The sequence below is a fragment of the Hemiscyllium ocellatum genome, chromosome 22 (assembly GCF_020745735.1).
Source record: "Hemiscyllium ocellatum isolate sHemOce1 chromosome 22, sHemOce1.pat.X.cur, whole genome shotgun sequence".
NCBI lineage: Eukaryota > Metazoa > Chordata > Chondrichthyes > Orectolobiformes > Hemiscylliidae > Hemiscyllium > Hemiscyllium ocellatum.
Genome location: NC_083422.1, coordinates 16,103,376 through 16,175,464, shown reverse-complemented (window position 1 = coordinate 16,175,464; position 72,089 = coordinate 16,103,376). Strand labels below are relative to the sequence as shown.

The 72,089-nt window shown below is 43.8% G+C and overlaps 4 protein-coding genes across 4 annotated transcripts in view; 1 reads left to right on the top strand and 3 right to left on the bottom strand.

Moving 5' to 3' along the window:
* The window catches only part of LOC132826218 (interferon-induced protein with tetratricopeptide repeats 5-like), a 9,008-nt gene extending 2,572 nt beyond the window's left edge, over positions 1-6,436 (bottom strand). The window contains exons 1-2 of the mRNA XM_060841891.1: positions 6,116-6,436; positions 1-3,697 (exon numbers count right to left, since the gene is read on the bottom strand). The exon at positions 1-3,697 is cut by the window's left edge and continues 2,572 nt beyond it. Of these exons, the coding sequence (XP_060697874.1) occupies positions 2,245-3,697; positions 6,116-6,123 (1,461 nt within the window). The 5' untranslated portion in view covers positions 6,124-6,436 and the 3' untranslated portion in view covers positions 1-2,244. The remainder of the gene's footprint in view (positions 3,698-6,115) is intronic.
* Positions 6,437-17,471: 11,035 nt separating this feature from the next.
* LOC132826127 (interferon-induced protein with tetratricopeptide repeats 5-like) lies at positions 17,472-18,842 on the bottom strand. Its single transcript, XM_060841776.1, has one exon. The coding sequence runs from the start codon at positions 18,840-18,842 to the stop codon at positions 17,472-17,474; it is 1,371 nt and encodes a 456-aa protein (XP_060697759.1).
* Positions 18,843-27,322: 8,480 nt separating this feature from the next.
* Positions 27,323-36,334, bottom strand: LOC132826126 (interferon-induced protein with tetratricopeptide repeats 5-like). The gene is made up of 2 exons (XM_060841775.1): positions 36,324-36,334; positions 27,323-28,846 (listed from the first exon to the last, which is right to left on the bottom strand). Exons 1-2 carry the CDS (start codon positions 36,332-36,334, stop codon positions 27,394-27,396), a joined length of 1,464 nt encoding a protein of 487 aa, XP_060697758.1. The 3' UTR covers positions 27,323-27,393.
* A 27,305-nt stretch (positions 36,335-63,639) lies between these two features.
* LOC132826125 (interferon-induced protein with tetratricopeptide repeats 1-like) lies at positions 63,640-67,132 on the top strand. Its single transcript, XM_060841774.1, has 2 exons — positions 63,640-63,698; positions 65,719-67,132. Exons 1-2 carry the CDS (start codon positions 63,694-63,696, stop codon positions 67,130-67,132), a joined length of 1,419 nt encoding a protein of 472 aa, XP_060697757.1. The 5' UTR covers positions 63,640-63,693.
* The last annotated feature ends 4,957 nt before the right edge of the window (positions 67,133-72,089 follow it).

The window sequence follows — 72,089 nt, the reverse complement described above, 5'->3', positions numbered from 1 at the left end:
CTGAACCTCTGTTCTCCTATTTCTTTACAATTTTTAAAATTTCACCTTAATTGAATCTTCCCCACAGCCAGTTAGAGCTTTATCTACAGTGTTCCTAAGATAATCTTTTTAGTTTATGATTAAAATACCATGTAGACCAAGATAAAAATGCACAAAATATTGATCATTAACTCATAACAAGTAAAGATAAAATGTTGCAGAATGTCAGAAATGATATTATAATTTTACATGTACCATATTGCACACTGTGCAAACTGTCCTCATTCAGAAAGATAATTTTAGCCACAATTTCATTTTATTGATTAACATTTAATTTCTGGTTATACAATCGGTATTAAAACCTGAGATTAGTTTCTACATCAGTAGTATTATATTCTTTTAAACCCATTTTTCTATCTTCTAGCCTTCCCCATCCCCGTTCCTGCTTTTTCCTTCTCCCAGACTGTGACAGTCTGCAGTAAATGGCCTTTCCTCGGGGAATGTCCCAGCTGCTCTGTGTTGGCCAATCAGGGCCTCAGATGGTTTGCTGAAGGCTTGGTGAAGCTGACAATGTCCAGGACAGGGAGACTCCGAGTGAAAGGGGCTCAGATCTGAGTGAATGCTCTGGAGGGGATGTCCCATCACCTCTCAGCAAATCCTCAGGGACACAGAATTAAGCTGTTGGTTCATTTGAAGGGTCTGCAGTGATTATTGGCCCTCTCCCAACTGTCACATTTGGGAACCCTTTCACCCAATGGGATCCCTTCCGTGAAAAGGCAGCAAGTGAAGAGGGGTTTTATTCCAGTCTCTAGAGGCTGGATTGGATATTGTGAACACACCATCATCACCATCGAAAGAGGAGCAGTGACATGCTCAAACTATCACTGAGACCAATGGTGCTTTCACCTAAAGTGTACTGTTCCTATAATAGTGTTCAGCAACATGATAAAGCACATATTTTCATTTGTATTTGGATAGCAGTTTAATTTGCTGTGATCCAGATGACACTAGAGCTCAATGAGGGGAAAATTAGACCGAGCCACTTGGTGTAAATGGGGTGAAGCTGTGTGGGATCCTCAATAACAACCAGGGCCTGGGGTTCGGTGATATTCACGAGCCCTGATTGTGATGGTAACTCAGTCTGGAGCAGGGGGCAATGCTGCATCTTTTGGCCCTGACTGAAACAGGTCAGAAAAGAAACAAAGGGGAAGGTTTATGTTTTTTGGGGCATGAATCCCCGACCAGGGCCTAAAATGATAACTTGGAGCTTCCCTACAATGTCCTTTTCCACCACATTCTTTTTTTCATCCCAATGCGTTGCTCCCAGAATCTCTTTCGAAACACTCACCTGAACACTGACAGCCAGCACATGAATGCAGTTGGGAATGTAAAATACGCAGAGACAGATATTAGCACAGAGGCAAAAACAGAACTTGCTGGAAAAGCTCAGCATGTCTGAGGAAGGGTCACTTGACCTGAAACTTTGACTCTGATTTCTCACCACAGATGCTGCCAGACCTGCTAACTTGTGTTTCCAAAGTATTACCTCAGTGACATCTAACAACTCTTAGATGCCTTCATTGAAATTCAAACATGGAACAAATATAACCAGGAATTTCCCAATTTGTGGGAAAAAGGCTCCTGTCTGAGGTCTTTCCATCTCAATGTATTGAGTAGCTGTTGATTTATAGAAGCCAGGTAGCCCAAGCTCAGTAGGTCTGAGGAATGATCTCTCGACCCGAAACGTTAACTCTGATTTCTCTACACGGATGCTGCCAGACCTACTGAGCTTTTCCAGCAATTTCTGTTTTTGTTTCTGATTGACAGCATCTGCAATTCTTCTGATTTCTAATTAGCAGCAAAGGGTCAGTTTTGAAACTCCTTCACCACACACCAAAACCAAACTGGAGATAAAATCAGTCACACGTACTGTTTATAATTGGATTTAAAAGAGTTTGAATCAGTTAATATGAATCCCAAAAAACTCAAATGATTTTGTTTCTTTCCACACAGAGCAATAACTCTTAGCTGACAGAAAATAATAGTTAGTTCACCAGTGAGGACAAAATTCCTGAATAAAGCAGATGTTTAGAATAACTAAAATACAATTAGCCATCTGAAAATTATACGCATGAATAATATGCTCAATTGAACAATATCTAAGCAAAATGTATGTGAAGTGGATACTAGGTAAAAGCTGATTATAGATTAGAGAGTATTAATTCATCTTCCAGCTGAACTTTAGCTGGCAAGTTCATTACTGAGCTAGATAGAAAGACGTAATTCACAAAGGGCACTGAGATATTCTTCATTGCCTTGATCAAATTGCAGGGCCTTTTCAAAGTATTCCACAGCTTTGCGCTTCTTCCCATCCAGTTGATGCAGGAAGCCAAGAGCACCAAGGGCCTCGCTATCTCGTGGATTCCTGCGAAGACGTCGTGTTGTGGTCTTCTCCAAATTTTCACGGCATTTGATTCTTTCTATGGAATTGTAATTGACTTTCATTCCTTCCAGAAAAAGGGTGATGGCTTTTGATTCTGCTCTTTTCTGGAATAGTTGAAATAATCCAGCTTGTAAACATATTGCTTGCCTATTCTCTGGACGGATATCTTTCAGTTTCAGGAGATTGGTGTAGATCTTCTCTGCTTCAGGAAACTCTTCATTTAGTGAACATATTCCTGCAAAATCCAGTTGTGCCCTAATAAAGGTTAGTGGCCGAGGCTTGAAAGCATTTTTAAAATGAGACTTGCAAAGTTTGATCAGTTCAACTTTCTGTTGAAAAGCAGGATTGCTAGGGTTCTTGCTGAGTGGATTTTTGAGCAATGACATTAGTTTCTTTCTGTAACACAGACCGATTTGATGGTGTAAGAAAGTAGAGCTGGGGGTAATTTCCATTGCTGTCTTCAACACTTTCAAAGCTCTTTCAACATCTCCTTTGATTCTGTAAAACTTTGCTGCATATCGAAGCACATGTGGGAGATCAGGAGACTTCTGCAACGCTCGTTCAACTAATGTGGATGCTTCCCCCTCTTGACTTAACTCTTGTAGTTTTAAAGCTAACAGCACCATGGCTTCAGCATGATCAGGATCCAGCTCTAGCACATGTCTAAACTGTTTCATTGATTCAGTGGGTTCATGACTCTCAGGGGTTCCAGAAAACGCTTCCAGACGATACAGAACAGTGGCATAGCCAACATTCCACTCAATGTTCTCAGGATCCTTCTCTAAAGCCTTTTTAAAACATTCCTTTGCCTCTTCATAATATTGGCCAGCAGATTTCAGCAGTGACAAACCCTTCTCCCCGTAAACCTCAGGTATCATTGCTGCAAACCGAGAGGCTTCAGGAAATAGTTTACAGACTGTCTCCAGCTTGTTGAGGTAGGACTGAGCCTCCTCCAGTCGGTCCATGTGATAATAAACCCAGGCATAGTTTCCATAGGTGACCAAGATTCTCTTATCAAAATCATCACCATGACTCTCCTTCAGAATCCTTTCAGCTTCCTTTAAATTCTGAATTGCCTCTTCATAGTTTCCTTGTAGACAGTTTATAAAAGCGAGGTGGTTGTAGCACCTGGCTTGATATTTCACATTTGTCTGTATTGTATCTTCTAATCTTTGTTTCATATCATCCAGGTCAATGTTTTCTTTCTGCGGAGTCCACGTAAAGTGACATTGAAGCTGATTGAGACTCACTTTCAACGCATCCTTCTGTGTGGCGCTGCAAGACAGTAAAATTCATCTGATATTAACTTACATTTTCCCTGCCGTCCAACCAGTTTCTTTATCTAAACATTGCTCCTGTTTTTTGGATGCAGTGACTATGAAACTTCTGGTCATCTAAGACCAAAGATCATCTAAGCAACTCTCTGAGCAAAATGAAAGAATTTAATTTATAACCTTATCAGTTCTTACACTTGTCCCCTTTCTGCTGACTGACCTGCTATCTGCTGACTTCTTAATCTTCACCAAATGCATATCTGAACCATCTCCAACTCCAAACATCTGAAGAGGAGCACTGGTTCAAGTATCCAGTAGGCCTGTTGGATTTATTCAATGCATCTCCTTCTTTTCCCTCATTCCGCTCAGCACTGTCCTCATGACCTGTCTCACTTGTCAATCTTCCTTCCCACCTATCCGCTCCACCCTCCTCTCTGACCTGTCACCTTCACCCCCCACCTCCATCTACCTATTGCACTCTTAGCTACCTTCTTCCCAGCCCCACTCTCCTCCCTTTTATTTCTCCATCCCCCAGAGGCTCTCAGCCTCATTCTTGATGAAGGGCTTTTGCCTGAAATGTCGATCTTCCTGCTTCTCGGATGCTGGCTGACCTGCTGTGCTTTTCCAGCACCACACTAATCTTGACTCAGTTCTAAAGGGGAGTCCCTTCACTCTGAGGCCATGTCCTCAGATCCCAGTCTCTGCTTCTTGTGGAAACATCTTCTCCACGTCCACTCTATCCAGGTCTCTCAGTATCCTGTTGTGTTTTAAAGAGATAACAGATGTAAACACATATTAAATGACACCAAAATTGGAGCTGCAGTGGACAGCAAAGATTACAATGAGATCTTGATCTGATGGGCCAATGGACTGAGGAGTGGCAAATGGAGTTTAATTTAGATAAATGGGAGGTGCTGCATTTTGGAAAAGCAAATCAGTGCAGGACTTATACACTTAATGATAAGGTCCTAGGAAGTGTTGCTGAACAAAGAAACCTTGGAGTGCGGGTTCACAATTCCTTGAAAGTGGAGTTGCAGGAAGATTGGATAGTGAAGAAGGCATTTGGTATGCTTTTCTTTAATAATCAGAACATGGGATGGCACAGTGGTTAGCCCTGGTGCCTCACAGCACAAGGGACTTGGGTTTGATTCCAGCCTCGGGCTACTGACTGTGTGGAGTTTGCACATTCTCTCTGTGCCTGCTTGCGTCCTCTGGTTTCCTCCCACAGTCCCATAGATGTGCAGTTTAGACAAATTGGCTATGTTAAATTGACCATAGCATTCAGGGATGTGGAGGTTAGGTGCATTAGTCAGGGGTAAATGTAGAGAATAGGGTAGGGAAATAGGACTGGGTGAGTTTCTCTTCAGAGGGTCGGTTTGGAGTTGTTGGGCCAAATGGCCTGTTTACACACTGTAGTTCTGTGATTGAGTATAGGAGTTGGGGCGTCATGTTGCGGCGATACAGGACATTAATTTGGCCACTTTTGGAATTCTGCATGCAATTCTGGTCTCTTTCCTATCGGAAGGATATTGTGAAACCTGAGAGGATTCAGAAAAAATTCACAAGCATGTTGCCAGGGTTGTAGGATTTGAGCTCCTGGGAGAGGCCAAAAAGGATGGGGCTCTTTTCCTGGAGTGTTGGAGGTTGAGAGGTGATCTTCTTGAGGTTTATAAAATTATGAGGGGCATGGATAGGATAAATAGACAAGGTATTTTCCCAGAGGTGGGGGAGACCAGAACTAGAGGGCATAGGTTTAGGGTGAGAGAGGAAAGATATAAAAGGGACCGAAGGGGCAACCTTTTCACTCAGATGAGGTGCATGTATGAAATGAGTTGTCAGAGGAAGTGGTGGAGGCTGGTACAATTACAACATTTAAAAGGCATCTGGATGGGTATATGAATAGGAAGGGTTTGGAGGGATATGGGCAAATGGGACTAGATTAGGCTAGGATAGCTGGTCGGTATAGATGAGTTAGACCGAAGGGTTTGTTTCCGTACTATAGATCTCTATGACTCTATGAGATTCACAATCTCACCCTTTCCTGTCTCTGTGATGTCCTTCAGTACCAGATTTTTCTGAGAGTTCTCCATTCACCAAACTCTAGCTTTATGCCTGGCCTCCATTTTACTCCAGCACTGGCTTCAGCACCGACAGCCCCATAATTCCCTCATTAAAAACGGTCTGTCCTTAAAAACCTCTTGTTTACTTAGCTTTCTTGTCACTTTCCAAGTATTTTCTTTTGTGTCAATTTTTGTTGATTAATTCCCTATGAAATTAAATTACATTTCAGGTCCTATATAAACACAAGTCAATATAAAACTTTAAGTCTGAACATTTTATTTATGAAGAAACAAGTTTCTTGCCCCATAGTCTACACATAAATTCCGATACTAAAGAATTTCAAGTGAACATTACTGACCTCATCATGTAAAATATGTTGAACTTCTTTCTTTGCTGTATTCAGCTCCAGTGAGTTGATTGAGAAATGTGTTTTATGCTGAGATGTGTGGCACAAGAAAAGCACAGCAGCTCAGGATATATCCAAGGAGCAGGAGAATCAATGTTTCCGTCATAAACCCTTCGTCAGGAATGTGTGAGTCGAAAGGGGCTGAGAGATATATAGGAGGATGGGGCTGGGGCTGAGGTAAAGGCAGCTGGGAAAGTATTCAGTCGATGCAGGGGGAGGCGGGGGGGAGGCTTGTTGGTAATAGATAGAAGGGGAGGATGGAGTGGAAGGTGAGTTTCATGTGTTGTTTTTCAACAAAATGTATTTTTTCGTTTCATGACTCACTTGAAGTCACTGACTGAATGTGAAATGAAACTGAAACTGGAAAGTGAAACTCAGAACTAAAGCTTCTGTCTGTCGGTCTTTCTGGCACAGAATGCACTCACAGGGTGACTCCAGGAATTGAAGGTAAATCTCTAGGATGCTGTTGGGTGCAATCCTGGAGAGAAATCACTAGCATATTTGGGGAAAAAAAGGTTTTACTTTGTTATTTCCTTGAAACTGGATACAAAAGATTCTGAAAAATCAATAAAAAGATTGCTTGGCTGACAGTCATGAGTCATCCAGTTGGCAGAAAGCATTCATTGTGAGAATGATTCACTCAGGGAGCAGGGGCTGGGTAAAGTCACATGATGAACCCTGCAGGAATACATTTAATTGCTTTTGGCAACGCTAGCTGCTAATACATTAACATTGGCTAGATCTTCAGGGCTCTGATTTGTCAAATAAACTTACCTCGATAATAAACATTCAGTCTGTTGGAAAGGCCTGATATACTGACTAGTGGGTATTGCCTGGAAAGCTAAAACTTCAGATAGATAATTACCCATCATCTGGAACCCTCTGACAAAGTCCCTTACTCTGAATTACAATTAATGATCTGGACACTTGCAACCTAACCTGTTCTAATTCCTGGAGAATCACACAACTGAACCACAAAATATTTTCCAGAGCTCCAAATGTCCTCTGCCTAAGACCTTCCGACATCCCCCAAACGGATCTCACTGTCGTAACCATCTGCTATTTTAGTTATACTGTCAATCTACTCAGCTTGCACACCTCCCCAGCCGTCAGTGACCTTGCTGCCTTACCACCCTGTCACCTGACCTTGCTCTATACTGATGCCACCCTTTTAACCTTGCCTAGCTGCCACTTTCCTAGTCTGATATTTACCCAATTGGCATCCTCCCCTCCCCTAAACCATTTAGCACACTCGCCTGACCCACTTACAAACTTAAACATTATATAAGCACATTAGCCAGCCTCCAGTCTTTCAGCACATCACCTGTGACTATTGATGATACAAAAATTTCAACAAGAGGCCCAACTATCACTTCCCTAGCTTCCTAGAGAGTTCTAGGGTGCACTTGACAAAGTCCTGGGGATTTATCCATCTTTTGCACTTTAAGACATCCAACACCACCTCTTCTGTAACATGACTCTGCAATATAGACATTTTTCAAGATGTCAGCATATGTTTTGCCACATTCTATATCTTCCATGTCCTTTTCTGCAGTGAACACTGATGCAAAATACTTGTTTAGTATCTCCCCCATCTCCTGTGGCTCCACACAAAGGCCGCTTTGCTGATCTTTGACGCACCCTATTCTCTCCCTAGTTACCCTTTTGTCTTTAATGTATTTGTAGAATGTATTGGATTCCCCTTAATCCTATTTGCCAAAGCTATCTCATTATGCCTTTTTGCCCTCCTGATTTCCCTCTTAAGTATACTCCTACTGCCTTTATACTCTAAGGATTCACTTGATCTCTGCTGTATGTACCTGACATATGTTTCCTCCTATTTCTTAACCCAAGCCTCAATTTTTCTCGTCATCCCATATTCCCTACACCTACCAGTCTTGCCTTTCACTCTAGAGAGAATATACTGTCTCTGGACTCTCATTATCTTATTTTTGAAGACTTCCCATTTTCCTGCCATCCCTTTACCTGCGAACATCTGCCCCGAATCAACTTTTGAAAGTTCTTGCTTAATACTGTCAAAATTGGCCTTCCTCCAATTTAGAACTTCAATTTTTAGATACATCACTATCTTAAAACTCATAGAATTATGGCTGCCGGTCCCATCAGAAAATTGGCAAGAACATTTGTGGGCATGTGAGTAGGCATGTTTTTGTTAGTTTAATATTGGCCAGAGAACGTGGGCCTGAATTTTCCTGTTTAGTCGCAGAAAAAAAATCACTTGGCCAAAAAGACGTGGCCATTTTGCATTGACCTTGATCATAACTCCTCCATCAGTCTCATGACATTGTCTTTGAACATATTTACATCATTTGGATTGCTCCGTTCTGTGAAAAATGGTATTCTTGTGAGTATTGTAACACTTAAACAGAATTTGCAAGCTCTGTATGATAGCATATGACAGAAGGCTGTCTCTCTCTTCTCTCCTTTGAACAAATAAACTACAGCCCAGACATAAAATATAACTTGACATGATTGTATCTTGTTTTCGAAACAAGGGCATAGTAACGGCTAAAAGATGGCCCCCAGTGTTAGGTAAACTAAAGGATGAACTAAGGTAAGGGGTTGGTGAACTCTCACCTCTAGTCAACATCTTGATGATCTGTCACATTGTTGTTAGCCAGAGCTAGTCCTACAAATGACTGACGTAGGGTGAACAAACAGCCCTGAGATTTTGTTTTTAAATTCTCTCACAGGACGTGGGTGTCACTGTCGAGGTCAGCATGTCTTGTCCATCCGTAATTACCTGGAGGGCAGTTAAGATCAACCCCAATGCTGTGGATCTGAAGTCACATGTAGGCCAGACTAGGTAAGGATGACCAATTAAAGGACATTAGTGAACCAGATGAGTTTTTCTGACAGTTGACAACGGTTTCATGGTCATGAGCCTCTTAATTCCAGATTTTTAGTTGATTTCAAATTCCACCATCTGCTGAGGTGGGGCTGCAACCCAGAACATTAGCTGGGTTTCTAGATTAACCGTCCCACAACAATACCACTAAACCATTGCCTCCCCAAAAATAAAGTATGTTAGTGGGCACGGTGAGGGGGGGGGGGGGGTGTTGGTGGGCAGAGGCTAGCCCTTGACAGGCTTCAGTTAGAAGGACACCACTGAAAATGGAAAGACTGGGGGCAGAGTTTCTGAATACTTTACCTACTGAGCAGAATGCTGCTACCAAGCAAGAGGTCAGCACACTCCGCACCATACATCCACTCCTTGTCTGGGATCAGTAAACCACACTCACCTGACATTCATGTTCCCTCACTGTTTAATTAATACATCACATCCAGACTGTCTCTCCTCAGAAAAGGCTACCAGCTTCTTCCACACAAAACAGCACCGCACGAAACACACCTGCCTCAGGCTGCTGAAGTTGCTGCCAATGAGTCCACACTTGATAAGCACAAAGTTGGAGGTTTTCAACCAGGCAGTGATGACACTCCAAGCGGCAGGAAGCCAGAGAGGATTCAGAGGAGGCTTTCTCAAAAACATTGGGCTGAGTGCTTCGGGCGGTGGGGGTGCGTGGGAGGAGGTGGTTCAAGGACGTTGAGTGCTCTGTTGCTAGGCATCTAATGCAGACCAAAGAAGCCATTTTGTAGCCAGAACATGCTGTGGCCAAGCTAAACAGACAGCCTGGGGCTTCAGCCCCTCGGCAGGAAGAGGTCCTATCCTCTCAATGGCTGCTGGCGAGTCCCATTGACAGGCAGCTCTGGCAGCGCCAGCAGGGCCCGAGGTCAGCACTGGGCACGACAGGAATGCTGCAGGCAAGCCTCAGGCAGAAGAGAACATGAGCACCAGAACCAGAGAAATCCTGGGCACTGATGGTGATGAGGGATTGGATAGCCCGCTGAGGTGGAAAAAGTGACACACTTTTGAGAGCAAGCAGTTGGAACGAAGAGGGTGGTGACATCTTCGAGGATGCACACAGAGCACCACCCTGAATGGTGTGACTCCTTTCCCTCCCTGCTGCTTAAACAGTCTGTGATAAGTAACAGACTGCCTGCCTTCTCATGCCAACCATTATTGTGGTGTGGGCAGTGCCTTATTGGAGGCAGTAAGCTTGGTGATAAGGTGGACTAACCCTTGCTTATTTACTTACAAATAGCAGGCATTCTGCCCAATTTGCTGCCCAGCCACTTATAGTGTCATGGGGTACTATTTGGGGTCTGCAAGAAGGTGGTGGTGTTGCCCCCCCTTCCTACTTTACATGCTTACCACCCTGCCCCCAACAAAAATCGCCCACAGTGAAAGAACATGAACTTCAGCCCATTAGTCAAACTTCAAGAGAGCCAACTTTCCATTGCAAAGTCAACATGAAAGCCACTGTTAATTCAAACATGCTGCTTAAATGACCCACCACCTCAATAAAATAGTTAGAGATGCATTTAAAAGGTTTCAGAATCCCTACAGTACAGAAAAAAAGCCATTTGGCCTCTCATGGCCATAACAACCCTTCGACCCAGAACCAACACATTGTGGGCGGCACGGTGGCACAGTGGTTAGCACTGCTGCCTCACAGCGCCAGAGACCCGGGTTCAATTCCCGACTCAGGCAACTGACTGTGTGGAGTTTGCACATTCTCCCCATGTCTGCGTGGGTTTCCTCCGGGTGCTCCGGTTTCCTCCCACAGTCCAAAGATGTGCAGGTCAGGTGAATTGGCTATGCTAAATTACCCATAGTGTGAGGTAAAGGGGCAAATATATGGGTGGGTTGTGGTTCGGCGGGTCGGTGTAGACTTGTTGGGCCGGAGGGCCTGTTTCCACACTGTAAGTTATCTAAACCCCATCCTATCCCCAGAGCTCTGGATTTCCCATGGCTTCTACAGTCTAGATTAGAGTGGTGCCGGAAAAGCACAGCAGTTCAGGCAGCATCCGAGGAGCAGTAAAATTGATGTTTCGGGCAAAAGCCCTTTATCAGGAATACAGGTGACTACACTCAGCTTAGACATCTCTGCTCGTTGGATGCTGCCTGAACTGCTGTGCTCTTCCATTGTTTTTACCTTAGACATCTCTAGACACTACAGCCAAATTTAGTATGACCAATCCACCTAACCTGCACATCGTTGGACTTTGGGAGGAAATTGGAGCACCTGGAGGAAACCACACAGATGCGGGGGGTGGGGTGAATGTGCAAACTTCACACAGACAGTCTGTCCAAGGCTGGAATCGAACCTGGGTCTCTGGCGCTGTGAGGCGGCAGTGCTAACGACTGAGCCATTGTGCTGCAGAAGGCAATTCACTGAGCGAACGTAACAGGACACCAGGCTTTAAAGCAGGCAAACAATTATGAGTCAGGAGCAGAGCGACGACACAATCCACCCTAAATTATTGTGACAAGCAGTGGAACATGCAAACGCTTCAAAAGGAACACAGAGAAAATGGCAAGCTTAATACGTGAATAACGCAATGTAGTCTGTGCCATCTGCTGTCAACAGGAAACACTTTAGTGACTCGATAGAAGAGCAGGAAACCAGGACAAAGCAATCAAAGGACAGCCTGCACATTAAGCTGAAAATGAATCTGAACTGGGCACCAGCACAAAGGAAAGGAAGAGGGGATGGAGAATTGGAAAATTAACAATAGAGTTGCCAACAAATTGAAATCAAGAATAAGACTGGACAGTTTTTTTTCAGGCAAACTAAAATTGAGAATACCCTTGAAAATGCCAGCCTGACAGGATTCTTAATCCCAAAGGGGAACTATGCCAACCACCTGGACAATAGCACAGAACCCAGAACAGCCAATTTACCTTATTCATCCCACCTGAAACATAAATCCTAAATCTGAACTCTACCACAAAATGTGTACTGATTTACACAGGTTTTCATTGTCTGACAGCAGAACTCATATGCCAAAAACCAGACGCTACCTCAACGCACACTCCATCCTAAATACCCTTTCTGAAGCCCCAAACCTTCATAAATCCTCTTCCTCAATACCTCCACCTTTAATGCAAATCTGTCTAAAGATCCTGAGCAACTTCGGGTGGCACTGTGGTAAGCATTGCTGCCTCACAGCGCCAGAGACCAGGGTTCAATTCCCATCTCAGGTGACTCTCTGTGTGGAGTTTGCACATTCTCCCCGTATCTCTCCGGGTGCTCCAGTTTCCTCCCACAATCCAAAAAAAAATGTGCAGGTTAGGTGATTGGCCATGCTAAATTGCTCGTAGTGTTAGGTGAATGGGTAAATATAGGGGAATGCATCTGGGTGTGTTGTGCGTCGGTGTGGACTTGTTGGGCTGAAGGGCCTGTTTCCACACTGTAGTAATCTAGAATCTAAAAAACTCCTAAGGCCCACATAATTGTTTCAACTGCCACAACCCTAACTGGAAACACCCCTCACTCTAACACTCTTCCCAAACTGAAATTTAACTTAATCCAATTTAAAGGCTGTCTGCTATTGCTAACACTCCCCACCACAAACATAAATGTAATGCGGCCCCTAAACCCTGTCCCAAATTTTAATTCCATCTCAAAACCTTGCCGTCCCCAAACTCCCCGAAGCACTCCAAAGTTTTCCCTCACCCAAATGTCCCATTCCAAATGTACACCCCGTGTAGACACTCTGAAACTTAAAGCAGGGCTCCAGCCTAAAACACACCCCAATTTAATGACCCTGCCCCCAATGTTCCCTAAAATCCTTCCTAACCTCCATCTTAAATTAGACTTCCCTTCTAAATGGGTGCTAGACGTGACTGACCTTGTGACTAAAATGAGGAAATCCCACAATTGTTGATTGTCTACGTTTGGAATGGATACTGGTAATAAAATCCTCAGCAGCACCAGTGAAGAGCTTGAAACGTTTCCAAAAAAGGTGTCTGATAGAAGTGTAACAAAACTCAATGGAGTGTGTGTGTAAACACTAACTGTCCCTCTGCTGCCCAGGCAGCTTTCTCTCACTGAATTGTGACATGCTTCTAATGGCAGTTATCCAAATAGTGTCAGACCGGGCAACATAGCAGGGAATGCAGCCCAGTTGTGAACCCTGGTGAGAATTAATAATTATTTTATGAAACTAATTGACTAAGGATTTCAACAGATTTGGTGAAGACAGCTAAAGTGATTTTGTTGTATTTCCACAAACAAGGCAGGTAGTACCTTCATTATTGTGTTCACATAGAGAAAACACAGAAATATTCTTCAGACAGATCACTTCCAAATCTCAAGAGAACACTGACTCTATATAATGTGAAAATAAATAAGGGCCTGGCACTTCATGACCTAAAAATGGTAAATATTATATAAGTATGTAAAGTCATGATAGTCCTCTAAGACCAGTGGGCTGTTTTCCAACAAGTACCCAAGACATTGCTTGGCTGTTGATGAGAAGGGAGATTCTTCTTTTCCCCCCAGACTCTCTGTACCACTGCACGCTGCCCTTTCTCCTGCTGGAATGTGCCTTTGCAAAGGACATCTGCAGAGAGATGCAATGGTTCTTATCGATGTTTGTTCTGAGCAGCTCCATGACATGGGACTCTGTGCTGCATGGTCTGTTCTCTGGGACATACACCAAGACAAACATCAATGTTGCTCAGAGCACCGTCAACTCAGTGAACTGCGCCATTTGATCTGCCTGGAATTTGCTGGTCTTCCAGAACAAGGAGTTGACCCTGACTGAGTGTTGCAGTCTGGCACCTTCCAAAGTCCAGGACTACATGCGGAGGGATGACTGAAGCTTGGGATAGCTGCTGCCAAGGTGCAGTGGAGAAAAGACCACCATCAGAGGTCTTTCTGCCAAAGTTAAATGGGGGTCTTTTTAGTTATCGGATCCTTTCAGTGCCTCAAATGTACATAACTATAACGTTGTACAAGTAAGAAATGCCTTGGGTTTGCTTGATGGATGAAGTTAAACTCTAATGTTTGCTTCTTCACATGCTAGTAAAAAATGAGGTCTGCAGATGCTGGAGATCACAGCTGCAAATGTGTTGCTGGTCAAAGCACAGCAGGCCAGGCAGCATCTCAGGAATAGAGAATTCGACGTTTCGAGCATAAGCCCTTCATCAGGAATAAGAGAGAGAGAGCCAAGCCAGCTGAGATAAAAGGTAGGGAGGAGGGACTAGGGGGAGGGGCGATGGAGGTGGGATAGGTGGAAGGAGGTCAAGGTGAGGGTGATAGGCCGGAGTGGGGTGGGGGCGGAGAGGTCAGGAAGAGGATTGCAGGTTAGGAGGGCGGTGCTGAGTTGAGGGAACCGACTGAGACAAGGTGGGGGGAGGGGAAATGAGGAAGCTGGAGAAATCTGAATTCATACCTTGTGGTTGGAGGGTTCCCAGGCGGAAGATGAGGCGCTCCTCCTCCAGCCGTCGTGTAGTTGTGTTCTGCCGGTGGAGGAGTCCAAGGACCTGCATGTCCTCGGTGGAGTGGGAGGGGGAGTTAAAGTGTTGAGCCACGGGGTGATTGGGTTGGTTGGTTCGGGCGGCCCAGAGGTGTTCTCTGAAGCGTTCCGCATACTGAACTGAACTGCTTCAGCGACTATGTAAATAAAGTCATTTTTTTATGAATAAAGTAAACTTTTGGAATAAAGAAAGCTCTCTGATTAGGGAGAAACAACTGGTTTCACCTGAGTGTCACTATGACTCAGGAGAGGGGTGAGATTGAGAAGGCAGGATCTCCACAGTAACTGTAAGCTTTACAAAACTGCTAGATAGTGGAAAACTTTGGCACTGAATGCTTTGAACAAGATGCGGACTTATTTACAAAGCGGTCACTGCTGGCACATGAACAGCACATCCAGCTGTCAGCATGAGATAAGGATTTTTCTTGGCTGGCAACAGGCTTCTTTCACCTTTTGGAGATCAGAGTTTAGATTAGAGTGGTGCTGGAAAAGCACAACAGGTCAGGCAGCATCCGAGGAGCAGGAAAATCGACGTTTTGGGCAAAAGCCCTTCATCAGGAATAGAGACAGGAAGGCTCTGGGGTGGAGAGATAACTGGGACGGGGGTGAGGCTGGGGAGAAGGTAGCTGAGAGTACAATAGGTGGATAGGGGTGGGGATGAAGGTGATAGGTCAGAGAGGAGGTTGGAGCGGATAGGTGTGATGGAAGATTGCCAGGCAGGACAGGCCATGAGGATGGTGCTGAGCCAGCAGGTTGGAACTGGGGTAAGGTGGGGGAGGGGAAATGAGGAAACTGGTGAAGTTCACATTGATGCCCTGGAAATGAAGTGTTCCGATATGGAACAGCTCATCTTCCGCCTCATCTTTCAACAGTTTCCTCATTTCCCCTCCCCCACCTTACCCCAGTTCCAACCTGCTGACTCAGCACCATCCTCATGGCCTGTCCTACCTGCCAATTTCCATCTCACCTATCCGCTCCACCCTCCTCTCCAACCTATCACCTTCATCCCCACCCCCATCCACCTATGGTACTCTTGGCCACCTTCTCCCCAGCCCCACCCTCCTCCCATTTATCTCTCCACCCTGGAGGCTCCCTGCCACTATTCCTGATGAAGGGCTTTTGCCCAAAACGTGATTTTCCTTCTTTCACCTACTGGCCTGACAACAAGTAAAATGTGTGAGATGCAAAGCATGAATGCATGTCAGGATTGTACTCAGCCCAAACTTGTTGACTTAATGAAGCACAACAAGATCAAATGTGGAACAACTGTGTTTTGGCACAGCAGGTTAAAGATTGGTGAGAGGAGTTTGGCATCATCAGGAGCACTCAAGCTCTGGCCGGTGCCACCCTACTCAGACTGCTCCTGATAACCAAGAGAAATGAGATTGCCTGAACCCTTCTTCCTTGAAAATACTCGACACTTTATTAGCCATGGCATCCTTCTGCGAGACGTCAGTAAGGTAGTCACTTGCATCAACCCCAAAATGTGCCCTCAAAGGTGGCACTAAGAAAGAGGCTAGGGCAGAGTTAGATGGAGAACCACCAGCACAGGAGCAAAAACTAACCCTGGAAGTAACCAGCTGTTGAGTGGTTTATTACATTTCACTGGGTATTCCTGCTGTTTCAGGAGTCATCACAAAAGTTAAAGATTTTTAAAACTTACTTCTAATTCAGCAATGTATTTCAGACTGAGATTGACAGAAAGCATGGATCAGGTTTCTGTACATAGCTAGCTGCTTATTACATATCAATAGATTCTAACTACTGAGAAACAATTATAAACTATTAACACATAACCTTACTGGTTAAAACTCTAAGCCCCTTGTAAATGTTCTTTCACGCTCATACAGTCAGGAGGAAAAAGTCTGGGTATTATGGGTGGAGGGAAAAACTGGGAAGGCAGTTCCTATCCACAGGGTTCACAGAGATGATCCTTTCGACCTGACAGGACTTGCTGCTCATAGAAACAGGAGGAGGAGTAGTGAAAAGACAGTTGCCATCATGCCATGTTGCTGGAGTTGTAGAATAGTAAGGAATCTTCCTGGGTATCTAGGCTTCTGGAGGAATTCCAAAAATGCTTCATGGTTGTTAGTGTCAAAGGTCTTTAAAAGTTCAATGAAAGCCCGGCAGGTCTCTTTGCTTTGTTCCATAGGCTTTCCCTGGATTTGTTGAGTGATATATTTATGGTTCCCTTGGATAATGGGAAACCTCACTGGACATCTGGGAAGATGCTGTCCCTGATGGGGAATCTATTCTGGAGAATTTTTTATGGCAATCTTCACAAAATGCACAGAAGTGATATGTCTCTGTCGTAATCCATTAATATTAAAATCAGATGCTTAAGTGCATAACTACACTTTATGTAGAAAAAGTGATGCTTTCATTCCACAGGAGATCCATAGGATTATTATAATATGGAAGGGGTTCTCAGAACCAGAACAGTTGAGAACGACTGATTCAGGTAAAGCAGAATTTCATTTCATGGTATTTTACTGAAACAACAGAACCTTCACAGCTTCTCATTTTACACTCATTTAAGAAATAATTGAATTCTAAATTTTTAATGATGTAAACAACGTAACCTGAGCTACACTAAAGGAAAAAAGGTGCTTATTGGTTTGCCAGTCAGATTAGCTGAGGTATTGCTATGGAACAAACAAAGGGAAACTGTACGCTCGCTGAGCTCCCAGGAATTTATACAAGGCTCAGGGTTTGAACATACCCCTTAGCTGTGACAAATTATTGTGGTCTTTAAAATGCACTTTACTTGCATTTGTACAAGCGAGTGCAAGACAAAAGCTGTGGCAACATGTCTCTCTTCTTGTCAATATTCAAGCTTTGAAGTATTCAGCCCATCTTTGTAATGAATAATGAATTATTTTAATTCACAAAGAGCACTTTGATATTCTTCATTGTCAGAATCAACCTCCAAGGCTTTCTCAAAGTATTCAATAGCCTTTCATCTCTTCTCATTCAACTGAAAAAGCAACTCCTGCAGACCAAGGGCTTCGCTGTCTCTTGGATTCCTGAGAAGTTGTCTTTCTACTATCTTCTCCAGCTGGCTCCGACATCTTTCCTGTTCCTTTGAGTTATATTTGATTTTGAGTCCTTCCAGAAAATGGATGATGGCATTTGATTCTGATCTTTTGGAACGCAGTTCAAATAACCCAGCCTGAAGACATATTGCCTGTTTATTTCCTGGATGAATATTTTCTAATTTCAGTAGATTGCTGAAGGTCACCTCAGCTTCATGATACTCATTATTTAGTGAACAAATCACAGCGAAATCTAGCCGTGCATTAATAAATGTTAGTGGGCGGTGCTCAAAAGCCTTTTCAAAATAGTACTTGCATTTTGTGATTAATTCAGCTTTCTGTTGTCTGTGAGGGTCTCCGCGGCCTGGATATTTGTTCAGTTGATGCAGTTTGGTTTTGTAACACAAACCTATTTGATGGCACAGGAAGGCAGAGTTCGGGGTAATTTCAAGCCCTCTGTTCAACAGCTCCAACGATTTTTTCACATCTCCTTCTCTTCTCAAAAACTTTGCTGCATATCGAAGCACATATGGGAGATCAGGAGACTTCTGCAACGCTCGCTCAACTAATATGGATGCTTCCTCCTTTTGATTGAACTCTTGCAGTTTTAAAGCTAACTGCACCATGGCTTCAGCATGATCAGGATCTAGCTCCAGCACACGCCTAAACTGTTTCATTGATTCAGTAGATTTGTTACTCAGTTGGGTACCCGAAAATCCTTCCAGACGGGACAGTACAGTGGCATAGCCAACATTCCACTCAATGTTGTCAGGATCTTCCTCCAGGGCCTTTGTAAAACATTCCTTTGCCTCTTCATAATATTGAGCGGCTGTACTCAATAGTGACCAGCCCTTCTCCCCGTAAACCTCAGGTATCATTGCTGTAAACCGAGAGGCTTCAGGAAATAGTTTACAGACGGTCTCCAGCTTGTTGAGGTAGGACTGAGCCTCCTCCAGTCGGTCCATGTGATAATAAACCCAGGCATAGTTTCCATAGGTGACCAAGATTCTCTTCTCAAATTCATCTTCATGTCCCTTCCTCAGAATCCTTTCAGCTTCCTTTAAATTCTGAATTGCCTCTTCACAGTTTCCTTGCAGACAGTTTATAAAGGCGAGATGGTTGTAAGACCTGGCTTGATATTTCACACCAGCCTCTATTGAATCTTCTAATCTTTGTTTCATATCATCCAGGTCAATGGTTTCTTTCTGTGGAGTCCACGTGAAGTGACATTGAAGCTGATTGAGACTCACTTTCAACAAATCCTTCTCTGTGTCACTGCAAGAGAATAAAAGCATTCCTAAAAGTGAGTCTGTGATTCATTTCTTTTACAATTTTACATATTTTATCCTTGGAATTTGTTCTAACACTTATCTTTGATAAACATTTGATACAGCTAAGATACTTACCAATGTCCCACCATTAATTCCAACATAAACATTTTTGGATTATCTCCTGAACAATGTGTTTCACTGAACTTTCTTGGTCTTATCGTCGAATCTCAGCAGGCCCTATCGAAAAATTGCTTCAAGTGGATTAGCAAGTTTCTCATGGTGACTTCAGGTAAGGGGTCTCCAAAGGTAGTGTTTTAACCTGACCCACCTTGGGATAGATCAGTGCATGCAGGAGAAAATCAATATGCCAGCAGGTTGAGAAGTTACCAGAGACCTGTTCTTCTGGAAAGGTGTGAGATAACCCATTGAGACAGGCTGGAGAACAATTAAACTATGCTAAAGATCAGCTGTCTGCAGAGTTAATCCTGCATTGTGACTATAAGTGCCTGTGCCTGGTTCCTGGGGTCAATAAAGCAGGAACACAGTGAAGCTGAACAGGGTGGTGAACCTGATGCTTTATAAAAACCTCAAATACTGATTCAAGACAATTGCCTCTTTGCCTAGGATGTATACTTATGTGTATAAAACATTGCCTAGGATGTTTACTTGTGTGCACAATACCTTATGTACACCAGGATTTGTGCTGGGAGTTCACCTTCACTAATTATTAGGTGACATCCACCACTTTGCCAACATTTCGGCTCCTTTGGGGCATTTCTCTCTTTGATCTGCACTGTCGTGCTGTCTCCCTTCACTGAAGAAGACCAACAATTTAAGCAGCTGTACCCTGGTCCTCTGATGAATAACAAGAGGGGCAGTAACAACAGTGTCAGGGACAACAGGAGCAGGAGCTGCCTGCTTCTCAGCTACATGTCACTAAACGGGACGGAGGAGTTAAAGACAGCATTCTAGCTGGCTTGAAGCAGTATCCTCTAGATGGGTTTCTGTCCATGGCACTAAGCCTCCTGAGGAGGCTGGGAAAAGTTCTGTTAGTCATTGCTGACCCCTGCAGCCTTTACCTGGTGGCACACGATGCCAGAGGTTGTCAAAGTCACCATCTGGATATCTTTACTTCCTGCTTCCTCCAGAAATCTGCTGGTGCGATCTGCAAACTTTCACAGCTTGTGAGCCAGCACAGTGGCTTGGTGGTTAGCCCTGTTGCTCACAGCTCCAGGGACCCAGGTTTGATTGCACCCTCGGGTGACTGCCTTTGTGGAATTTGTGCATTTTCCCAGTGTCTGCATGGATTTCCTCCAGATGCCCCTGGTTTCCTTCCACAAACCAAAGTTGTGCAGGTAGGTGGATTGGCCATGCTAAATTCATATACTGTTCAGGGATGTGTAGGTTAGGTGTATTAGTCATGATAAATGTGGGGGTTAAGGGGATAGGATATTGGGTGTGGGTTTGGGTGAGATGTTCTTCAGAGGGTCGGTGTGGACTTGATGGGCTGAATGGCCTGCTTCCACATTCTGGGCTTTCTCTGATTCTGTTAAACACAACTGACAGCTGTCATGTTTGCCTCCCTCCTGGTGAGGGTAGTCAGATTGAGAATGCTAGTGAAATAGCAATGACTGGATTCTCCCAGCTTCTTATAGGCTTCAATAGTAATGACTGAACAATAGAAAGTTGAAATGAACTTCTTGGTGCTTCATATGAAAAATAAATTGGTAATTTGAGTTAGATATTTATTTTGTCACAGAGGGGACATGAACTGAATAAAATAGCATTGAATGAATGTACAGCAGAAATTTGCCAAAAGGAAACCAACTCTAGCTGTGGCAGCTGAGTGAGACACTTTATCATGGAGGCAAAAATGAAACACTCAATGAGGTATGCATGTCTATCAAGTTATTGCTGGGGTAAAAGAGATGAATCTTTCTTTCTGATTTTTGTAATGAAATCATTCCAATGATTTTTATATAGTTCAATATACGTTGTGGTTTTTTTTTTACCTTTTGTGCAGTAAACGTTATTTGCTTTTGTTAAAAGTACACTGACCATCTCTTGACAATATTTTGGGCAGCATGGTGGCTCAGTTGCCTCATAGTGCCAGGGACCCAGGTTCAATTCCCACCTTGGGTGACTGTGTGGAGTTTGCGCATTCTCCCCATGTCTGTCTGGGTTTTCTCCGGGTGGTCTGGTTTCCTCCCCAATCCAAAGATGTGCAGGCCAGGTGAATTGCTCATCGTGTCAGGGGTAAATGTGGGGTCAGGGAATGGGTCTGGGTGGGTTGCGCTTCGGAGGGTCAGTGTGGACTTGTTGGGCTGAAGGGCCTGTTCCCATACTGTAGGGAATCTAATCTAAAATTTTCAGTATCTGACCTCCATAGGAAAGGGGAGAAGAATACAGGTTGTGGTCTATCAAGCTGGGTTTCACACTGGCTTTTGATTTGTAACACTGTCAGCTTGGAATCAGAATAAGCTGAAATAGAAACTTCCTACTTTGGTTCCTGTCTCCAACACAAGTTCGTTGGGATGTGTGCCCCAAGCATTCTACTCATGAAACATGAAGATTCAATAATGCTAGTGCATTAAAATCATGGCAAGACCCAGGAAAGATAAATTGGTTTGAGAGGGGTTACAGCCCAAACAGATGAGAAGCATACTAACCCTTAAAAGGTTAAATTAACTGCTTAGGTTGCATTAACTTGGTTTGAATTCATTCACCTTTGAAACAGTGATTTAATCGAGGCCTTTCAAATGATACAGATATACAAGATGTTCAGAAACAATTCATCAATTCCAGATTTCCTGTCTTTTTCCTGCTCAAAATATAATCACCTGACCCCCATTCCACAAGGGTCCTTTCGTCCTCAAGCTGCTCCTACAATGTCCTTCCTATACCTTCCTCCCTGAGCTGCCTTAGTCCTCCATCTTGTTATGTCGAACCCTTCCATCAGTACTCACTTTCAATGTTCCCCTTAGCTAGTTCCAATGTCCTGAAGCATAATATCTTACTAAACCACACATCTTTCTGCCCTCCTCAAACTCCCAATTTTTCGAGAGAGGCGGGCAGGGTGAGGAGAGGGCTAAAGATTCCTGGAGAATCTGTGCTGGGATCTTGTAGCTTTGTGGAAATTAATAGCAGGTACATCATATTATTTCATTGTGGCGTTCTCCATCTTGGAGCTGATCAAATTAGCAAACTGGTCAACAGCCAGGAATCAAAAGAATGAGGAGGTTCCAACGAGACACATTTGGGGTAAAATTGAAATAATGAAGAACAGGGATTTGGGATTGGGATTGACCGATCATATCTGCTTGACAACATGTGTAGAATATTTTACTCAACATTTTGACAGAATGGAGTTGAAGCTTCGCTTTGTATTTTCTGCAACATCTGAGTGAAAATTAAGGTCGATCGCTACTTAAAAGATTATGTGATGGAATACTATAAATAGATCGGCCTTTTGCCTTGCAGTTCCTCCCGTGCAGCAGTAAACACTTACTGTACGCTTAACTGTGACAAATGACACTGCTTTAAGGGTTTCAACTCCTTTGTAATTTATACCAAAGTATTTGTAAAAGCAAACTCCTTGTTCAATAGTCTATGTGTCTAACTGTCTAAAGCAGATAGAATTTCAATGATTTTTACCTCATTATGTTGATCAAATGGCAAATTCCTGCTACAGCAAAACCTTCACCGGTCAGAGGGTTGGAAGTAATGGTCGATGTGTCACAATTTCCAGGTGTTTTCTTCCGTGACTATGAAACTAGAAACTGAAACTATTTCATCAAAATAACTACGACAGCTTATCTCCAGGGAGAGAGGTGCTGGAATATGGATGTGCATAATATCATGGGTTCCTATTGTTCCAGTTATCCACACAGACCTGTGCACTCACACAGAAACACACAAGCGCAACTTGTTTGATGAATCTCCATTTTACCTGTTTACCATATTCCTCAGACCTTTTGTTGGAATCTCCTGATGTGAGATGCTTTAATAGCTCTCCCATGATGAATTGACCTCAGCATCTCCAACACCTGGAAGTTGGAAACTCTAAGCTGCTCAATCCCTTTAACTAGGGCAACACCACCCTCCTACCTGGGCACTGACATTTTGCCCCACTCCCAGGCATTAAGGGACTGGACACTTCTAGAACATTCCCCCCAAGCCTTTCCCATCATGCTGATGGCAAAGAGCCTTGATCCTGATCTTTTGCACTTCATTCCTTAATGGTGGCTTCAGAATTTATACAATAGTCTTTTGTTGGCGTAAATCAGGTTGTAGGAGTTGGGGCAATTTTACTTAGAGCAAAGGAGATGGAGCAGCTATTTAATGGAGGGGTACAAGCTTGTGACAGGTTTCAAGGTAGACGTAATGATACAATGAGCGCTGGAGGGGGGCCACAGATTTAACATTTTGGGCAAGAAATGCAGTGCAGAAGCATAGAATCCCTACAGTGTGGAAGCAGGCCATTCAGCCCATTGAATTCACACCTACCCTCTGAAGAGCATCCCACCTAGATCCAGTCTGTCCCTGTAACCCTGCGTCCCCCATGTCTAACTCACCCAGCCTGCACATCCCTGGACATTACAGGCCAATCCACCCAACCTGCACATCTTTGGACTGTGAGAGGAAAATGGAGCACCCAAAGGAACCCCACAGGGTGAACGTGCACACTGACGAGATTGGAATCAAACCCGGTGCTGTGAGGCAGCAATGCTAACCACTGAGCTGCTGCGCTGTCCCGGAGAAGAACACTTACACAAGTCACAGTAATGATCAGTAAGCTGAGTACAGTATAGTTCTGAGAATTTGGAAGCAGCTTGGGATTTTGATACAAAATATGAGAGTTTTTTTTGTATTTTGTAAGGTCTTTTTATAGGATAAGTTGAAGCCCAGGATCGGGGCGGGGAGAGAGGGCAGCAGAAAGGAAAGAGTGACATTACAGGAAATAATTGGACTTTCATAGGTTACTTTCAGATTGAAGGGAAATGGGAGAAATGTTTACATATTGCAAACTAAAAGACCAGTTGGAAACTGTTAAAAAAACTAAGTAGATAAAATAGAGCTGCAGGGTGTATTGTGAATTCGGTGGGAGGTCACAAAAATAACTCTACAGGTCAGGTGATCCAAATTAACACCTTTATTAGTTTTTTATATATATATTTATTGGTCAATAAATATATTAAGCAACAAGTGTATATTAAGTTGTAAAGACATCTTAATGATCTACATGATATCTTTAATAGATTAGAGACATATGCAAACTAATGAGTAGATCTATTAATCTACTTTAGACATGCTCAAGATATCGAACAATGAATCTCAGTGCCTTCTGCCCATTAGGGACTCCATTTTGGAATGGCTGAAGAATTCAGGATCCCTGGCACGATTGCAATCTCAGTCCGAAGTGGTGTCCAACAAGTGCTACAGAGTCCTTGTTGTTGCTCCCATTCTGCATACGTTCAGTACTTTCTCAGACAACCACCTTCCAAGTGGCTGTGTCAAGTGGTTTCCCAACAGCTGAAACAACTGCCTCATACTAAACCAGTGATTTTCAATTCAGTTGTTTTCAATTGCTCATTGTTATGTTCAATGAACTCTTAATAATAAACCCTTAAAAATTTGGTTTGACCATATCATTTTTAATCCTACCAATAGACAGGGCCAGGTGATGTGTTTTACCTGCATAGTGTGGGAGATGGTGGACTTCTTTGTTGTTCATAATGACCACGTCTGTAGCAAGTGCTTGAGGAAGTCCGACTCAGAGTTGATGAGCTGGAGTCTGAGCTTCAAACGCTGCGACATTTCAAGGAAGCAGAGAGTTACATGGGTGCTGAGTTTCAGGAGACAGTCACACCTTCAGTTTAACTCCCTTGAATTCAGTCAGCAGACAGGGACAGGAGGGTGACTGTCAGTGAGGCAAGTGGACGGAACCAAGAGGTAGTGCTGAACGAGCCTCAGCCGTTGATCTTGTCTAATAGAGTTGAGATTCTTGCTCCCTATGTGGGTGAGAGTAAGGACAGTAAGGAAGATAAGCAAACTGACCATAGCACTGTGGTACCATTCGGGGTGGTGGGGGAAAGAAAAAGAGAAATGTAGTCGCAATTAGGGATAGTATAGTCAGAGGAATAAACAGGATGGACAGTCCCAGAGACTGTATTGCCTGGCGTCAGGATATCTCATCTGGGCTGCAGAGCAACCTGGAATGGGAGGGGAAGATGCCATTGTTGTTGTCCACAGACGTATCAATGATGCAGATGGAAAGAGGAAAGAGATTCTGCTGAGGGAATATAAGCAGCTTGGGGCAAAATTGAAAAGCAAAACCAAAAAGTATTAATAATCTCCGGACCACAACCTAAGCCAGGAGCAAATTAGCACAGGGTCAATGATACCTAAGAGATAAATGTGTGATTGATGTGGGAGAAACAGGTTTGAATTCATGGGACATTGGCACCAGCCTTGGGGAAGGAGGGAGCTGTAGCAATGTGATGGGCTCCACCTGGGACCAAAATCCTTTAGCCTTGTGGGGATAGAGTTCAGTTGCATGGAAAAAAAATTAAAAGTGGGGTGAGAGCTGAGCAGAGGCAATTTAAAGTTTCCAGAGCAAGAAATAGGAGAAAGAGTGTGGAAAGCATCCGGAATGTAACTTCAGGCATAGCAGATAAAGGGACAATATTAAGAATTGGGACAGTCAATGAGGGTGTTGTAATTAAATGTATACAGCATATGAAACAAGGTAAATAACCTTCTAGCACCTGAGGAGCAGGAGAATCGAAGTTTTGGGCATAAGTCTCTCATCAGGAGGACATCCTGATGAAAGGCTTATGCCCAAAATATCGATTTTTTTTTTTCCCTGCTCCTCGGATGCTGCCTGACCTGCTGTGCTTTTCCAGAACCACACTCTCGACTCTGATCTCCAGCATCTGCAGTCCTCACTTTCTCCAAATGAGCTTGTTACGCAGATTGATATTAGTTGTTGTGGGTATCACAGAGATGTGGCTACAAGGCACTCAGGGCTGGGATCAGAAGCTGTATCCAACGATACGGGCCCTATCAAAGGAAGAGGCAGATGGACAGGGGGGTGGGTTGCTTTGTTAGTAAGAAATGAAATTAAATCAAAAGCAACAAGTGATATAGAGTCTGAAAGTGTAGAACCTGTGCGTGTGTAGAGGAACCACAAAGGGAAAAAGACCCTGAGAGGTGTTATGTTCAGGCCACCTGGCAATAGTCAGAATTTGGGAAGAAAATAAACCAGGAGATAGAAAAAAGTGTGTCAGAAAAGCTGTATTCCAATAATCATGGGGGACTTCAATGTATAGGTTGGTCATGGATCCTAAGGAAAGGAATTTGTGGAATGTCTACCAAATGCTTTTCTGGAGCAGATTTTGGTAGAGTCCATGATGGAACTCTGAAGTGACAAAGAGGGAAATGTTTATTTTTCTTTGCACATGACTCTCTCCGCCCCCACCCCACTCCGGCTATCACCCTCACCTTGACCTCCTTCCACCTATCCCACCTCCATCGCCCCTCCCCCAAGTCCCTGCTCCCTACCTTTTATCTTAGCCTGCTTGGCTACTCTCTCTCATTCCTGATGAAGGGCTTATGCTCGAAACGTCGAATTCCCTATTCCTGAGATGCTGCCTGGCCTGCTGTGCTTCGACCAGCAACACATTTTCAGCTGTGATCTCCAGCATCTGCAGACCTCATTTTTTCCCCCACCAGGCCCCAATATAATAACTTGGAGCTTCCCCATACTGTCTCCCAACATACCCCTTTTCCATTCCATGTGATGGACCCAGAATCTCTTTCAAAACACCCACCCGAACACTAATGGCTAAGCACATGAATGCAGTTTAGAATTTAAAATATCCTGAGACAGACATTAGCAGCAAAGGGTCAGTTTTGTAACTCCTTCACCACACACCCAAAACCAAACTGGAGTTTAAATCAGGCTTATTTTTTTTTATATAATTTTCTTTATTAACCCCCACACTACCGCCTAACTGCGGTAGTGCTTATTTTTTCCCCAGCACCCATGGTGTGTGTGCAGGTGTGAGACACAGTGAGAGACACAAAGTGCACAAATCTTTATTCAATATCCACCACCAGGAAAATAGGAAAACACCCAAGTGGCCTGTGACAAGTAGTGCTCTTCACATCAAAGAACAATGCTGTGTGATCAAACAGTGAAGGGGAAAAATCAGGCTTATTAAGTGTTCATAATTGAATTAAAAACAGTTTCTTTTCAGCTGTGTCCAATTGGATCAATTAACCCAAATCCCAAAAAACTCAAATGTTTTTGTTTCTTTCTACACAGAGCAATAACTCTTGGGTGTTGGTTAGTTAGTTCACCAGTGATGACAACATTCCTAAATAAAGCAGACGTTTAGAATAACTAAAATACAATTCGCCATCTGAAAATTATACGCATGAATAATATGCTCAATTGAACAATATCTAAGCAAAATATAAGTGAAGTGGATACTAGGTAAAAGCTGATTATAGATTAGAGAGTGTTAATTCATCTTTCAGCTGAACTTTAGCTGGCAAGTTCATTACTGAGCTAGATAGAAAGACGTAATTCACAAAGGGCACTGAGATATTCTTCATTGCCTTGATCAAATTGCAGGGCCTTTTCAAAGTATTCCACAGCTTTGCGCTTCTTCCCATCCAGTTGATGCAGGAAGCCAAGAGCACCAAGGGCCTCGGTATCTCGTGGATTCCTGCGAAGCCGTCCTGTTGCGATCCTCTCCAAATTTTCACGGCACTTTTTTCTTTCTATGGAATTGTAATTCACTTTCATTCCTTCCAGAAAAAGGGCGACGGCTTTTGATTCTGCTCTTTTCTGGAATAGTTGAAATAATCCAGCTTGTAAACATATTGCTTGCCTATTCTCTGGACGGATATCTTTCAGTTTCAGGAGATTGGTGTAGATCTTCTCTGCTTCAGGAAACTCTTCATTTAGTGAACATATTCCTGCAAAATCCAGTTGTGCCTTAATAAAGGTTAATGGCCGAGGCTTGAAGGCATTTTTAAAATGAGACTTGCAAAGTTTGATCAGTTCAACTTTCTGTTGAAAAGCAGGATTGCTAGGGTTCTTGCTGAGTGGATTTTTGAGCAATGACATTAGTTTCTTTCTGTAACACAGACCGAATTGATGGTGTAAGAAGGTAGAGTTGGGGGTAATTTCCATTGCTGTCTTCAACACTTTCAAAGCTCTTTCAACATCTCCTTTGATTCTGTAAAACTTTGCTGCATATCGAAGCACGTGTGGGTGATCAGGAGACTTCTGCAACGCTCGTTCAACTAATGTGGATGCTTCCCCCTCTTGACTTAACTCTTGTAGTTTTAAAGCTAACAGCACCATGGCTTCAGCATGATCAGGATCCAGCTCCAGCACACGTCTAAGTTGTTTCATTGATTGAGTGGGTTTGTGACTCTCAGGGGTTCCAGAAAACTCTTCCAGACGATACAGAACAGTGGCATAGCCAACATTCCACTCAATGTTGTCAGGATCCTTCTCTAGAGCCTTTTTAAAACATTCCTTTGCCTCTTCATAATATTGGCCAGCAGATTTCAACAGTGACAAACCCTTCTCCCCATAAACCTCAGGTATCATTGCTGCAAACCGAGAGGCTTCAGGAAATAGCTTACAGACTGTCTCCAGCTTGTCGAGGTAGGACTGAGCCTCCTCCAGTCGGTCCATGTGATAATAAACCCAGGCATAGTTTCCATAGGTGACCAAGATTCTCTTCTCAAAATCATCACCATGACTCTCCTTCAGAATCTTTTCAGCTTCCTTTAAATTCTGAATTGCCTCTTCATATTTTCCTTGCTGACAGTTTATAAAAGCAAAGTGATTGTAAAACCGGGCTTGAGGTTTCACACTTGTCTGTATTGTATCTTCTAATCTTTGTTTCATATCATCCAAGTCGATGGTTTTTTTCTTCGAAGTCCACGTGAAGTGACATTGAAGCTGATCGAGATTCACTTTCAACGCATCCTTCTGTGTGGTGCTGCAGGAGAATAAAATTCATCACAATTTAGCTCATGCCAGTTAATGCATTTCCCCTGCATCGACACCTAACCTCTGCAAACTTACTGACAATGAAACCACGAGTTATACAGCCCAGAAACTCAGAAAGATTCCCTTGGCTGGTTTTGCATCTGTTTCCTTTCTAATGGCTGACCCACTACCTGCTGTTTTCTCATCAAATGCACAGCGACATCTCAGGAACAAGAGCATTTTTCATGCACTCCATCTGCCTGTTTTTTTTCAAATATGTCTACTTCTCACCAGGAGGTGTCTCATTGACAAATCCTAAGTGCTATTTCGAAAGTAGTTGACTCCTATAATATCAGTCTCAGTGACTCTCTCTCGGAGTGACTATGGGAATGTTCATTCTCCAACCTAACATGTAGCATATGTACATACCTCTAAAACAGGAAAGATAGTTCATCATAAAGTATCCTCAGCATTGTACAGCACTGTTGGATAGATATTCATTTCCTTCCCTTACTGGATTGTCTGCATCTGGGTGTTTTTGGAAATTCAACATAAGGCATTGACATTGCTTATTTGATCTCCATCCCCAGCCCTTACGTATTTCAAATTGAATGGGGCTGGGGAAGCCTGGCAGATTTACCAGCACTGGCTGGTGTTAGCCAAGGCCCTGAGGGTTTTGTTTGTCTATTGGAGCCTTCTTTTCCAAGATCCAACTTCTCTTTTCTCTTCACTATTTATCATCTATATTAATGAGGTGGAGCAGGGAGCAGAGAGTAATGTATCCAAATTTGCTTATAGTAAAAGAATTAGCTGGGAGGGTATGGTGTAATGAGGAAATGAGGAATCTGCAAAGGGACATAGGTAGGTTGAGTGAGGGGCCAATACTTTGGCAGATGGACTCTAATATAGGGAGATTTGAGCGCATGCACTTTAGTAGGAAGAATCCAAAAGCAGACTAATATTTAAATGGAGACAGACTCCAAAAAAAGTAAAGTGCTGTCGAGACCTAGGTGTTCTTGTGCACGAAACACCAAAAGTTATCATGTAAGTTATTACAAAGTTAGTGTGCATAAAATTGTAAAATGGGGAAAGCATTGCGTGGTCCCTTTAAAAGATGTTTTTTTCTCTGTGCTTCGCGATTCAAAAAGGACGTCTGTGGGTTTGCAGGTACACAGAGCCCCTGAATTGAAACATTTGGATTAAAAGAGCTGTGAGGTTAGTAATCCAGGTAAAAGTTTTGTTTTGCTGTCAAGACAACCAGTTCGAATTTAGCCAATCAATTTAAATCAGACCCCGAGCTAACAAAAACCTATTAAATTTAAATCTAATGGTTTTGACAACTAAGGACCAATCCAATTGTAAAACAGTTGATAGATCATCAAAAGTATAAAAGAAGAGAGCATTTGAAAATCAATAGGAGAACCAACTGCCATCTGCCAAGAGGTATTAGCTCTCAGCTCTTAGAGTAAGCACCATCTATTTACCATGGTATTGTGGCTCACCACCCAAATTCCTGACACAAGAATTCGAAGGAGAAGGCAGTCCTGATAGAAAATCAATGAGAAAACACAGAACATTCCAGAAGATGTAATCTGGCTGTAATTTAGAGAGACTCAATTCTAATTTTTATTTTAGTTTATGTAAGTGGGACTTGAATCTATTGGAACAGCATACCATTACGATTTTGTTTTATTTGGGAATAATTAGTAGTCAAGGGGGATTTGTTTGGTTCATTGGTGCTTCACTTAATTTGTTGACTGTTAAAATTAGGTAAGTGAATTGTTACTAGTTGGTTATAGAGTGAATGAAAGGAGTTTGTTTAATTTAACCACTTCTTTATAACAGCTTGAAGATAAGAGGCTGGTTATATCACTTTTCACACTTCTTTTAATAAATTATAGGGCAAGGTGAGCCTTTCTGGGTGTTTTGGTTTTAGCTCTCAGAGGGGGATCAACCTCCACTTTATAACAAGATGTATCAAGTAGTTAAAAAGACAAGGTAAAAACAATGACTGCAGATGCTGGAAACCAGATTCTGGATCAGTGGTGCTGGAAGAGCACAGCAGTTCAGGCAACATCCAAGGAGCAGCGAAATCGACGTTTCGGGCAAAAGCCCTTCATCAGGAATAAAGGCAGTAAGCTGGAAGCATGGAGAGATAAGCTAGGGGAGGGTGGGGGTGGGGAGAGAGTAGCATAGAGTACAATGGGTGAGTGGGAGAGGAGATGAAGGTGATAGGTCAGGGAGGAGAGGATGGAGTGGATAGGTGGAAAAAGAGCTAGGCAGGTAGGACAAGTCCGGACAAGTGAGCTTGTCCAGGCATCAGGTGGATTGGATTTGGTGGAGGAGGGGGCCCAGGACTCACAAGTCCTTGGCGGAGTGGGAGGGGGTGTTGAAGTGGTCAGCCATGGGGTGGTGGTTGTTGAGTGCATGTGTGGCCTAAACGTTGACTTTCCTGCTCCTCAGCTGCTGACTGTGCTTTTCCAGTGCCACATCTTTTGACTCTGATCTCCAGCATCTGCAATCCTCACTTTCTCCCTGTATTGGAGACAGTTCAAAAGAGATTCATTCAGCTGGAATGAAGGGTTGACTTATTAACCTGTTGGCTAAACAGGTTCAGCCTTTACTTGTTACAATTTAGAAAAAAAATGAGGAATGATCTTATTGACACGTACAGGATTGTGAGTGGACTTGACAGGGTAGATGTTGTGACGATGTTTCCACTCAGAGGGTTTTGAATGTCTGGAATTCTTTATCCTAATGAGTTGTGGAGGCTGCATCATTGAAAGGATTTAAAAAGGAGGGAGGTAGAGTTTTGAAATATTAAGGAATTGAGGGCTATGAGGAGCTGGCACTAAAGAGGATCTGAGGCCAGGGGCAGTTCAGCCATGATCTTAAATATTGGCCTACTCTTGCTCCTATTTCTTACATTATTATGTTTCCTCCCCACCACCAGCTTCTCAAAGCCTACTCCCAGACCCCAAGGCTCCACCCCTTTGGGGACTGCCTGCAGTCCCAGTAGTGACAAGACTAAAATGGTGCTGGAAAAGCACAGCAGGTCAGGCAGCATCCGAGGAGCAGGAAAATCACCGTTTTGGGCAAAAGCCCTTCATCAGGAATGAGGCCACAATGAGGATTGACTCAAATCTCCACCATCTGCAGTACCCACTTCCACTTTTGTGCAGTCCCAATAATGGCCACCATTCAACCTTGGCGCTGCTGGGACAACAGAGCTGCTGCCTGACAAAAATGGCCAGTTGCTCTCGAAGGCAGGGCCTTACTCCTGAGATATGTGAGGAAGTCTTTTTTGAAAGCTATTTCTGCTGTTCCCAGAAATATTCATGAAGGGCAGCAGCTGCCTCATCTGAAGTGGACTCCCTTTGTGAGAATGAGGAGGATGTAGAGTCCAAAGAACTGCATAAAATCCTGCCCTAGTAAACTTATTCTAATCTGGATGAATATCATCCAGTACAGTATTCTTCAGCAAGGCAGACTTGAGCTGTTCTGGTGATTCAGATGATGTTAAGGTTTCTAGGGCATTATTTGAAGCAAAAGAAAAAGTTGCACTTTCCAACAATCTCTCTTTCCCCGAGCTACACCACCGAAAACAGCTGGTGGCCATTCATTGTGATACTATCTTTGAACACCTTTGTAAGTTAAGCAGCACAGATCCTCGCCATCACAAAGACCATCTAGATCTATCCCTCTAGCATCACCTTGTCTGCAAGTCAGCAGCCCATCTTCTACTGAACCCCTCACACATTAGACTCAATTACCTAAAAGAGTTCCCGGCCAATTTCTCATCTGCTGCACTTCACAAAGTTCTGTGACATGCATAAGTTCCTCTCCTCCATCATCCATTACGTTTGGTCTTTCTGACTTCCATTGGCTCCAGTTCACAAATATCACAGAAGGAATAATGTCATCCTGGTGTTCAAGTCCCTTCATGACCTCACTCTTGCCTGTCTCTGTGATCTCCTTCAGCCCTAGAATTCTCTGAGAGCTCTGCATTCACCAATCTCTGGCCTTGTGTCCATTCTCCTCTCACCCACTGTTGGGTTCAGCCCCAAGAGTTCCAAAATCTCAGAACTCAAGACAACCTCTCCTTAAAGATTATCCATTCTATTCAACTTATTTTCACCCTCTAAGCAGTTCCTTCTTTTTCTTTGTATCAGTTCTTGCCTCAGTTTTTGTCTGATTACATTCCTGTGCCGCTGTAATACACTAAATTAAGAAAAATGGTATACCTTTAAAGCAGCTTGGTACACAGTGGTCTGTGTTTTTTTCTCTGTCCAGTCATAAAGTTAGTCTGATAGCTAAACTGCCAGCCATTCTGCTGGTCATTCTGAGAATCAGAAAGTCAACAATATATGGAATATAGCAGCAATCTAAGTGGGCATATAACCCAGACTGCATATGCAAGTTTAAAGTATCATATTATGTTCATTGTTATCTGTTAATAAACTCCAATTATATTTATTTCAAAAACAGCACAACTCTCTGCAGTATGTGTTACAAGCAGTAACATACAGATAACCACATCATATCAGAAGGTGATACATAAATGCAAGTTATTGTCACACAACTGAGTTATCATATTTCCCCTCAAATCTACAATGAATGTATTTCAAAATAAATAATTTCACCTGAATGGTAGAGGGACATTCCTACAAGATGTGATGAGGTGTTAGTTCAATGCAAAATTTTTCATGCTTTCTTGCTGTCCAAGCTACACAGGCATCCTTCATCCTTCAGCCAGCCCAGCTCATTCTCAACTCCATCTACCCCATGTGCATGTGGCCAGTCTTTTCCAATTCCACCCTTCCCCCCCCCCCGCCACTCCCCGCCCCATCCCCATCCTTTCTGTAATTCCCAACCAGTTCCTGGTGAATTTCCAGCCTTTGCCTTTTAATTCAAACTACTACACCCGGCTTTTCCTGCGGGTAACTGAGTTTTCTTTTCCTGCACTGTACTAAGGTTAAGATGCAGTGTGCAGCATGAAATTCTGTGGGTTTTTTGTTGAAACTATGAAGTATTTGTCTCTGCAATGCTAGCTCAGAGAACCTGTGATGCGATCCTTTGGCCAAACATCCCAGAGGCCCAGAAAACAAAGTCAGATGTTGTGTTTTTCAGTGTCCCAGCTGACTGTGCACCCATATGAAGGCTTTTTGTTTTCTCTGGTGACCTCCTGCTCATTATAATTTGGGAAAAACACTCTTTATTTGTGTTCACCCTGATACTTCAGAGCAATATTTTCAAACTTTTTCCAGCTGGTCTTAGCTGTTGTCATACCTCATGCATTTGTTAAGTCTAAGTTGGCAAATTGTGGGTTCAATCCTCACTCCACAGACCTGGCCTTGTGACTGAGGTTGGCACTGCTGATGCTGAGGGAGGTGTCCCATGGTAGGGACATCAGCATTTGAGTGAGATATTCAAATAAGGCTCACTCTGGCCTCTTAGGTGGGTGTGAGGTTTCCGATGGTGCTGTTGGAAGAACAAAGGATATCTTCACAATGCCCCAGCTGATATGTAAGCCCTTCGCAGACATCATCAAAACAGATTGTGTAACTTGGCATGTGCAAATTGTGTGTGCTTCATAGAATCTCTACACTGTGGAATCGGGCCTTTCAGCCCATCAGATCCACGCCGACCCTCTGAACACCAGCCCTCCCAGATCTACTCTATCCCGGTCACCCTGCATTTCCCACAGCTACTCCACCTAACCTGCACACCCCTAGACTCTATGAGCAATTTAGCATGGCTAATCCACCTAACCTGTACATCTTTGGACTGTGGGAGGAAACCGGAGCACCCAGAGGAACCTCATGCAGACACAAGGAGAACATGTAAACTCCACACAGACAGTTGTCTGAGGCTGGAATCAAACCTGGGTTCCTGGTGTTGTGAGGCAGCAGTGCTGACCACTGTGCCACCCTGCCAGCCATAAACATTTTATAATTACCTCTTAAAATACAACAGTGACTACACTTTAAAGCCGCTTCGCTGACTGTAAAATGCATTGGGCTTTTCTGAGGTTGTGAAACATGTTATATATAGATCTATCTTTTCATCTAATTGTTAGTAACTTCAAACACCAACAGACACATAATATTAGGATAATAAAACTAGGAATAACTCAAATTGTATTTTAAAGGTAAATTTGTTTTACATCTGAATAATATTTGTAACTATTTATGACACCTATTAATGAATAGAGAATGGGAGACATGGAGATTGAACAGTGACAGAACAGTTACTGGAGTAGAGAGCAGGATTAAGCTGCTCTGGAGTGATGGTACCTTGCAGGAGTGACTGCAGCAAGTTTTTAAGCCCATCTTCTCCTTATCAGCTCAGTGACCACTTCAACCAAACTCACATCAGGGATAGTCAGTTACATTCTGCAATGTAATGTGTTTTCTGTTACCCTGGGAATTACAGTTCTGAATGTTTTGGAGGAGACGGCATTGAACCAGGGTGGATAAAGTTAAAAATCACACAATGCCAGGTTATAGTCCAACAGGTTTTTTGGAAGCACTCACTTTCCAAACACTGCTCCTTTATCGGGTAGTTGTGATAAACCATCTGATGAAGGAGCAGTGCTTAGAAAGCTGTTGGACTACAACTTAGCATTGTGTGATTCTTAGTCCCGAATGAGTTTAAGTTCATTCATCAGGATGAACCACAATCCACAGTTTTATGTAAGTCCATCACTCCAGATAGTCATGTTTCATCACATCTGTTTGAGAACATTTACAGAATCAAGATGTGGTGCTGGAAAAAATGGGAAAATTGGATGCTGCCTGACCTGCTGTGCTTTTCCAGCACTACACTCTCAATTCTGATCTCCAGCATCTGCAGTCCTCACTTTCTCCCAATATTTACAAAATATTCGATTCAACATTATGACAGTGTGGAGTTTAATTAAAGTTTGATTTGTGTGTTTTTGGAATATCTGCGTGAAAATTAAGGTTGGTTTTCCTTAAAAGATTACCTGACAAAACACTATAAATTGCCTTATGACTCTTATTTCTTCTGACACTCACTAGTTCCAGTGCAACAGTAAACATTTACCTGTATGCCTCACTGTGACAAGTAATCCTGCTTTAAGTGTGTCAGTTCCTTTGTCATTTATAGCAAAATAATTCTGAAAATGAGCTCATTTTTCAATAACCTACATATTTACCTGTCTAAAACAGGTAGAATTTCAATAATTTGTTTACCTCATTATGCTGATCAAATGGCAAGTTCGTGCTCCACCAGAACGTCCAGCAGTGAGTTGAGAGAGAACTGCACTCAATGTGCTTTCTTCCCTGACTGTAAAACTAGCAGCTGAGACCGTTCAACCAAAACAACCAGCCCAGTTTATCTCCAGGGAGAGAGGTGCTAGAACATGGGTGTGCATGATGTTATAGGTGCCTATTGTTCCAATTATGTTCACTCACATAGAAACACACAACAAGCGCAAACTGCTTGACGAATCTCCATTTTACCTGTTTACCATATTCCTCAGATTCATTGGAATCCATTGATGTGAGCTACTTCAGTAGCTCTCCCATGATAAATTGCTCTCAGCATCTCCATACCTGGGTTGGGAAACTCTAAGCTGCTCAATCCTTGGGACTGGCCTGGAGCATCACCATCCATCCACCAGACCATGGATACCTCAACCAGTCTTGTGCAATAAGTGGGTGGACACTTCGAGAATATTCTCCCCCCAATCGTTCCCTTCATGTTAATGGCGAAGAGCCTTGATCCTGATCTTTTGCAGTCCATTCCACAAGATTTTGGAAGGTTTCGATAAGGTAGACAAGGATAAGTTCTTCCCATGGCAGGTTAGGCAGCATCCAAGGAATAGGAAATTCGATGTTTCGGGCATAAGCCCTTCATCAGGAATGAGGAGAGCGTGCCAAGCAGGCTAAGATAAAAGGTAGGGAGGAGGGAGTTGGGGGAGGGGCGATGGAGATGTGATAGGTGGAAGGAGGTCAAAGTGAGGGTGATAGGCCGGAGTGGGGTGTGGGCGGAGAGGTCAGGAAGAAGATTGCAGGTTAGGAGGGCAGTGCTGAGTTGAGGGAACCGACTGAGACAAGGTGGGGGGAGGGAAAATGAGGAAACTGGAGAAATCTGAGTTCATTCCTTGTGGTTGGAGGGTTCCCAGGCGGAAGATGAGGCACTCCTCCTCCAGCCGTCGTGTTGTTATGTTCTGCCGGTGGAGGAGTCCAAGGACCTGCATGTCCTCGGTGGAGTGGGAAGGAGAGTTAAAGTGTTGAGCCACGGGGTGGTTGGGTTGGTTGGTCCGGGCGTCCCAGAGGTGTTCTCTGCAGCGTTCCGCAAGTAAGCGGCCCATCTCCCCAATATAGAGGAGGCCACATCGGGTGCAGCGGATGCAATAGATGATGTGTGTGGAGGTACAGGTGAACTTGTGGCGGATATGGAAGGATCCCTTGGGGCCTTGGAGGGAAGTGAGTGTGGAGGTGTGGGCGCAAGTTTTACATTTCCTGCGGTTGCAGGGGAAGGTGCCGGGAGTGGAGGTTGGGTTGGTTGGGGGGGGTGTGGACCTGACGAGAGAGTCATGAAGAGAGTGGTCTTTGCGGAACGCTGATAGGGGAGGGGAGGGAAATATATCCCTGGTGGTGGGGTCCATTTGGAGGTGGCGGAAATGACGGCGGATGATACGTTGTATATGGAGGTTGGTGGGGTGGTAGGTGAGAACCAGTGGGGTTCTGTCTTGGTGACGGTTGGAGGAGCGGGGCTCAAGGGCGGAGGAGCGGGAAGTGGAGGAGATACGGTGGAGGGCATTGTCGATCACGTTTGGGGGGAATCTGTGGTCCTTGAAGAAGGAGGCCATCTGGGCTGTGCGGTGTTGGAACTGGTCCTCCTGGGAGCAGATGCAGCGGAGACGAAGGAATTGGGAATATGGGATGGAGTTTTTACAGGGGGCAGGGTGGGAGGAGGTGTAGTCCAGGTAGCTGTGGGAGTCAGTCGGTTTATAGTAGATGTCTGTGTTGAATCGGTCGCCCGAGATAGAAATGGAAAGGTCTAGGAAGGGGAGGGAGGAGTCTGAGACAGTCCAGGTGAATTTGAGGTCGGGATGGAAGGTGTTGGTAAAGTTGATGAACTGTTCAACCTCCTCGTGGGAGCACGAGGCAGCGCCGATACAGTCATCGATGTAGCGGAGGAAAAGGTGGGGGGTGGTGCAGGTGAATTTGAGGTCGGGATGGAAGGTGTTGGTAAAGTTGATGATCCGCTGTCATTTCCGCCAACTGCCACCAAAACAGAACCCCACTGGTTCTCACCTACCACCCCACCAACCTCCGTATAAACGTATCATCCGCCGTCATTTCCGCCACCTCCAAATGGACCCCACCACCAGGGATATATTTCCCTCCCCTCCCGTATCAGCGTTCCGCAAAGACCCCTCCCTTCGTGACTCCCTCGTCAGGTCCACACACCCCACCAACCCAACCTCCACTCCCAGCACCTTCCCCTGCAACCGCAGGAAATGTAAAACTTGCGCCCACACCTCCTCCCTCACTTCCCTCCAAGGCCCCAAGGGATCCTTCCATATCCGCCACAAGTTCACCTGTACCTCCACACACATCATCTATTGCATCCGTTGCACCCGATGTGGCCTCCTCTATATTGGGGAGATGGGCCGCTTACTTGCGGAACGCTGCAGAGAACACCTCTGGGACGCCCGGACCAACCAACCCAACCACCCCGTGGCTCAACACTTTAACTCTCCCTCCCACTCCACCGAGGACATGCAGGTCCTTGGACTCCTCCACCGGCAGAACATAACAACACGACGGCTGGAGGAGGAGTGCCTCATCTTCCGCCTGGGAACCCTCCAACCACAAGGAATGAACTCAGATTTCTCCAGTTTCCTCATTTCCCCTCCCCCCACTTTGTCTCAGTCGGTTCCCTCAACTCAGCACCGCCCTCCTAACCTGCAATCTTCTTCCTGACCTCTCCGCCCACACCCCACTCCAGCCTATCACCCTCACCTTGACCTCCTTCCACTTATCACATCTCCATCGCCCCTCCCCCAACTCCCTCCTCCCTACCTTTTATCTTAGCCTGCTTGGCACACTCTCCTCATTCCTGATGAAGGGCTTATGCCCGAAACGTCGAATTTCCTATTCTTTGGATGCTGCCTAACCTGCTGTGCTTTAACCAGCAACACATTTTCAGCTCTGATCTCCAGCATCTGCAGACCTCATTTTTTACCCTAAGTTCTTCCCATGTAATGGTACAATGAGAAAGGTAGCGGGGTTGGGGGAGGGGCAGAGATTTACCATTTTGGGTGAGAGATGCAATGAAGAGGGACACTATTTTTACATGGGTAGCAGTAATGACCTATGACCTGTTTCCTATGAGAATGATGAAAGGAAAAATTCTGAACAATTTTGAAAAAAAATTAGAAGGACACTCGAAGGAAATAAACATTTTAAAATTGAAGCAGGGGTAAAGGACTGACTGGATTCCTGTCCAGATATCTGACAAGACTTGAAAGATTGATTGACCTCCTTCTGTGCTACAATGTCTTGATAATATTATCCTATTTCAATGGCTGCTACCATCAATTCAACAAGAGTGAGTGTTGTCAACCATGTCTCTGTCTGACATTTTATTTTATCACTAAGACAGCAGCAGATCTCTACGTCCAACGGCCAGGCACAAAGTGACTTGATTCCATTTCCACATTTCTCTCTCCGTGAATGTCAGTGTGCAGATGGTGGCAAGATCAGCTCTGGTTCTCTGTCTCTGTCATGTGTTCTCCGATCTCTTCTCCTGCAAGAGTGGAAACAGGCTTTCTGAGTTAGTGAAATGAATGGACTGAAAGAATGAATGGAGAACATTCATGAAGGCTTACTGAGAAGGAGAGCTCTGTGTATTATGATGATGATGAGTGTCAACGATGGGTAATCAGATGGTGCTGTGAATGAATGCCCAGAAAGAGTGAGATAGGGTGACCTGCAAGATGTGTTTGTTTGATGACTCTCTGCAACAGTGAAGGATTCGACAGGCACTGTGAGGTGACTTGAGATTCTACATCAAAATGTGGTTGAATATCATGATTTGGAGATGCCGGTGTTGGACTGGGGTGTACAAAGTTAAAAATCACACAACACCAGGTTGTAGTCCAACAGGTTTAATTGGAAGCACTAGCTTTCGAAGCACTGGTATAACTACCTGATGAAGGAGCAGTGCTCGAAAGCTTGTGCTTCCAATTAAATCTGTTGGGCTATAACCTGGTGTTGTGTGATTTTTAACTTGGTTGAATATCCCATTCATTCTTCCTGCCTTTGATACATCATTAATCTTCTGCAGCATCATATTCAGGAGTGTGGTTCCACTCTCCTGCTATTGACCTCTTGAATGATGCCTTCTTGAGGGGGCCTTTATATCCTGACAAACAAAGACTCATTGTGTAGGCCTAGAAACATGAAAGAAGTTCTGGCCATACGATCAGATGGGATTCATCAAATGGTCAGGTGACATGTGATCAGACTGTCACATGACCAATGCCTCCAACCAGACTGTCACATGACCAATGCCTCCAACCAGAGCTAACAACCTGAGTTTAGGAACTTGATCTGAAACAAGGACCATCCAATATCTCTCCATCTGGAGATTGATTTAGAAAATGGAGTCCAGTTTATAATATGAGACCTATGATAGGACGTGCAAGAGAAATCCTGGATAAACTCCTCAGTGTGACAGCGGAGCAAAGGGCCTTGATCCTGATCTTTTGCAGTCCATTCCACAATGTTGTCTTCAGAACTTATGCAATAAACCTTGACTGGAATAATTCAGTTTCTGTGAGACTGGAGAAGTTGAGATAATTTTACTTGGATCAAAGGCAATTGAGGAGCTTTTTCATGGAAGTGTACAAGCTTCTGACAGGTTTCGATTAGAAAAGTTGTTTCCATGTAATGATACAATGAGACCGGGGTGAAGGGGAGGAGGGGCTTCTCTGTAGTTCAGCTCTGGCTGAAACTGGTGTGAGTGATGCTGTGACCAACTGGTGGAAGCCAAAATCCAGCCCAAGGCAGGGTAAAACAGCCCGGCAGTGTGGATGTGAGATGGGTGCAGCCACGTACATTTGTGGTGTTGGAGGCATTGATCATGTGACAGTCTCGTTGGAGGCATTGATCATGTGACAGTCTGATCACATGTCACCTGACCATTTGAGAGCAGTGCAGGCCCGAATGCTCTTCTTCCTCCAGTGCTACAAGGAACCTGACTGAAGCTTTGTGCAATTCTTATTTTTCTGAGCTTCTCGTGACTCAATGCTGCTTTCGTTAGCAGTGAGGAGACTACCACCATCTCAAGGGCAAATCTGTTTGGGCAATAAATGTTGGCATTGCCCACATGCTGTGAACGAATGAAGAGAAATGGGAATACACCTTGAATATGTGCTTTCTGAGTAAGAGGAGGAGGTAGCCAGCTTGGTCAGAAAGCTCAGCCATGATTCCCTCCCCACTCCAGAATACACCAAACTTGGTGATCTTAGCACCAGTTAATCAGGGATAGTTCTTATTGATGGTGTAATTCATTAAAGAATAGATATATGCCGTGGGTTGCCACCTTATTTATGAGTGACATTCAGAGGAGCGAAGGGACCAGGATGGGCTCCTTTGGAGCACTATCAGTTGAAGGAGTAACGTCAGGCTTCATGGCAATTTGAGAGATATAAAGTAACCATTTTAGCAAGAAAGGTGGCAGTGGATGGGTCAGGGAAGAGGAGCTCCATTTGGATAATGGAATGTTTTAAAATATAAACTGAGAGAACAATATTCAGTTATTGTTCTTGAGTGCTTGAAGATAACTGAATATCTGTAGAACTAATGACATATTTATTATTATTATTGTTATTTATATTAAAAGTAATACAAGTTGAACAATAACTGCTGGCAATTGTTTGAACTGGAATAGTCGATTCCCCTTAAACTTGTCCTGAACTGATGTATTGCTCAAAATCATTTGCACTGGCTTTCTGGCCTCCTGGCCTAGTGATAAGGACACTACCACTACACCACAATTACTAATAATCCAACAATCTCAGGTTTGAAGCTTTCAATTGACACCGAGAAACAGAGATAGGTTTCCATAGTTACTTGTATGCAGAAGTGCTGTCTCTGAAATTACCTTTGCTCTAATGTGAAGACTATGCCATTTGTCAAGGATTTTCCCAACCGTCCCTCACTATTTATCTCATCAAATTCTTAAATCATTTAAAACACCTTGACTACCTTACCATTTAATCTTCTATACTCAAGGGAATAGAAACTTCGGCAAGGGATAAAGACATAATGAGATGGATGACCCTAGTAATCTGTAGCTCACTCTTTTTAATAGATGAGACATTATTAAATTTCTACTTTTCCCCCATTGCGTCCCGACTGTCAAATTGCACTGCTGAATGTTTCCGAAGACAGAGATGGTCAGTGGGGCATGAAGCCTATTAAAACAAATCAACACTCTTCTTGTTGTGAATTACAGCCATGCTCTTGGGAAATTCAGATGTGGGATACAATCCCAAATAATCACTATTAGGCCAATCTCATCCTCACTTTCTCCGTGAATTTCTCAATGGCAATTATACCGGTACAGTGTGGCTGCAAGTGTTATTCAGGCAGTATACTGACATAGGGAGTTACCAAGTTGTGCTGCATTTGCAGTGCTGCATTTCTCAGAATCTTGGAGAATCACAGAATTGTTACTTTGCAGAAGGAGGCCATTTTGCCCTTTGTGTTTGCACCAGTCTGTCAACTGAGCATCATTACGCAGTGCCAATCTCCTGCATCAAACCTCCCTCCATTTTCTTACACATTATTTTTTTATCCAAATAATCATCTCTTGCCATCTTGAATGCCTCAGTTGAACATGTCTCTAACACATTTTCAGGCCCTAACTACTTGCAGAGTGAAATAGTTTTTCCTCACTTAACCTTTGCTTCTTTAGCAGATCAATTTAAATCTATGCCCACTTGTTCTTGATCCTTTACAAGTGGGAACAGTTTCTCCCCATCTACTCTGTGTAGGCTGCTCATGGTTTGGAAAACCTCTACCAAATCTCGTCATAGCATTCTTCATTCCAAAGAAAGCAGCCACAGCACTTTCAATCGAATTCATAGTTGAGATTTATTACCACTCCAGAAAGCTGCTTCTGCACTTTCTGCAGTGTGTTCCTCTCCTTCTTAATAATGTGATGCCCAGAATTGTACACAATCACTCCATTTGTGGTATAACAAGTGTCTTATAAATTTGACATCTTAATTGTTTTTATTAAAATTGGTGCAAATGAAGAGCAAATTTGAACTTCAACACAAGGCATATGAACCAGTTTAGATTTTTAAAATGTCTTCATGGGATCTGCAAAGTTAAAAATCACACAACACCAGGTTATAGTCCAACAGGTTTAATTGGAAGCACTAGCTTTTGGAGCCCTGCTCCTACATCAGGCAGTAGTACCGCAAGTACCTGATGAAGGAGCAACGCTCGAAAGCTAGTGCTTCCAATTAAACCTGTTGGACTATAACCTGGTGTTGTGTGATTTTTAACTTTGTACACCCCAGTCCAACACTGACATCTCCATTTCATGGGATCTGGGCATCACTGGCTCAGGCAAAGGTTACAGCCCATTTTGAATGACCAATGAGAAGATGATGGTGGTGAGCTGTCTTCTTGAACTGGGACAGTGCACGTGCTGTAGGTACACCCTCTGTGCTCTTAGGAAGGGTATTCCCAGATTTTGACAACAACAGTGAAGCAAACAGGATGTAGGTCCAAGAAAGAATAATGAGCAGTCGAGAGGAGCACTTGCAGTTGGTGGTGTTCCCTTGCATCCTTGTCTTTCTAGATGGTAGAGGTTGGTGAGTTTGGAAGGTGCTGTCGGAGGAACTATTGTGAATGCAGCTTTTCATTGAAATTAATAGTTTGGGAATTGTGGCCAGAGCAACAAGGTTGCTAAAGAAAGTCAGTGATTTCTAAATTCTTCTGCCTTGTTTATTTTGAAAAGATATTTGAGAAGAGCGATGTTCTAAATTGGTTCCCTCTCCTGATGAATAACTCTAACCTGACTCTGCCGACTTTTTTATTTAAATTTTTGTACATGTTACTGCTCTCTGCAATCACATTCAACTCATATGGATTATTCTGTCCTTTCCCCATAGTCTCTTGCATAGCCCTGCTGCTGTCCTGCTCCATCACAATGTACAGCATCATCCTGTTATCAAATCCATTCTTGTCCTGCTATTATTGATAGAATGCAGTTGATAACAACCAGCAATATCGCAAACCCATGTTACATGGGAAAACCTGAAAGAAGCAGAACCATGTTGAACATAGGAGGCTCCCACCGTCAAAAAGCCTGAATATTATTTTGATATTTTAACACAGCTGCTGAACTCATTTAGGTGTAAATTTATACAGACTTCTAAAAATAAGTAAATAAAAACATCAGGGACAATTGGGATTACTTGGCAAATGTGACATGCTGAGGTTCAGTTACCAGGCTAGAGAAGATAAAGTCTAGGTTTAATTAAATGTTTTATTAGCAAATCGGTCCACCTTAGCGTCTATGTTCTTCGCCCACTCAGATTGTGGGCATATTTTTGTCTCATATTTTGGCACTGCAATATTTAATATTGTTTACAGCAATTTGGATAATGGGTTTCCCAGGTGAAATCTATGCTATGTTCTCATTAAAGCTTATTTACAACGATAAAGAAAATAGGAGCAGGAGTAGGCCATTCAGCCCTTTGAACCTGCTCCACCATTGAATATACCTCAGTTGATTGTCCAACTCAGTACCCTGTTCCTGCTTTCATCCCATACCCTTTGATCCCTTTAGCCCTAAGAACCATATTCAAATGCCTTTTTGAAAACACTCAATGTTTTGCTCTCAAGTGCATTCTGTGACAATGAATTCCACACTCACAATTCTCTAGGTGAATACATTTCTCCTCATCTCAGTCCTAAATGGTTGCTGAGTTTCTGCAGCATTTTTTAAATTTATTTTTCTCACAGATTTCCACTGCTAGTATCTATAGAACGGATTTTGCTGCTTCTTGCACAAGCTGCTCCACGTTTACCGAATTGAAATGTTAATCAGTGATGACAACAGGCCATCTATATTTGGATATCTGTTTAACTCGCTGTGATCCAGACACACTAGAGTTCAATGGGGGTGAGTTTAGGCCGAGCCTGGAAATGGGGTGAAGCTACCCACTCTGTTGTTAGAATACTGAATGGACTCACAAACTGTTAACATTTGCCTGTACCTGTGTTTTTGGATTTGCTGCTGTTTACCTATTATTTACTATCTATCCTCCTTAAATCTGTGATCTGCCTGTTTTGCTCGCAAGACAAATCTTTTCACTGCGCCTCGTCACACGTGAAAATAAATTCAGTTCAATTCAATTGAAACTCAGGAATGTAGCTTAATTACATTAAGATTAATGTGAGAACATTCGACACCCATCAGGAGAGTGCACATTTGGAAGGAAGGGCAGAACTTGACAGTTCCTTGCTGTTGGGTGTGAAGGTACGTGCAGCCCTTACAATACAGCAAACTCACCCTCTGCCTAACCTGTCTCTTATTTGATGAACAATGCCAGAGGAATTGGATGGTGCGCCTATGCTTGGGCCTACTAAGGCTTTTAACTGGTCACTTCATGGCTAGATCCCACTTGTTTAGCTGCAAAAGCTGGTATCAGGTAAGGGGTGGCCATACCCCCTTTGAGGATCACCGGTCATCCAGGCCCCACCATAGCCTATACTTGCCTTTAGTCTGGAACCTCCTCTTCTTTGGAGACTGTTTGTAGTTCTCTCCAGGGATCTGCCAGCCAATCATCTGTCAGCATATTACCTAGCATTGTCAGACTTATGTAGTTGCGACTGAAGAGGAAGTTGGTCAATGAGGAGGGAAATATAATCATTGGTCGCGTAATGATATTGACATATTTAAAAAGTTATCTCTATTGAGGTAGCTTGAGGAGCTGGGATCCAAATTTGAAAGCAAAACCTTAAAAAATAACATCCACTGCATGATATCTGAGTTACAGTCAGGAATCAAGGATAGAGGGTTAAATACATGACTGTGAGAGTGATATGGGGGGCTGGTGCTTCAATACAAAGGACAGGAAGTGGTAGAAGTGTCACTGGACTAGAAATTCACAGATGTTTCCCTTCAACATGGATTCACAGACTTTAAATTCAATTCATAAATCTGGAATAGAAAGCATCTTATAGCAACTATCACCAATTACCATAAACCCCAACTGGGTTCCCTTCTCCTGAAATCTGCTGGTCCTCTCCTGACTCCAGAGACACAGCAACGTGGGGACTCCTCATGTCCCTCTGATGGGGCTGATGACCCACCCAGCTCAAGAGGTATTAGAGATGGGCAACAAGAGCTGCTCTTGGCAGCAACATTCATGTAGCATGAAAGATTAAAAGCCTGGAGTTAATGGGATCTCTTCAGGCAAAGGAGGGAGGTTCCAACATTAACAGCCCAAATCCAGTAGTTAGGTGTAATGATTAGAGCTTTAAAAAAAAAGGGCACGTGATGGGGAGGGCTGAAGTTAGGATACCTTTACAAACCTGAAGACAAGTGTCAATGCTGATGAAGAGAGTATTAATTTGGATCAAATCTAGCTTGCTGTGAAAGAGTTTTAATTTTTTTTAATGAGTTGCTTAGAGATGTTATTACACATCTCTGGGACAGGTGGGACTTGAACCCAAGTCTCCTGGCTCGGACACTACCACTGCACCACCAGAAGCCTCAATGAAGAGGTCGTAACAAAAGTAAAGAGCAATTATTAATGATTAATGCCCTATCACAGAAAATTATCAGAAAGATAAAGTTATAGGCACTATCCCTGAATGCACAAGACGTGCCGAACAAGGTAGGTAAATGAATGGCTAAAATGGAGATACATGCTTTTACCTAGCAATGGTTGAGGGGAATGCTGATCATAAAAGCTGAAATAAAGACAGCAGTGGGAACGGAGCTTGACCTGAAAATCTTGAAGTAGAGTCATTAGAGGTCAAGATAATGACAAAGGCCAAGAAATCTTAGTTTATGGGTCCCCATTAGGAATGGTAGTGTTGAGCAGAACATAAGTCAACAAGTTAGAATAGCATGTAATCAGGGTAATAGAATAATGATAGGGGACTTTAACCTTCAGTGAGACTAGGCAAAGCAAGTTAGCAGGATTGGTTTGCATTTATCTAGTGCAGTTGAAGTAGTTTTCTGTAAGAATGTATTCTCAAACTACTAGTAACAGGCTATTTTAGATTTAGTAACCAGAGTTAATTAGTAACTTCAGAATTAAAGATCTGTGCATAGATTGATTGTAATTTGGAGAATTTCAAGTTGAGTTTGGGAATGTTGTGGCTCAGTATGAAACTGTTTTCTGAAAATTTAACAAAGTCAATCAGTTAAAATTAAACAAAGTCAGAGTGTTGGTGAGAGAGAGATTAGGGGATTAGGATGGCAGGCATGACAGATTGTTGACTCTATGTTACAGCACTGACTCTCTCTGTGCGTGGCCCCTCCCTGGCATAGCCACTGCTGAACAAATCTCTATCAGCTTACATTCACACACAAATGGAAACAAGCATTAGAGAGATTCAGTGTCTACGCACACACATTCAAAAGCAGATCCATGCAAATTAATGTCATCAACATTCCTGTGCACATTTCTGTTTACACCAAAGTGTTCTTCCCCCGTGCCTCCATTGTGCCCTCAATGAGCTTGCTATATTCTCTCCCTCCCACCAAACCTCAGTTCACTTCCTGGGTTGAGGCAGTCTGCTCTGATGTGAAACACATTGGCCTTGAAGGTTTGGAGGGGTGACACGGATGGGGGATGGAGGTGGGGGGATGGCGGGGGGTGGTGGGGGGGTGGAGGTGTCTTGTATATGGATGTCCTACACACACCAGGTGTCCTCTTGCTAGTGGCAAGCTGCCCCTCCTTGGGGGTGAGAAAGTGTCAGGTAGAGTGGAAGTGGAGTGCCCTGAGTGGAAACTGGCAAAAGATCTGTGTGTGGGTCCATCACTGTCTCTTTGTGAGGATGGATGACACAGGAGTGCGGCTCAAGGACACCATGCCCCTGTCAGCATGCCTTCAGTCCTGAGGAGGTGTGTGTGTGTGTGTGTGTGTGTGTGTGTGTGTGTGTGTGTGTGTGTGTGTGTGTGTGTGTGTGTGTGTGTGTGTGTGTGTGTGAGAGAGAGAGAGAGAGATTTGGAATATGTGTGTGAGTGTGTGAGAGAGAGTGTGTATGTGAGAGTATGTGTGAGAGAGAGTGTGTGTGAGAGAGAGTGTGTATGTGTAAGCGTCTGTGTGTGAGAGTCTGTGTGTGAAGAGAGAGGGAGTCTGTGTGTGAGAGAGGGAGAGAGAGTGTGTGTGAGATAGAGAGTGTGTGTATGAGAGAGAGAGTGTATGTTCATGTGAGAGAGAGTGTGTGTGAGAGAGTGTGTGTATATGTGTATGTGTGAGAGTGACTGAGAGAGAGTTTGTATGTGTGTATATGTGAGAGAAAGTGTGTGTATGTGTGTGTTTGAGAGTGTGTGTGAGAGGGAGAGTGTGTGTATGTGTGTGTTTGAGAGTGTGTGTGAGAGGGACAGTGTGTGTACGTCTGTGGGTGTGTGAGAGAGAGTGTGTTGAAGTGAGAGAGTGTATGTGTGTGTGAGAGTGTGTTTATGTGTGTGTGTGAGTGAGTGTGAGAGAGAGAATGTATGTGTGTGCGTGAGAGTGTGTGTGTGTGAGAGAGAATGTGTTTAAGTGAGAGAGAGTGTATGTGTGTGTGAGAGAGACAGTGTGTGTGTGTGTGTATGTGAGTGTGTGAGAGAGAGAATGTATGTGTGTGTGAGAGAGAGTGTGTGTGTGAGTGTGTGTGTGACAGAGAGAGAGAGACAGAGTGTGTGTGTGTGTGTGTGTGAGAGAGAGTGTGTGTGTGTGAGAGAGAGTGTGTGTGTATGTGGGTGTGTGAGAGAGAATGTGTGAGTATGTGTGTGTGTGGGAGAGAGAGTGTGTGTGTGGGAGAGAGAGTGTGTATGTGAGAGAGAGTGTGTGTGTATGTGTGTGAGTGAGTGAGTGTGAGAGAGAGAATGTATGTGTGTGTGAGGGAGAGAAAATGTATGTGTGTGTGAGAGAAAGAGAGTGTGTGTGTGAGAGAGAGCGAGTGTGTGTGTTTGAGAGAGTATGTGTGAGAGAGAGAGAGGGAGAGAGAGAGAGAGTGAGTGTGCATGTGTGTGTGCGTGCACATGTGTTTTTCTCCTGCAGTCCCTGAGGGTACTGGACCTAGTATTGATAGTAACTGCCAATTTGTCCATCGAGACAGCCAGACAAACTCTAATGTTGCAGCACGGCTGTAGTTTCTGGGCAATGACAGCCAGTGCCTCCCAGATAGCTGCCTGCTGGTCCTGACCCTCCCTGTACATTAGAACAAAATCCCTGATCGTTGACACCACTCGGTCCTCCTGCCTGAGCCCTCCGAGTACCAGTGGTCTGGACCGTTTCCCCCTTGGCCAGCTGCAGGGCTGTCACTGTGAGGTGCTCACCAGCTTGAGTACCCTCACACTCCATCTACAGGTCTCAGTGTCTGAGTTGATGGAGGGTGCTAGGGGCAGCCTTGTTAATGATGCTTCCTCTGAGGCCTCCAAACTCTCAGCCAAGGAAATCTAGGAGCTGGGGGTTCACCCACAGCTGGCTGCTTCTCTACAGACATTGTCAGGAACCTTGCAGAACCGACAAGACAGAAGTGAGAGAGAGGGCGTCGTGACCAGTAGTTAGAAGTGATATGGACTGATTGAGGATGACAGCAGGGTCAATAGGAGAGAGGTAGTGGTACACAGGGAGGCACTTACTCAGGTATTGAGAGTTGTATGATCCTCACAGGAGCAGTCCCTCCCTTGTCCTGCAAGGGCCATGGTTTTCCCTTTGCAGGGGGCGAGGACACAGCTGTTGGCACTTGCCACCCATACAAGGTCTGTCTGCCCTGTGTCTCCCTGGAATGAGAAACAGGAGGAAACCAAGTGAGATGAAAGTGCGTGGTAAATCTGTTCATTCTGGTGCACGTAGGGAAAGCTGGTGAGATGTAACAGCGCTCTGTGGAGACAGTCCAAAGGGCAAGCACTGTTAGTGGTTGGGATGTTCAAGGGAGAGCAAGTGAGGGAAGATGTTACAGGCGACAGTGAGAATGGTGGGGATGTGTGAGGTGAGTGCCTCAATAACAAGACAGAATGAGCATAAGGTGACAGCGAGAAAAGTATGCTGCTGACCCTGACAGTGCGGAGAATGTCATTAACCTGTTTACAACATTGCTGGCTGTCCCTTCAGACCATCAAGATGGCACTGACCCAGTTAATTCCAACCAGTTTGGCAGGAGCTGGTGTCATGGCCTCCTCCGCTGATTGTCCAAGAAGAGGACTCCTCTCCTTTGCACCACCCTCTTGACCAGGACCTCCACGTCCCTGTCCTTGCTAGCATTCACCTCTTGGGCTGTTTGCATCCAATGAGTTAATCTGTCTGTGTGTCTGTCTGGGGAGCCTCTCAGCCCTCTGTAAAAACAGGACCTCTTTCGTCCTCTGCAAAGCCTGAAGCAATGCTCCAGTATTGAGTACACAATCTGCCCTATTGTGCCACTTCCTCTTCCCTATCCTCTCAGAGAGATTTCTGGCATCAGAAAGTACCTCACTTTTAACAGGCGCAGGCTAGTTATAAGGAGTATATTCTACCTTTAACTATTTCTCGTTTCATTTAAATATATTTTTCCACTGACACACAGTGCTAGGCTTTTCTGGCCATATAAATAACCATCACCACTGAAATGATCATGAATATTGAAATTAATTTGAATTGTGAATAGCAGTTCACAGCTGGAAAGGTTATCTGACATAACAAGGTGGGCCCTGCCTATCAGGATAGGGGACATGGGATAGTTATGGTGAATAGAGTCAAGGAGAATTCCAAAGAGATTCTATAAACACATTAAAGACAAACAGTAACTAGGCAGAGAATAGGGCCACTTAAAAATCAATGTGACTATCGATGTGTGCAACCACAGCAGATGGGTGAGATACTAAACAAATATGTCACATCAGTATTTACTGTGGAGAAGGATATGGAAGCCAGGGAACTTAGGGAATTAAATAACCTTGAAAAGAGTTCACATTACAGAAGAATTGCGAAAGGAGATGGCAGAGATGGGTTCAATTTCAACATTTAAAAGGCACCTCAATGGGTATGTGAATAGGAGGAGTTTCGAGGATTGTGAACCGAATGCTGGCAAATGGCACCAGATCAGTTTACGATGTCTGGTCAACATGGACGAGTTGAACTGAAGGATCTGTTTCCATGTTGTACAAAGCTAAACCTCCAACAGGGAGACGTCCAGCTGCAAGGGACTAACATGAAGCAGTGATCAGGACCCAATTAAAACCAAGAATGGTGATATTCTGAAGTAAGACAGCATCCTCCCTCATGGTGGGATGTTGCCACATTCCTTTCAGATACACTGAAGCACTGTTTACAATCTCCCATGGGCCAAATAAACCCAGAGAAGGCTCTCGGTTGGGTGTTTCATGTTTGACTCAATTAGATCTCTAGGGATCACTTTGAATTGTAAGGAAGCCAAGGATTTAAAATAGAGACACACGTTGCAACATTGAGCAAAGTTTGTGCAATGATAGTCCTTAAACTAACCAGTGGGTTCAAAACGCAAGTCGCAGAAGCAGAGACAATGTTGCTAAGGTGGTCTGGCAGGTTCTGTGGAGAGGACATTGTTTCAGATCAGTGATCGTGCATCAGAACTGGAAAATATTTCAGTTGAATTAGATATTAAGCAATTACATTGTCAGGGAAATTACAGACAAATAAACAATGTAGAAGGGCAGTTTTAGGGTGAAAGGCAAGAAAGACAGAATGAGAAGAGATAATAGTGAAGTGCAGAAGGAGGTGATCATGAAATCAGTTTAAAAAGAAAGATGAGGTAGAAACGCCAACAATACAGTTGCCCCAGTCCTACGACTGGGTTAACCTGAGGGTTGGCACTCCTCAGGCAAGGGGAGAAGTTGAGAAGGAGAGTCCTTCTGTGTTTTTCTTCTGTGCCTGATATTATGGGGTAACTAGCACAGTGTGGGGCTGCAGCATCAGGTATGGAGACTGGATGCCCTTTGGAAGCCAGTAGGTCCCGGCCAATGGTGAGAACTTCTGTCACACTCACTATGTGAACTGTTGAGTAACTTACACAATCGCTTGCTGTATAACTGAGAAGCATGTGATTGTATGGAATAGTTTGCCCCATGCCAGGGCAGATACAATGAAACACAGCTCACTCACTGCCTTTCTTTTACTGAACATTGGAAAGTCTTTGCCTGAGTCTTTAGCAGCCTCGTTCCTATGTGTTGGAATTTCCTCCCAATACTTTGTCCTCTCTCTCCATCTCCATTTCCTCTTCTAAAATCCTCCTTAAAACCATTCTCATTAGCCAAGTTTGCTCTTGTGTCAAAATGGCTTGATATTCAATTTGCTTCATAATGCTTCTGACTTTTGGGATGGTTTGTTACATTAAAGAAGCTTTAAAATTACAGTTGTATTGCAGTAAAGGTCATAAACTTGGATCTTCTAACTGCCTTTCATTAATCACACAACACCAGGCTATAGTCCAACAGGTTTAATTGGAAGCACACTAGCTTTCGGAGTGACGCTCCTCCATCAGGTGATAGTGGAGGGTTCGATCGTAACACAGAATTTATAGCAAAAATTTGCAGTGTGATGTAACTGAAATTATACATTGAAAAATTGATTGTCTGTTAAGCCTTTCATCTGTTAGAATACAGTGATAGTTTCACTTCTTTCATGTGTAAATCACAAAACCTTTTTTTAAAAGTTGCATTCTCGGGTTAGCTGTTAACAATGGTGATAGCTTCAATATGTTGAAGGTGTTGGCCCCCTGTGTTCTCTGTCTATGACCTGATGTTTAGATTGATTCTAATTTAAAAAAGTGAGATAACAGAGTTTTACATAAATTCATGCAGTTTTTCAGCTCAGAGTTCTACATGAATGTATGCAGTTATTGAGCAAAGTGCAATGTAACTCTAGTCACCACACAAAATATATGTGTGCATGTGGGTCTTTGGCTGTGTGTGTGTCTGTCTGTCTGGGGTGGGGTAAAAAGTGAGGTCTGCAGATGCTGGAGATCAGAGCTGAAAATGTGTTGCTGGTTAAAGCACAGCAGGTCAGGCAGCATCCAAGGAACAGGAAATTCGACGTTTCGGGCATAAGCCCTTCATCAGGAATGGGGTGGGGGTTGTGAGTGTGAGAAAATGTGTGTGTGTGTGTGTGTGTGTGTGTAATGAGTGGAGAGTGTCTGAAGTCTGTGAGGGAGTGCATGTGTGAGTGTGTGTGTCTGTAAGGGTGTGTGTGGGTGTCTGTGTGCGCATCTGTGTGTACCTGTGTCCGTGTGTATGTGAGAGTGTGTGTGTGTAGGAATATCTGTGTGTGTGTGTAGTACAATGGTGATCACCTGTAATGTGACATGAACCCACGGTGGCACAGTGGTTAGCACTGCTGCCTCACAGCGCCTGAAGACCCGGGTTCAATTCCCGACTCAGGCGACTGACTGTGTGGAGTTTGCACGTTCTCCCCGTGTCAGCGTGGGTTTCCTCCGGGTGCTCCGGTTTCCTCCCACAGTCCAAAGATGTGCGGGTCAGGTGAATTGGCCATGCTAAATTGTCCGTAGTGTTAGGTAAGGGGTAAAATGTAGGGGTATGGGTGGGTTTCGCTTCGGTGGGTCGGTGTGGACTTGTTGGGCCGAAGGGCCTGTTTCCACACTGTAAATCTAATCTAAAAACCCAAGGTCCCGGTTGAGGCCCTCCCTATGGGTACCGAACTTAGCTCTCAGCCTCTGCTCGGCCACTTTCCTCTGCTTCCTGTCCCGAAGTCCACCTTGGAGGATGGTCACCCGAAGATCCGAGGCTGAATGTCCTGGACCACTGAAGTGTTCCCCAACTGGGAGGGAACCCTCCTGTCTGTCGATTGTTGTGCGATGCCCATTCATCCGTTGTCGTTTCATTAAGTTCCACATCATAGGTTCATGATGAAGTGTAGAGTGTGAGGATACAGAATAAATAACTGTGTGGAAGCCACATTGCTTAAAAAAATATAAAAAGCAGAATCTGGATCAGTGCCAAGTTATTCAGAATGGAATAGGATTAAATTCAGTGCTGAACAAAGATTAGGGCCGGATCATTTTTGTTTCTCATTGATATTGACAATTTGGAGTTAGAGACAAACACCTCACTGTAACAGCATCAATCACTGTAAAGAATCCAGAAGCATATGGTGCATTACTTTGAATTTTTAAAAAAGGCAGTTTTTAAGGAACATCTTAAAGAAGGATGGCAAAGTGATGTTGAGGTTTAGGCAGCAATATCAGAGCTCAGGTCGAAGCTGAAGGGACTGCTACAATGCTACAAGGATTATAGCCAAAGGTTTGGAACAACTGGTAATGAGAGGAATGCAGAGACTCAAGAAGGACAGTAGTAGAGGACAGGGTTGCACTGACTCTGCCAGCACTGATAGTCCTTTGGAATGCCCCAGGGATGCCCACCAACAGTAAAAGATCAAGAGTGCTCTGAATGACTCCTGATCAAAGCCTTAAATATGCAGGTTGGTTTCTCCAAGTAGCTAATCCCCATTCCGGCCCATCCCCAGATGAGAGAAATAGATAAAGAGAAATAGATAGGTGTCCTTTTTCTAGGATGGGGACTTCAAGACTAGAGGGAATATTGTTAAGGTGAGCGGAGAGAAAAATAAATATGATAGGTCAATTTTTTTTACACAGAATATATGTAATGAATTTCCTGAGGAAGTGGTGGATGTGGGCATAGTTACAACATTAAAAGACCCTTAGGTGAGTAGGTGGATGGGAAAGGTTTGGAAGGATATGGGCCTGGAGCAGGCAAGTGGGACTAGTTTAGTTTGGGTTTATGTTCAGCATAGACATTCTTAATGGCAGCAGTCTGATGGCAACCATCCCAAAATTACATCCTTTGATCTTCCCGGTGTCCTGCCTGCATTCCCAAGGCTACAGTGTCTGGAAACTTCCACCCTAAGTTTCCGACCACATATCCACTCAGTCAAACCAAGATCACTTCCTTCTGTCTTCACAATATTGCCTGGTTCTACGTCTGGCTCAGCAGATCTGCTACAGAAACACTCATCAATGGCTACGTTATCTGTAAAACACAATAATAGAAGGACAGAGTCAGAGAGATGTACAGCACGGAAATAGACTCTTTGGTCCAACTTGTCCATGCTGACCAGATATCTAAACTAATCTAGTCCCATTTGCCAGCACTTGGCTCATGTCCCCCAAAACCCTTCCTATTAAATGTTATAATTGTAACAGCCTCCACCACCTCCACCTTGTACCAGCTCATTCCATACACACACCACCCTCTGCATGAAAAAGTTGCCCCTTAGGGCTCTTTTATATCTTTCCCCTCTCACTCTAAACTTATGACCTCTAGTTCTGGACTCCACTAACCCAGGGAAAAGACCTCGCTTATTTACCATACCTATACCCCTCATGATTTTATAAACCTCTATAAGGTCATCCCTCAGCCTCCGATGCTCCAGGGAAAACAGCCCCAGTCTCTGCAGCCTCTCCATTTAGCTCAAATCCTCAAACCCTGTCAACATCTTTGTAAATCTTTTCTGAACCCTTCCAAGTTTCACAAGATCCTTCTGATAGGAGGGAGACCAGAATTGCACACAATATTCCAAAAGTGAACTAACCAATGTCCTGTACAGCTGCAATTCCAACTCCTATACTCAATGCTTTGACCAATTAAGGAAAGCATACCAAACATCTTCTTCACTATCCTATCTACCTGTGGCTCTACTTTCAATGAGCTATGAACCTGCACCCCAAGATCTCTTTGTTCAGCAACAGTCCCCAGGGCCTTACCATTAAGTGTATAAATCCTGCTAAGATTTGCTTTCCCAAAATGCAGCACCTCACATTTATCTAAATTAAACTTCATCTGCCACTCCTTGGCCCATTGGTCCATCTGATCAAGAGAGAGAAAGTGAGGACTGCAGATGCCTCCTCATTTCCCCTCCCCCCATCTTATCTCAGTCCCAACCCCGGATTCAGCACCACCCTCTTGACCTGCAATAATTTCTTCCCGACCTCTCCGCCCCACCCCCTCTCCAGCCTATCACCCTCACCCTCACCTCTTTCCACCTATCACATTCCCAGCGCCCCCCCCCCATTCCAAATTCCCTCCCCCTTACCTTTTATCTCAGTCGGCTTGGCACACCAGCCTCATTCCTGAAGAAGGGCTCATGCCCAAAACGTCGATTATCCTGCTCCTTGGATGCTGCCTGGCCTGCTGTGTTTTTCCAGCACCACATTTTCCATCTGATCAAGATCCCACTGTATGCTGAGGTAACCTTCTTCACTGTCCATAACTGGCCAACCTCCATAACCAGGGAATCTTTCAAATTTCTGGTGCCTGTGCCATTACAGGTGACAAGTCCAGTTCACCCACCACTCATTTGCTTATTTGCCTATACTGGCAGAAGCCAGAAAGCAATACAATAGTGATTTGTTTCATTTACCAGGCTGTGTGTTCTGGACCGATGCTGAGGAAACAAATAAGCTGGAATTGATAGCTCACCAATCATTGCTCTCCACTGAATCGGGAGAGGCTGAACAGGCTGGGACTATTTTCCCTGAAGCGACAGAGGCTGAGGGTGACCTTATAGAGGCTTATAAAATCATGAGGGGCATGGATAGGATAAATATACAAAATCTTTTCCCTGGGGTGAGGGAGTCCAGAACTCGAGGACATAGGTTGAGGGTGAGAGGGGAAAGATATAAAACAGACCTAAAGGGCAATTTTTCACACAAAGGGTGGTGCGTGTATGGAATGAGCTGTCAGAGGAAGTGGTAGAGCTGAAAATGTATTGCTGGAAAAGCTCACCTTAACCTCCTTCCACCTACTGCATTTCCAACGCCCCTCCCCCAAATCCCTCCTCCCTACCTTTTATCTTAGCCTGCTTGGCACACTTTTCTTCTAGAGGATGTGGTGGAGGCTGGTACAATTGCAACATTTAAAAGGCATCTGGATGGGTATATGAATAGGAAGGGTTTGGAAGGATATGGGCCGGGTGCTGGCAGGTGGGACTAGGTTGGGTTGGGGTACCTGGTTGGCATGGAAAAGTTGGACCGAAGGGTCTGTTTCTGTGCTGTACAACTCTATGACTTTCACATTGCCCACCTGATCATAAACTAGATGTCATTGAAATTCCTCTTCTGCAGGAATTTACATTTAAAGACCATGATCGTGGTGCAATTATCAAAAGAAGTTCTTGAAAACAATGATTTGGAGATGCCAGTGTTGGACTGGGGTGTACAAAGTTAAAAATCACACAACACCAGGTTATAGTCCAACAGGTTTAATTGGAAGCACACTAGCTTTCGGAGTGTCACTCTCTCATCAGGTGATAGTCACCTGATGAAGGAGCGTCGCTCCGAAAGCTTGCGTGCTTCCAGTTAAACCTGTTGGACTATAAACTGGTGTTGTGCGATTTTTAACCTTGAAAACAAAGGCTGTGTTGAAAGGTGGTGAGAGCTGGTGTTTGTAGGGAGAGTTCACCATGTCAGCATTAGCATGCGAGGGATTAGCTGGGACAGATTAGCATCAGAGTAAGTTAGGAAGGGCTTTTGGGTTCATGCATTGTAAAGAGACAGTGACAAGTGCTTTAATGAGCTTTTGGAGGAATCAAGGGAGATACAAAGGCATAAAGTTCACCAAGGAGGAAGAAACCAACAACAAACTCACATTCCTGGATGTCACAGTAGAAAGAAAGAACAACGGAGAACTACAAACATGCGTATACAGAAAACCGACAAACACTGACCAAATACTTAACTACACCAGCAACCATCCCAACACACACAAACAAAGCTGTATCAGAACACTATTCCAACGAGCCACCACACACTGCAGCACAGACGAACTTCAGAAAACAGAGGAGAACCAACTATACAACATATAAAGAAGAACAGATACACAAAAAAAATACAGTGCGCAGATTCCTCAAGAACAAACCACGACAAGCACACCAAACATAGCCAGAAATCCTAACCACCTTACCATACATCAAAGAAGTTTCAGAAATGACAGCCAGACTACTGAGACCCCTCGGAATCCAGTACAACGCATGGACAAAACCAACGTCATCTACAAAATTCCATGCAAGGACTACCACAAACACTACGTAGGACAAACAGGAAGAAAGTTAGCCACCAGGATACATGAACACCAGCTTGCCACAAAAAGATACGACCCTCTCTCCCTCATAGCCCTACACACGGATGAAAAAAACCCACCATTTTGACTGGGACAACACATCTATCTTGGGACAGACTAAGCAAAGACATGCCAGAGAATTCCTAGAGGCCTGGCACTCCAACCACAACGCCATAAACAAACACATAGATCTAGATGCCATCTATCAACCCCTCAGAAAATGAACAGGAAATGACATCACCACAAATCCCAGGAACCCCATCCAGGAGAAAGATATAAATAGAAAGCAGGAGACGACAGCTTCGCTTCACTTGGAGGTCGCCACTGATGATGTTACCTAGCCAGGTAATGAAATGTCTGGATATTAAACCTACACCCCCACCCCACAAAGGAAATCCTCAGTTTATATGAGGGATTGTCAGGTTGTCTAAATGTAAATGTAAATGTAAACTTAGAAGGAGTTTCCATGATCTATGTCAGAAATACATAGTGTTCTAATTGGGCTGGGCATTTTGACAATCGCAGCCCATAATAATGGAGTCCCGTAGGGGTAGGTCAATTTGTTAATGATTTGGATGAGGAAAGTGAATGTACCAAGGCCAAGTTTGTAGGTGACACAACAATTGGTGGGAAGGCAAGTGGTGAGGGTGACACAAGGAGTCTGCACAGTGATATAAACAGGTTAAGCGAGTGGGAAAAAACTGTAGATGGAAAACAAAGTGGCAGGAAGAACAGAGGAGCTGAATATTATTTAAATGAAAAAAAAGTACTAAAAGCTAAAAAAAATGAGGGTTTTAGGTGCCCTTATGCATGAATCACAAAAAAAGACTAGCATCCAAATTCAGTCGGTAATACATAGAGCAAATTAAATGTTGACCTTTATTTCAAAGGGTATGGAGCATAAAAGGGGCAGGGCTGGGGGTGGGGGGATGGGTCCTAATGAACTAATCATCCCACACTGGATTTTGGACAAATAAAAGGTGATGTTACTGATCCATACAAGATTCTTTGGGGACTTGATAGGGTATATGCAGAAAATTTGTTACCCCTTGTAGGTAAGTCTAGGAACAAAGGGCATATTCTCAGAATAAGGGGTCACACGTTTGAGACAGAGAAGAACAAGAATTTATTCTCTGAAAGGGCAGTGAATCCATGGAATTCTTTCAGCAGATGGCTGCTGAAATCAGATTGTTAAGTATATTCAAGGCTAAGATAGACACATTTTACTCATTAAGGGAATCAAGGGTTATGGGGTAAAGGCAAGAAAGTGGAGTTGAGGATTATCTGATCACCTATGATCACATTGGATGATGGCACAGACTCAGTGGACTGAATGTCTACTTTTGCTCTGACATCTTATTGTCTGAAACTAGCAGATGGCAAATGAGACAGACATTTTCTTTAACTTCATCTCTAACATTAAGTTAATGGAGAAGTGTTCTCAGTGCTAAAGTATTTGTTTCCTGCATAAAACTGGACAAGGTTAACAAAACTGAGCACCATTGTTCTAGCTCTTTGCTTTCTCACCCTTTGGGTATATTAAAATTGAGCCATTGCCAATTAAAGCCTCATCCAATTCTCTGTGCTGTGTCCTAACTTGTACCATGCCCACTTCAGTCCTCATCTCTTCCGCTCAGGAAATGCAATGTTTCACACTCCCACAATATCTCAACTAAAATGTTCTTGTGGTTTGAACACAGAAACTGAAACACTGGTGGTTGCTTTCATTTTGCATGTTCAGTTTCTATTAACACTGAGGAGTCAATAATCTGGAAATGAAACCATACTGAGTACTATTCAGGATTAACACAGCCAGTGAACTTTGAAAACAAAATCACCATATTTACCAATAATGATGAATTATACTTAAGGGCTTTAGTTCCCCAAAATTGTTCACAATAGGTTTCCAGTTGCCAAGTGAACGGGCATTTGGAAGGTGGTGGACAGGGGGTGAGAACTGACCTCCATTAGGCAGAGCCCACAGGCTCAACACTGGATGGAGGTCAATGGATCAGAAAGGAGATTGGAAGGCAGGCAAGGGGAGCCAATGGCCCAGTAGCATTATCACTGGATGGTTGATCCAGAGACACAGGCAGCATTCTGAGAACCTAGTTTTGAATCCTGCCACGGCAGATGGTGGAATAAAAATATCTGGAATTAATGATGACCATGAATCCATTGTTGGAAAGCCCATCTGGTCTACTGATATCCTGTAGGGAAGGAAACTGTCATCCTTATCTGGCCTGGATGACACATGACACAGCAATATGGTTGACTCTTAACTGCTCTCTGGGTAATAAATGGTGGCCTAACCAATGAGGCCTCATCCCATTAATGAAGTTAAGAAAAAAAGGGATGCCCCCAGTGAATATTCTGCATAGGGTGGTCAGTAAGAGGGTAGGATGAGACTGTATAGGATGCTGCTTATCGGATTGCCTTTGCATCAAGAAGCCGTGACCATGGGCTGATTGAAAGATGCTATGCAAGGCACAGCAGGAAGCTGTCAGTCAAGTAAGTCAGGGACAAGCAACAGAAAAAAGGAGAAGCTTTTAGCATAGCTGAGGGGCTGGAGCTGGGATTTGGAAAGATAGGGTGACCAAGTTGGATAATCTAAAGATAGCATGATAACAGAAGCAAAGGCTCCAGGAGGAATACTTTTTTTAAAAAAAGAATAAAGTTGAGAGAAGAAGTTTATAAATGGTGAAGATATAGATTTCTGCCTTAACATGGATGGTCCAAATAACAGGAAGCAGATGATCTTTTTCCACTGGCATCAAATCATTACAATCATGGAGCAAAACAAGGAAGTATTTATGCGGAATGAAGCTTCCCACCTATGCTGACAGTCATCTCCATGAAGGTGGCGTATTTCTGATCTTGGGCATCCAACTTCTCCCAATTATCTGGATGGTCTGACCCTGCACTTCAAAGAAATACAATTGATGTTGTTCACATTCAAGCCTCTTCAAGTCCACCTGGATGTTTCCACTCCTCAATGTGTCCACTACATGGACCTTCAGTGGCCTGTCCCTGGTCATTTTAAAGGAGGACTTCAGGAGGATGATGAGATCAAGTGACTTTACTGAAGCCAGGAGTATAGAAACCATGTCCTCTCCTTCAGCTTGCTTGTATTCATAAAACCTCTGTTGCCCCCAGAACTCTTACCATTACCTCAAAGACCCACTGCCATCTTCTTAGAACATCTGTATCTCTTCCCCCTGTTTCCTAATGGACTTGTTCCATACAGATGTTGCATTACAACTGTTGCCTGATTTCTCACGTTGAGGTACCTAGATGTCATAACTGGCAGTGTCTCCTCAATTGCCAGATCAGCAAGTGTTTGTGGCTTTCCCCCAAAATGTCTTGCTCATTGACAAGTAGAATATCTGATCAGAAGGATAACTTTCCTCCTTCATAGAGCCAAAGGAAAGTACATGGGAATCCTATGCCTGGGTTAGTTTGAAAAGTTGATTCCCCACGCCAACCCCTGAGTCTCCCTCATGGATAATGCTAATTTCAACTGCGCGACTGTTTTCTCCTTGGTTTCTGCCATTACTTGATGTCTATGCTATTAAATCCTGTCAACTACAATGAAATGTAACATGAGATTTTAATATGGCCCAAAGATCATGAATTAGGGATTCTCTATTCCACTGACAACAGGTCAGTACAAACATGAAAGGTTAAACAAGAAAGTATTTACTTGAAGTAAATCTGTGGTTGACATTTTTTGAGGAATCCTTTGTAGTTCTGCTCCTTCTATCCCAAACGCACCTTGTTTTCCAGAGAGGGCCTGATTGACTGTTCTAACTGCCCTCCCTCACAATTGCATCGAGTTCTGGAGGTCCAGCCTGAACTGCTGGAGCTACCCTCCTTATTGCCCTCCCTCACAGTCGTCACCTGTTGATGGGAGTTTCATTACACAGTCCAGAAGAGTGGATTATTGGTAAATTACCTCAGAGCAGCTGCAGCTGGAAAAACAGAAAGTAATGATGAGGAAAGACTCCTTGGGTATGCATGATCAATGATAGTTCCTGTCAAATCCTGCCTTTTGGCCACAAGGTCATCTCTGATTTTTCACAAACTTATTTCTCGGAGCATTCCTGACTCATGACCCAGTTTCCAATGGAGAAACCATCACTGTCGTCCTGCTTAGGCCTTCAGGCCAACACAATATCAGCCTTTCATTCTGTTCAGTGCACCACATCCCCATCACTGAATCCATTAACAGTCCTGAGCTTGCCTCTTCTGATTCTCTGCTTGCAGAAACCTCATTTGTCCAGCTGCACCAGCCCTGGGAGCAGAGCAAACAACAGTGCAGCGATAATGAACAGGTCCCAGTACTTACCATGACAGTCACAGCTCCCGCCCCCACCCCCGCCCCATCTCACGTCGTGGCACTTAGTGTTCCTTGTAGACAATGTCTAATGACAGGATCAGCAGCTGCTGAAGGTATAGGCATGAGTGAGCTGTAGCCACATGAGGTGGATCATTCATGTGATAGTGAGGCCGCTAACAGCTTCTGGTGTCGGGACTTGGTTGTCGATGTTAATGGGGTGATATATGAGTGAACACTGATTACAATACTCACTGAGATGCTGTGTACATTTCCTGTCTCATGTCACTGTCAAGAAGCCTGCAGGAGTTCAGCGCCATATTGACAGAGGGGTTTCCGTGGGGTGTATACCTCTCCACTGAAATGATCCGTGTCTCACAATCCCAGAGGGCACTACCCCTGCTGCCCAATACCCGCTGCAGCCTGTAACTGAACAGCTGACCCGAGGGTCTGGCCTCCCTATGAGGATTCAGCAATACTTCCTGCTAAAGACAGAAAATCACCGTGACATCTCCAGAAAGATACCTCAGTGTTCACTGGGATGTGACTATAACACACGTTATTCTCAATCATCTAAACTCTGGCCCTTTCAGCATCACCCGAGCTGGGCCCTGTTTGAAATTAGATAAATGATCTTCGGGGAGGGACAAGTGAACATGTGGAATGGTCCTGCCTGATTGACGTTCACAAAAAAAGCAGCCAATCAGCTGGAAGGGCTGAGCTCTGCCATGCCAAGATGAAGAGTAGAGGTTTCTGACACTGCCCGGGATGGTCTTGGTGTAGGATGGGCTGTTACACAGGCCCTGCTGGATGTAACCGGTGAGGCAGCTCGGCTCCATTACAGCATCACTGCCTCCCGATAGACCACCACCCCCACTCGTGTTACAGAGCCAGACCCTGTACTCTGTCCAATCCTCATTCACAATAAATAGTCATCAGGGGAAGACTCCTTTAATTGAGTGACACTGGAAACCTGAAACTGCTGAATCACCTTTCAGTTTCATTTTCCTCTCATTTCTGCATTTCAGTAAAGGTGACTGCATTCTGAACAATGTACAACTTGTGATTGGTGTGTGTATATATTTGTGCCTTTGGAAACTGAGCTCCTTTCATTCTGGTCATCCAGCTCCTCAGACAGCAGAAGGAAAAGTAAAGAAGCAGCCAGTTTATTCACTGAGATCACCATGGGGTAAGTGAGATCTTCATGTATCCATACCGTGTACGCTATAGTCAGCTGGAGTTCAGTGCTCTCCTTCTTGTCTCCAAATCATTATGATGTGGGCTTGAATCATATTCCAACGATTTGATCACACAATCCTGTCCTTCTCTTAATGTAATACTGAGGGAGTTCAACCCTGTCTGAGGTCTGGCTTTCCGCTGAGACATAAAACAGAGACAATGTGAGATTCCCTGGTTGGGCCAGCATTTATTGGACACCTCTAATGGCTCTTAACAAGATGGGGGTGGGCTGCCACCTTGAACCATCAGTTTATTTAATGTACATACACCCATAACACCATTTAGGAGGGACTTCCAGAACCTTCATCCAGAAAAACCATACTGCAGGAAACAGGCCTCACTCCTGCAAAAATGGAGCTGTCTGTTGCACTCTGACTTTAAGTAGGTTTGTGTTTCCCATATGTGTGAATGGTGTAACCTAATAGACACACTAGCTTCTCCATCAAGAAGGAAACATTTTGGAGAAAGCAGGGCAAGAGGAGGTGCAGGTTAAAGGGAGCATTCATTGGGGTGGCTGGCTGTGTTATACATTGATTATCTCCTCCTTGATACTGGTCAGGATGATGGTCTGATTATACAATAATCATCATCTTGGAACATGAGATTGGAGTCTTGCATTCTGGGTGTGTGATCGTATGCCAGGTGGTGATGGAGAGGCTGTTGTGTCTATTAGCAGCACCAGTGGGAAGCGAAAGACCTCTTAAGAGGAGGAGCAGTGAGCAGCAGGAGGGTGAATGACAGCTCAGGTACCAGCCTAGTAGGTGCTGTGAGAGGGGCAGCCATTGGGTAAAAACTGTTCAGGCTGGAGAGGGGGCACCCTGATTTTATCGGCAGATCAGCAGACGGCTGGTTAGACAAGGCCTCCCTCCCCAAGGCTACCAGCCAGCTGGAGTTGTGCCACAAAAGGTACAAAGGGGTGGGTATACTTTGGCATTAAGGAAGGTAGTACTGCTGAGTGAGTGAGTGAGTAAGTGATGGGGAAGGGATAACTGGGACGAGGAGCTGCTGAGTGATGGGGAAGGGATAACTGCGACGAGGAGCTGCTGAGTGATGGGGAAGGGATAACTGCGACGAGGAGCTGCTGAGTGATGGGGAAGGGATAACTGGGACGAGGAGCTGCTGAGTGATTGGGAAGGAATAACTGGGACTAGGGGCTGCTGAGTGAGTGATGGGGAAGGGATAACTGGGACGAGGGGCTACTGAGTGAATGAGTGAGTGAGTGATGGGGAAGGGATAACTGGGACGAAGGGCTGCTGAGTGAGTGATGGGGAAGGGATAGCTGGGATGAGGGGCTGTTGTTTGAAGCATTCTCTGGACAGGGAGGAGATGTCCTTTGATGTATCTATCAGCTCACAAATGCCTCCACTAGACATCACCCAGAAGCTTCAGCATTGCATTGTTTAAAAACATAGCTGGATGGTTTTTGTTTTCAAAAGTACCAATGAGAGACCAACAAAGGCGGAGGAGAATTATGGGCAATGTTTGCATTCCATGATGCCAAATGTGGCCCTTCCATTGGTCAAATGATTTTAGACTGTGACACCTCCAAAAGAGTGGCCATGATAAGGTTCGTTGTAAAAGAAACCTCTGGTCAAGATACACAAAAAGATGGCAAATCTAAAGAGGACTGCCTGACTGGAAAGGTTTGGGATGCAATGGTGTAGCTACATGGCTTTCGATTGAGTTAAAATCTTGCCGATTTTGAAGGTTTATAAACAGGATACATTAGACAAGTAATATTAACTAATAATCATTCGTGGTTTCAATATTGAGAGACACCAGCAGAGTCCAATAGTGAGAATAAATGAAATCCTTTAGAATGATATAATATTATGCCATTCATAAATATCTTTAATCTGTCATCTAATACTACCAAAGGCCAAGGTAAGAATTAATTCAAAGGACCAAAATAAAATGGAAAAGCTGCAGCTTCAGAAATAGAGATTGTAAAAGATTTTATTTTCTTGCAGTGACACACAGGAAGATTTGTTGAAAGTGAATCTCGATTGGCTTCAGTGTCACTTCACGTGGACTCCACAGGAAGAAACCATTGACCTGGATGATATGAAACACAGATTAGAAGATTCAATCCTGCTTGGTGTGAAATATCAAGCCAGGTCTTACAACCATCTCGCCTTTATAAACTGTCTGCAAGGAAACTGTGAAGAGGCAATTCAGAATTTAAAGGAAGCTGAAAGGATTCTGAGGGAGAGACATGATGATGAATTTGAGAAGAGAATCTTGGTCACCTATGGAAACTATGCCTGGGTTTATTATCACATGGACCGACTGGAGGAGGCTCAGTCCTACCTCGACAAGCTGGAGACCGTCTGTAAACTATTTCCTGAAGCCTCTCGGTTTACAGCAATGATACCTGAGGTTTACGGGGAGAAGGGCTGGTCACTGTTGAGTACAGCCCCTCAACATTATGAAGAGGCAAAGGAATGTTTTACAAAGGCTCTGGAGGAAGATCCTGACAACATTGAGTGGAATGTTGGTTATGCCACTGTAATGTCCCGTCTGGAATGGTTTTCTGCTACCCCAGAGAGTCATGAACCCATTGATTCAATAAAACAGTTTAGGCGTGTGCTGGAGCTAGATCCTGATCATGCTGAAGCCATGGTGCTGTTAGCTTTAAAACTACAGGAATTCAATCAAGAGGAGGAAGCATCCACATTAGTTGAGCGAGCATTGCAGAAGTCCCCTGGTCATCCATATGTACTTCGTTATGCAGCAAAGTTTTACAGGAAAGAAGGAGATGTAGAAAATGCTGTCAAGCTGTTAGAGAAAGCATTAAAAATTACACCAAACTCATCATTTTTATACTATCAAATAGGTCAGTGTTACAATGACAAACTACAAGCTCTGGGCACAGACCGATGCAGCAACGGGCCTGATGATCCTGCTTCTCAAGAGAAGGCCACTTTGATTGAACAATGCAGACACTACTTCAGTGAAGCAGTTGCGCTCAAATCATCGTTTACAGCAGCAAAGCTGAAACTTGCAGACATCCTCATCATAAATGAAGAAATTCATGAGGCTGAAACGATCTACAGTGACCTACTGGAATTGGAATCTGGTTATCCAGAAGATAAGCAGTATATCACTTACAAGGCTGGGAAATTTGAACTATATCAGAAAAGATCGGAACCGAATGCCGTCACACATTTCCTGGAAGGATTTTCTATCAAAAGAAACTCAAAGCAACAAAAACTCTGCCGCACCAACTTGGAAAAGATCGCAAACAGACGACTTCGAAATAACCCAGGCGACATAAAGGCTTTGTGCATTCTTGGGGCCATGTACCTTCTAGATGGGGAGGCGCCTGGAATTACGAAATGCTTTGTGAAGCTCAAACTACAAGAGCTTTTCAATCAAGGATAAAGATCTACTGTCTTTGAATTCTACCTTCCTACTGAGATCAACAATGACTTGCCAAGCAAACATATTTGGAAAGGATGAATATTTTTTCAGAACTTCTGCTGGGGACCTTTTCATTTCTATTCTGCAAGCACTTCCTTTAAAATTAAGATATTATGCATGCATAATATCTTAAATAATCATTCCAGTTAAAAATATTCCAAGTCCTGTCGCTTCTTAGTGGAATATTGCTCGCATGCGATCGAACCAAACATTATTTGATTTCTGCAGCTTTAGAGATTTAGTTGTGTGTGAGGAGAAACAAAATACAGTACAGTGAGTTTGGAATTTGAGTTGAGTGAATTGGATACAAATGCAATCATTATTCTGAATTTGAGAAGCTAACACAATAACAATAATGAATATGACACCAGATTGATTTTGTGCTATGAGGGCAGTTCAAAACATATCCTTTGCTGTAAAAATCAGGCCGAGCATGTTTAAAGCCAGGCTAGTGGATTGATGAAAATTTTGGCAGGTTTCCATTGATTAGAAATGGGAAAACATCGAGATTCTGGGATACTGGAGCCTTAACCCTTTAAAGTTGGGACCAGACTTCCTGGTCAAATGAATGTACAACCGTTCATCCTCCTGATATCCTGTTCCTCTTCAGAGCTGCTTCAGTGGGAAAAGAAAAAGCAGTGCCCCCCTGCTCTAGATAGAGTTACCATCATAGTCAGGGCTCATGAATATCACCGAACCCCAGGCTCTGGATGTTATTGAGGACCCCACACAGCTTCACCCCATTTCCCACAAGTTGCTTGGTCTAAACTCACCCCCATTGAGTTCTAGCGTGGTCTGGATCACAGTGAGTTAAACTGAAATCCAAATATAGATGAAAATATGTGCTTTATCATGATGCTGAACACTTTATTATAGGAACAGTACACTTTAGGTGAAAGCACCATTGGTCTCAGTGATAGTTTGAGCATGTGACTGCTCCTCTTTCGATGGTGATGATGGTGTGTTCACAATATCCAATCCAGCCTCTAGAGACTGGAATAAAACCCCTCTTCACTTGCTGCCTTTTCACAGAAAGGATCCCATTGGGTGAAAGGGTTCCCAAATGTGACAGTTGGGAGAGGGCCAATAATCACTGCAGACCCCTCAAATGAACCAACAGCTCAATTCTGTGTCCCTGAGGATTTGCTGAGAGGTGATGGGACATCCCCTCCAGAGCGTTCACTCAGATCTGAGCCCCTTTCACTCGGAGTCTCCCTGTCCTGGACGTTGTCAGCTTCACCAAGCCTTCAGCAAACCATCTGAGGCCCTGATTGGCCAACACAGAGCAGCTGGGACAATCCCCGAGGAAAGGCCATTTACTGCAGACTGACGCAGTCTGGGAGAAGGAAAAAGCAGGAACGGGGATGGGGAAGGCTAGAAGATAGAAAAATGCATTTAAAAGAGTATAACACAATGCTGCTGATATTGATTTGCCAAATGGAATTTTGTTGTAATTGTATTATCAGCAATTGCTTGCATTCCATTGTTGATGTGGGTGAATGAAAACATGTGTGTGCGCACTGTATTAACCTATAATGGGGATTAAATTAAATTAATTAAATTAGAAAAATTATTTCTAGCAGTTTGTCATGTTTCCAGACAATTGTCACCATTTGGAAAACTGCCACAGTTCCTTCTGGTCAACACAGGGCAACTTGTGTAAAAGCTGTGAGTGGAAATTAGAGCCATCTTAGTCAAAGAGAACTCTGTGAAGGGACAAAAGCTGTGATGATCTAAAGGGTACAGAATCATTAAGACCTCACCATTACACACACTGATTCCATCAACACAAGTCCCACTTATCAATGAGGCATGTCTCCTGGAGCCTAGACTGCAATGATTTTCCACCGATGGAGATGGGTTCACAATTCTGTTTCTATCTTTGGCATTTCCTTAAAGACAAAGGGAAATTAACTGAAAATTTTTATTTCTCTCAGTAATAGATTCCCTGCTGCTGCTGAGGATTATGAAAATATAAAATTTGCACTAACTCCCAAATGGAATTAGAGAAGAATTTGACATAAAATTGAACCAATCTTCCTTCTTTTTCATTCAAAATATTAAAACAAAATGTTATCACATTATCAATGCCGCACTAAAGGAAATGCAGCAAACAGGTTGCCAAAAAGGGTGTGGAGTTCTCAACAGGCTACTTCAGGTTTTTATGGGAAGTTTTGAGGAGATTTTACTACTTCCCTAGGTTTGGAAATCTGGGAAGTAGCTGTGGTTGGCTGTTGGAGGATGAGGTTGGACAGTAGTGTGGTGTCCCATGTGGTTAAATAACCCACTACAGTCGCTGGTCTCTACATAAACAATCAACCTCTCAGTGAGAGACTGGTCTGAGTCCATTGCCTATGAGTTTGTGTCCAAGCAGGGAGTCAATGTCTCTAGGATATAATTTCAGATATCAGACCGGCAGCAAGCACATCCCTAAGAAATCTAACAGCAGTGACTTTTAGGATGACATACACTATTGAGCATATATCCAAACATACAAGCAAGAGTTGAAGTTCGTCACAATATGGTAACTATTCAACTCCTCAGCCAGTTAGTGTTTAGTTCTCAGGGCAATGGAATTCACTTGAAGCAAGATCATCCCAAATAGTTAGAGCCTCTTACCCTTATCTTTGTTTTAGTCATTCCCTCTCTTATTGTCAGGATCGACTTCCAAAAAGAGATGAAACATCAGTTATAACCAAATGACGAGATTTCACATTTTACAATTTTCTTTTACGAGTAAACTAAATTCAATGTAGACTAAGTGTTAGTTTTCATCACCTAGCACACCAAAATAAGGAAAAGGTACTTTCACACGAACTTTGCTTTAGAGCGCCTTACCAGCAAAACTGTAGCATCAAAGTCCTGAATTACTCCCAGATTTCAATCAAGGATCACCACAATCCCACAGTGTCCATTGAAAATTGTTTTGTTCAGGTGGAGCATTACAGAACTGACTGTCCCAGTAAGGGTAAGCTTGGTTGTTTCTGATTTGCTATATCTGCAAAACTCCCATCTTTATCTCTTCTCTCGAGACAGAAAATGAACCCTCATCAGTTTACTGCTTGGTTGTTAACACAAAAATGTCATTCCCTACAAGATCAAATATCAGATGGACAGTCTTTGTGGATCTTTCCTTACATGCCCAGGTTTGGGTCACATGATTGCTGAAGGAAACTCCTTCTAACACTTCCGTTACCCTTTACCGTTCTGTGATTGAGTTGATGTAGGTCTGCTCTCCCTGTCATATAATTTACGGCACTCACACGCATTTGCTGGCCTTGCTTTCAGTAAAATCATTGTCTTCCTGTTCATCCTGAAGGTTCTTTCAGGTTTTTGAACCGTACAGGACAATAGAACATAGAAATGTACAGCACAGAACAGGCCTTTTGGGTATTTTGCTTTTCTCTGGATTATATCTTTTGAGTTTTTACCCCTAAGGTAATTCCCCTGCCTAATACCAAAGCTGACAGAATGGCTGGAATTGTACCACTTTATTTGCCCCTTCCTGGAGGCATTCTCAATTTCACTGACGTCTAAATCTTTACATCTGAAATGGATAATTTTTTGTTAAGTGAAGATATGAAGGGATACAGGCCAAAGCCACAGATCTCATTGAATGGTGTAACAGCCTCGAGGGGCTGAATGGGCTACTCCTGTTCTAATGTTCCTATCTTTCCTGTGTTCCTCAGGCATTGACCAGATTATCCCATTTATTGTTTATCCATTTATCCCACAGGAGGGGCATGGTGGCTCAGTGGGTTGTACTGGTGCCTCACAGCACCAGGGACCCAGGTTTAATTCCAGTCTGTGTGGAGTTTGCACGTTCTCCCTATGTCTTTGTGGGTTTCCTCTGGGTGTTCTGGTGTCCTCCCATGGTCCAAAGATGTGCAGGTTAGGTGAACTGGCTGTGCTAAATTGACCATAGTGTTCATGGATGTGTAAGTTAGGTGCATTATTCAAGGGCAAATATAGGATAATAAGTTAGGGGAATGAGTGGGTTACCCTTCAGAGGGTCAGCGTTAACTTGTTGGGCTGAAAGGCCTGTTTCTACACTGTAGGGATTCTTTGATTCCTTGAAAGTTAAAAAAATGGTGACAAACTGGGTTTGTGATGTCATTTTTGTTTTGATCTGAGGTGAGTTATCCCATGCGAGCACACGCCTCACACCTCACTATTTTGTGAGTGAGATGATGAGTGCATCATTTGACTGATTGCATGGAGACTGAGATGGAGAAATTGACGATGCTAGGACCTTCGGGTTTCCAAGGTCCTGCGTGTTCATGCATTTCAAGGCAAAGATTACAGTCTATGTCATCTCTGAGCGTTGAAGGGGTATGGATCAGGAATTCCCCAAAAGGGAGATTCCTCAGGATTCAGTTCAACCCAGTGGCTCTTGTGAGGGATTGGTCTACGGATCACTCATGTCACATCCACACAGATGCTTTGACACATATATCACTTTTACTGTCTCTTACTGGATTTTACTGTCTCTTCTGCTTTCATGGTGATGTGGAGCAGATTTATGCATAACTATTGACATGTTCTCACTGAAGGTAGAACATAAGAAGGTAACATAGATTATGCAACATTTAATCTACAAGACACAAAGTTATGTCCTTTATACTAAACAAGGGTCAGTCTGCCAGGTGAGTAACTAAATATGTATCAAAGGTTTGAAACCAGTACACTGTCCTATCCCCCATAGTTCAGTACACTGTCCTATTCCCCCTAGTCCAGGACACTATCCTATCCCCCCTAGTCCAGGAACTCCCCATATACATTCGAGACACCACCCACGCCCTCCACCTCCTCCAAGACTTCTGTTTCCCTGGCCCCCCCCAATGCCTCATCTACACCATGGATATCCAATCCCTCTACACCTCCATCCGCCATGACCAGGGCCTCCAAGCCCTCTGTT

Bases quoted from the DNA above. Each gene is read 5' to 3' on its own strand.
- LOC132826127 (XM_060841776.1), bottom strand. From the start codon at position 18,842: ATGCTTTTATTCTCTTGCAGTGACACAGAGAAGGATTTGTTGAAAGTG.